The sequence below is a fragment of the Trachurus japonicus genome, chromosome 16, assembly GCF_045865225.1.
Source record: "Trachurus japonicus isolate A0001 chromosome 16, Traja_1.0".
Taxonomy (NCBI): Eukaryota; Metazoa; Chordata; class Actinopteri; order Carangiformes; family Carangidae; genus Trachurus; species Trachurus japonicus.
The window spans coordinates 6,235,991-6,296,938 of NC_140922.1; the positions used below are offsets into that span (position 1 = coordinate 6,235,991).

At 41.6% G+C, this 60,948-nt stretch overlaps 3 protein-coding genes across 3 annotated transcripts; 1 reads left to right on the forward strand and 2 right to left on the reverse strand.

Moving 5' to 3' along the window:
• Nucleotides 1-2,436: 2,436 nt before the first annotated feature.
• Nucleotides 2,437-16,254, reverse strand: rab5ab (RAB5A, member RAS oncogene family, b). Its single transcript, XM_085803546.1, has 6 exons — nt 16,030-16,254; nt 14,043-14,274; nt 11,981-12,132; nt 8,673-8,795; nt 8,359-8,452; nt 2,437-4,688 (listed from the first exon to the last, which is right to left on the reverse strand). Exons 2-6 carry the CDS (start codon nt 14,206-14,208, stop codon nt 4,573-4,575), a joined length of 651 nt encoding a protein of 216 aa, XP_085659672.1. The 5' UTR covers nt 14,209-14,274; nt 16,030-16,254; the 3' UTR covers nt 2,437-4,572.
• Nucleotides 16,255-16,562: 308 nt separating this feature from the next.
• efhb (EF-hand domain family, member B) lies at nt 16,563-22,985 on the forward strand. Its single transcript, XM_085803298.1, has 13 exons — nt 16,563-16,767; nt 16,900-16,959; nt 17,349-17,491; nt 17,612-17,790; nt 18,432-18,542; nt 18,654-18,783; nt 18,887-18,967; nt 19,064-19,131; nt 19,415-19,569; nt 19,999-20,206; nt 21,248-21,469; nt 21,714-21,895; nt 22,830-22,985. Exons 1-13 carry the CDS (start codon nt 16,705-16,707, stop codon nt 22,974-22,976), a joined length of 1,749 nt encoding a protein of 582 aa, XP_085659424.1. The 5' UTR covers nt 16,563-16,704; the 3' UTR covers nt 22,977-22,985.
• Nucleotides 22,986-35,091: 12,106 nt separating this feature from the next.
• On the reverse strand, nt 35,092-42,342 carry LOC146971577 (m-AAA protease-interacting protein 1, mitochondrial). Its single transcript, XM_085803547.1, has 5 exons — nt 41,777-42,342; nt 40,919-40,990; nt 40,511-40,637; nt 38,206-38,350; nt 35,092-35,680 (listed from the first exon to the last, which is right to left on the reverse strand). The coding sequence occupies exons 1-5, from the start codon at nt 42,188-42,190 to the stop codon at nt 35,596-35,598; spliced, it is 843 nt and encodes a 280-aa protein (XP_085659673.1). The 5' UTR covers nt 42,191-42,342; the 3' UTR covers nt 35,092-35,595.
• Nucleotides 42,343-60,948: the final 18,606 nt, after the last annotated feature.

The following is a 60,948-nucleotide window of genomic DNA, read 5'->3' on the forward strand; positions in this document are numbered from 1 at the left end:
TGAGGTATCCCAGCAGGTATTTACAATGTAAGTACATGCTATTACATGCAGTTACATACTGTAGGTAATTACACTGTAATTAATTAGGTAACTACACAGGAACAAGGACCCCTTAAAATAAAGTGTTACCTTTTTTTTTTTTTTTTTTTTACACCTCTTTCTCCTGAAGAAGATGTGATACAATCAAAAGCTCCAGTGGTTTAGGTTTTATTTTCCCAGGTTTACACTCCATGGGGGGACTGACAATCTTTTTATTGTGCTTTCGCAAAATACAGATAAGAGAGACCATGTTTTTGCTATACTGGAGAACTGGCCCTTTAGATATTCACAACAAAGTGGAGGAACATCATCAGGGCTACAAGGGGTCTTGGCCGCTTAGTCACCATGAGTTTAATTGGTTATTGATCCCTGTGTGCTACACCCTTAAAACTCGTCTATCTACTGCCTCCTCTTGCCTCAAGTGGTGTGTGGGTGGCGCGGGATGAACAAGGCTGTTAATGAGGTTGTAAGGACTGTAATTGACAGGACCAGGAGGTCATTTCTGCTCAGAGATTTGAGTCTCAGCCAAACATGTGATCAGACTGGTCTCGAGTTCAGAGGACTCGCCCAGTGAGGAATTTGAGAATGGGGAGTATGTGAGGCTGTCTGGGTGGAAGGCAGCCAAGAGCAGAGAGAGGAGGCTGAAGATGGAAATATGTGGGAAACACAGGACCTGGAGCTGAACACAGAGTTCAATATAAAGTGTTACATTTGGTCAGTGGTAAGGCTGCAAATGCAGTTTTTATTGATGAGCTCATGAACTTCACACTGTAAGTACTATTTCCACATTGAAACACCCAGTCTTGTTATGAAGCATTAGCAATTCTATCAAGTCTGGCATAAACATAACATACTGCAGCCCTGAGCTGTTCAGCGAGTGTCGAGTATATGAAAGACAAGGGAAAACAAAACAATGCTTTCAAGTTACACTGCAGCAATAGTAATATCTGCTATTTTTGGAGCTTGAGACATAGGCTATTTAAGGTCCTGGAAGTCAGGATGTCTGTGCATCTGCTGCAGTGGCTGACTCTGATCACTCATCATCTCTTTTACAGTGGTACAATACTGAATTATATCCATTTATGGCTGGACCACAACAGCAAGACTAGCTCTATAATTTGTGAATGTCACTGTCTGAGTGATGTTATTTCCATCAGTGGTCAGCGGCGCACTGTCTACTGAAGCTCCATTTCAACAAATAAACTACTTTCATTAAATGTATCATTACGACTACAGGAATTGGAGGACGAATTAAACATAGAGCACACTAGCAGAGAGCAGGAAAGATGGAGGGAGGAAAATAATTCGGTTTTGTACTAATTACAATGACCAATTATACAAATGAAACAGGGAGTTAGACATAACAAACAGCCTCTAATAAAAGTCTGTTATGTTCTGGAGTTGGAAGACTTAGGAGAGATAAGTATTTTTAAAGGAGGATGCTACTGTATGGTAGCTCAACTGACGAACCAGTAGCCTGGGTTTGAGTTCGTCTATGGATTTGACCATAGGTAAAGTCACATACTAGGGTTTGACTCAGTCCTGTTATGATTCTATCTAATAATCTATAAGTGATTGGACTTGAAAATCTATAATCAAGACAACATGCTGACTGAAGTGATCCCAGCCTCGCTCGGTTGTGACTTCTAAATGAAAGCTTGCAAAGAATTTTGTTCCCATAACTTTTCATGAGGCAAAAATACACCACTGTACAGCTAAAGCAATGATGCATGATGACCTCATTAAACTTCATTCATTGAGCTTAATAGCATGCAAACATTAGTCAGCGGTGCTGCACAGCCGTAGACAACTTCTTGTTGGGTGTTAAAGCAGAAGTAAGCGATCCGGTCGTTTTGGCTAATGCTGCGTTCCAGGCAGGCTTTTGAAACCGTAAATTACAGCTTCAAGTCACAACTTACGACTTTGTAGCGTTCCAGGCAACCCACTCGTGTTTTTCCGACCTGTTTTACCTGTGAAAGTCACTATAACGGCCACTCGTAACCGCCGACCCGTGAACTCGTACCAGATCGAACTGGTCCTACGACTTCACAGGTCGGAAAAACACGAGTTACGAGTTTCCTTGAACGCACCATAACAGTCCTCATCCCTACGTCACCACATTCACGGTGTCCCTTGGCTGCACACACAGCCCTGCATGCCGTTCTCTCTCCTCATTGGATAAAAACTGTAGGATACGATAAATGTTTTCTTCTCGGCTCAGAGCAGAGCAGAGTGACTGACAGACCCGTGTTTCGGTCCAAACACTCTATGTAAGTGATTGCTGTCGGAAGATATAACTATTTAAGACTTATATTAACACAAATATATCACTTACTTCTGCTTTAAATCACTTATTATGTGAAATATATCAAAACGTCACTTGAGAGCAAGAAGGCGTACAAGAGACCTCTTTATTGAATTTATTAAGTTGTATTCAGACACTCAAAACTGATCAGCCCATCACTAGTAATGCTGTTTTACATCATTAAAATTCATTGAGCTGTAGGAGAGACCACCGGTTAGGTTAATTATGCTACCTGTTTATAGCAGTAGGTTAGCAAGTCCAATACAGTCTGTCATATAAAATCGAAGGGCAGTCATCATTAATTAAAACATGATCAACACTGTGCAATGAAATAAAAGTTCCTTTCAAACATGACCATGGACCATTTCTGAGAAAAGTAACAAGACACCACATAGGGATTTTGTTAATAACACTACATATACCTAAAAAGACCACCACTGCTTAACATTTGACCAGTTTGTGACAATGTCTAGAATGAAAATTAAAATTAAAAAAAAAAAAAAAAAAAGGAAAAGAAAAAGAGTAGCAGACCTATATTTAACTGTACAATTGTTCGGAATCTCTAGATAAATTTCCTGGTGAGCTCATGAGCTCTGCAAGCTGTACTAAAGGAGGAAGAAGACAACATTGCAACATTGCACCCTATAACAACATTAGAGTATATTTTTTTTCCACAGACTTGTGACAATGGGTAGTAGTCCAATTTTCTGTTTGTGTGCTGTCTGAACTCTATTCTAAAAGAAAAAAAAAAGAAAAAAAACACCCACCACCACCACCGCCACCGCCACCGCCACCGCCCCTCCCCTCCCCCCGTCCCCTTTGATTCAAATCACCCATATTGATGCAGCTCGGCTACTGGCCTGAACAGAAACAGAGTGGATGGACAAAAAAAAACAAAACAAAAGAGTTTAAACTAGTACTAGTCATGCGTTCAAGTCTTTGTGAGATGACTCACTAAGCAGGATGTTCAACAGTCTGCAGTTTTTCCTGTTGATTATCTTTCTCGTGTGAAGCCGGATTGTTTTTTTAGAACTGACATGGGACTCGTGCGATCGGACTCGACGAGGCTGCAGCATGAAAGCGATCCGTTGAAGAGGGAAGCTGAATTTAAATATCTTGTCACACGGGTTTCATGTTGCTTCCTGATGTTCCTGCGCTTTCCGCAACCCCGCTGTGATTTCCCACACCGCAAGGGGCTTTGTTCTTCAACGTGACGTACGGCAATGCCACAAGCCCACGTCGCTCTAAAGATGGAGTCTTTTTTTTTTGCTTTTATGAAAAGAAAAAAAAAAAATCTATTTTCTTGCACATAATGAGGAGCCTGACATGAATCAGGGCAGTTTTTTCTTCTATAGTCTCAAAATACCTTTTTTTTTTGTGCATTTCCAAGTTTTTCAAAAACTGGAGAGCGCTAAATTTGTTTTCCACACTTTTTTTTCCACTAGGAGTCTTGGATGAAGATGTTCTCTGGAGTAACAGATGTGAGGAGGGAAGGTGGGTTCTCAGTTTGCGTGACAGTCCATTCCTGGCGCCGTCTCGACACATCAATGCCCCACAACAACAAACAGTCTGAGAAGCCAGGCGTCTTCGTGATGGGAACAATTTGGTTTTCTTGTGATTGTGAGCACAACTTAACCCGCACACACGTCGCACAAACACACACACGCGCACAGAGCATTACAGGCAACATAATTTTGCATCCAGTCGACCCTGTGAAGTGACGAATGAGGCTACACCTTCTCATCAGCAAATCACTCTCGGAAAATCTCACACATGACACAATCACACGTTTCACAGGTTTCTCACTCGCTCAGCTTTCTAAAATGGGGTTAGTCCTCCAACTTAATGAGAAACAAAAATGTGTGTGTTTTTTTTTCTTTTCTTTTAGGCGTTGTAGTGATACATGCATCCATTATACTGATATACATTTCTTAAAAAAAGTAAATTAAAAAAAAAAGGAAAAAAAAGAACATCAAAAAAAAAAAAAAAAAGGTATTAGAAATGCAGCTATACAGAGTCTTTTAGCTAATCCAGGGGAGTGAGGTGGAGGGTCAGGTCTGACGTCAGAGAGCCAAGGAGCCCGATGTCCACATGTTGACAGGGGGGGTGGTGGGAGGGAGGGATGGGAGGGCAGAGTGGGGGATGTGTGTGTTGTGTGTGTATTTGTGTTTGTGTGTAGGAAGGGGGTGGGGGGGTTGGTGGGTGGGGGGTGAGCAGGAAGAGCTGGGTTAGTTACTGCAGCAGGGGCGGCTGGTGGGCTGAGCCGTCTCTGTCAGGTCCACTCCCCGGTTCCGCCCGCTGCTGGCTCCGGTGGCTTGAGGCTCGTTCTTGGGTAGTTTCTTTGCTGCAATGACAGAACAAGGCGGTCGTCATGACAACATTCGGTTATTTCCCTCTCCTTCTTCTTCTGTGAACAAATAAAGAATGAAATGATCTCATCCTATCCATACGTTTCCGAACGTCATCTATGGTCAAAACCGGAAGCTGGAAGCCGGTTTTGCATTTCCAGTGGAATTGTACGATTACGTTTCCATGATTTTCGGCCGTTGTCATAGATGCGGTAAGCGCATGGATGTATTAACGCTGGCTTTTAACACGGATGTCAATTTGTGTGATATCCATTGTTAACAGCTGGTGTGATGATCCATGCGTTTTTCAGATTTTCATTGAAAAAAAAAAAAAAATCCATGCATTTACCGCGACTACCGAAACCATGGAAACGTAAACATAAAATTCCACCGGAAGAGCAAAACCGGCTTACATTTTTGACGTTCGGAAAAAGGTGGATAACCAATGATGGGAATAATGGCGTTATAAAATAACGGTGTTACTCAAGGCGCTACTTTTTTCAAGTTACCGTTTCCATCTTTTTAACGCCGCTCAGCGCTCTCTCTCTTATTAGAATGCCACCGTTGCTAGGTTACAAAACGAGTCCTCTGACATTTCTGCCTTGTTTAGCTACTGTAAACACTACAGTGTGTGTGAGAAATACACAATAGCATTAGCGCCAGCTTTCGACATGGACGCTGAGGTCGGCCTACCTTCAAAACGAGTGTGGGTCATGATATATACCGAGCCACGTCTCCGGTTGTGTTGTTGTCGGTAACGTATGTCCCGCAACTTCTTGATTCTGATTGGCCAGTGTGGGAAAAGTGACATTGACAAGCGCCACGCTGTTCTAAAAGTTGAACAGATTTCAACTCGAAGCACTCTGAGCGCCGCGCTAAAATAAGTCCCACCGAGGGCGCTGAGCGCTGTGAGCGCCAAACTCCATAGGATCTGAATGGAAAGTAGACACTCAAAGTGCATTTGGTGGACACGGCCCCCCCTGACTGTTACTCTCACCATTAGTACATTACAATATCACGGAAAAGTCCATTTCCAGTAGTTCAACCCCAACCAAGTATTGAGTGCATACTGCATATAGATGGACATAGTTTTCAGAAGGCCAACATTTCTATATTAAAAATGCTTTAAAAAAAAAAATCCTTTGCTATATTTCCATTTTGGAGATACTGATTTTTAGGTCTTCACTGAATGTTAGTCATAATTATTACTATTAAAATAAACTGAATAAATAAAGACATGGGATGTTTCATTCATTGTGTAGGCTAATGGACATAATGTGTTAGTTTCACTTTAATTGAACACATTCTACATCGCGGAGGCGACGTCTTTCCACTTAGGGCTTCCTTCACCTCTGAAACGGGGCAGATCTCCGTGGGAGACACCTGCCTGACACAGCAACGTAGGGAACCGTGCATGTCCGCGGCGCACAGCTCCACAGACATGCACGGGGGGGAAAAAACGGCGTCGCCGTCGCACCGACTGCACGCGGATATGCGCCGCTTTAATGAGCGCGCATGTCGAGTCTACATGGGAGGTCAGCTGTTATCAGTATAATCAGAGACAACCATGAATGAGTTCGCCTCAGTTTCATGTGACTGTCACTGTCAGCCTGTTAGAAAAACATTTTACTGACCCCCCCCCCCCCCAAAAAAAAAAAAAAACTCTTCGGATCTGAACGATTCACACAAGTCACCTAATTGGTCATGAAAAAAGCGAGTTTCGCTTTTCGGCGCGCTGTTTGCATCCCTGTAAAATGCACCGTTATTTGACTCAAGAAGTCCCATCACACCCGTTAAGGTGTACGTTATATAGCCTACATTATTTTTCCGTCCATCAACTAGTCATTTTGCAATATTTTGCTATTTTTGATGTTTTGACCGCCTCCCCTCAGGTTTCTACTGTAGAGCATCAAAGCCAGGACATCACGACTTAAAGAAGAACTATGCAAGGCCGGTCGCTTTCCCGCTGATTTGCTAATCCTCCTCTTGGCCATGTGCATTTGTTTACAACGAAGCTGGCGAGAAATTAGTCAAGCCAAGAGACGCTAGGTGGAAGGCAGAGAGCCTCCATTCTCCCTCGTAACAGGTTTCACCATTTATTAAACCCTCACAATTACTCCAAAGCTGTTTAATTAAGGTAAAAATCTAGCATAGTTAAACTACAAATCCTGCATAGTTCCTCTTTAAGTCCAGCTTCTTTGCAGAGGAACCCTCTGCCCCCTACTACTGATACTACTACTACTACTACTACTACTACTACTACTACTGCTGCTGCTGCTGCTGCTGCTGCTTTGGCTGATTTTTATTCACTTGTGTTACTTGTTTCTTTACTGTCACTTTATTACATTGCTTGGAGCTGAGGGCAGATTTGATTCCCTTCACGTGAAAGCATGTTTTAGAATGAGAATAAATGAACCTTGAACCTTAATTGATCACTTAGCTGCAGCTGAGGACACAGAGAGAGAGAGACAGCTGTCAATCAAACAGCCTGTGCATGCTCACAATGGCAGTTTCCACTTAGCAGTGTTCAATGTAAAGAAAGCCCAGTGTGAAGACAGCACTCTCTGGTGGACAAACTATGTACTAACACCACTGGTTATCACTCAAAACATTTTACACTGTGAGCTGACAGGCCTCATTCTGCATGGCTGCTGCTTCCTTATTGGTAAATAAAAAAAAATAAAAAAAAACACAGCTACTGCGCTCTCATATGATGAATGATGAATCTGCCTGTGAGGACAGTGTCCTTCAGCGGACCTGAAGACCACACCTCTCCTCTGCAGATGAGACCAAAAACTACACCTTTGTTTCCAAAACAGTCATCAAGCACTGGCCCCACAGACTGCCAGAAAAGTGGTAGGTACCTGTGATTATGGGCTGGATGCGACCACTAAAAACCGACTGCCTTGCAGTGCATTATGGGACACTGAAGAGTATGGCCAGTTGTGTTCTTCAACATCAGCCAAAAGCAGGCCTTCGTAATGAGGCAGCTTTGTTGACTTATTATTATTATATAACTGCCGCTTAGATGCAGACTCAGAAGGAAGCGCTCTCTGAACTGGGCTACAGTCGCTCACAGATAATGGTATCAACTTGGATTTCTTGGAGTTGTAGTCCTGTTTACAGTTATTCTTTTATTTATTTTTTTTAAAGTATATTTTTTGGCCTTTTTCGCCTTTAATGGAAAGCACAGTTGAGAGAGAGACAGATAATGGGGAGGCAGAGGCGGGGGTGGGGGGCATACAGGAAAGTCCCTATTCTTTTAGACTATATGAAGCAGCTTTGGATTACCTGCATGAAGCTGTGCATGTGTGCTGTTCACCCTTAACAATCAATAGCACATTTTCACACAAGAGACGCTTTGGACGACCGGTCGTTAGCTGTTGCTCAAGGGCACTTCAGCAGAGAACATAAATCAGACTTACAACACAGCTCAGTGCTTCTGTCACGGCTCTTGTCTCTAGCTCTGCCACATCAACACACATCACTAAAAGTCACTTTGACTTTTATTTTATTGGAAACTGATGCTTTTATTTGCTTGTTATCTGTTAATTGAAAAGATATTTTTTTGTTTGTCTTGTGGACTCCAGGAAGAATAGTTGTGAAAACTAATGGGGTTCCATTTAACAATAAAACAATAAACAACACATCTTTAAAAAAACTTACCGATGGCCATGAAAATCTCATTCACGTTCATAGAAGTCTTCGCCGACGTTTCCATGAAAAGCAAGCTGTTGTCATCTGCGTATGACTGTGCATCCTGCGAGAGAGAAGAGAACCCAACATCAGGAAGCCATTAGTTAAACCCACTCACAGTACTTCACAGTGTGTGGAGCGGCCCACAGGACGGTGGTGACGACACGGAGAGCGCCTGCTCCTGTCGAGCCGCGTCATAAATAACAATCGGCCTGAGAATGTTTCATGATAACTTCAAAAGACACCCGACACACAACTTCCTCATTTCAGTGAAAAAGACCGACCTGGAAGTCCAGTGCTCTCTTGTTTGCGAGATCAGCCTTGTTCCCAGCCAGGGCTATTACAATATTTGGACTGGCTTGTCTCTGCAGCTCTTTAACCCAGTTCTTCGCCCGTACAAATGACTCCTGGCAAACAAAACAAGAGGGGGTGAGTCAGTTAGTGAAAATAACAATAAGTCCCATGTGATGGAAAGAGGAGGACATGTGGAGCCTTCCAATGATGCCCAGTGAGAACTTTGCCTCTCTTTTGTTCAATCCAAAAATGGTATAAAGTCTTATTAGAATGATGATGCTTATGACATACTTCCAGGTAGAAAACCAGCACGTAATTTGAATGAGAACAGAAGTAACGAACAAGAGTTTAGCTATATATATATAAAATATTTTTCACGCCCCATCACCATTTAGACAAATCTAAAAATGATTGAAGAAACATTACTATTTCTATGTGTGTGTGTGTGTGTTTTGTGTTGCTATGTGTTGTATTTCTTCAGTTTAAGGGGGAATCACAGTGTCTAGAAAGCATCAGTGGCTGCAGCTGACAGGGACAGCTAACGGTAGCTAAGCTAACATCAGGACGTCAGCTGTTAAAACCCTCCCGTTGTCAGACACGACATGAAACTACTCCAGTTAGCTCAGTCATGTTGTAACTCAGAAAACCGCTAGAGAAAATATTTTTTCATGGACCGTTTATTGAGTCACTGAGTAATTAAAGTTAAACAGGTAGCTAACCGTTAGCCCGGCTAATCTCTGATAACCATGACTAATTACAAAAATGGGCGCCGCACACGTAAATAGTAATGTTTGTCCAATCATTGGTTTTATAAACTTTACAAACATCAGACAACAAGGCGATTCGTTCTATACCGGTTGACACTGAATACCGGTATTTATTTTTGTCATGATATGAATTTTTCATATACCACAATACCGGTGAAGTGTTTCACCGCTGCACACCAACAGACGTACTAGACCAGTGTTTTTCAACCTTGGGGTTGGGACCCCATGTGGGGTCGCCTGAAACATCTAGTAATTTATTTTTTTTTAAATTGCTAATTATTATTCCTTTAAAAATTATGATTAAAAACACCACAAACAAACAATCTTAAACAACTGTATTCTATACTTTCACTTACTCGAATATAAATCGAGTTCAAATAAAATGCAGCATATAAAAATATCTGAGCTGGTGCATCTTGATTGACGGGGTCCCCAGAAATTTGTGATGTCAAAATGGGGTCACGAGCCAAAAAAGGTTGTGAACCACTCTGCTAGACGATTGCGACCGCAGTGTAATTATTTGAACATTGTACAAATTAGCGATTTATTGCGTTTTGCGTTTATTAATGTTTCAGTGTGACCTGTGGATGCGTACGTGTTTGTGTGGGTGTGTGTGAGAGAGAGGAGGGTCATGGAGGGGGTCCTGCTGCATTTACCTGAACAAAACAAACACTATGTCCTTATGACAGCTGAATGGGCTGTTTAAAGCCAATCTAGTGCAGTAACTCTTTTCTCATTAAAAGCAAATGTGGGTAAGCCCGTTCTTGCATGAAAAAAAAAAAAAAGTCAAATACCGTGAAACCAATATGATTCTCAAAAATACCGTGTCATACCGCCCAGCCCTACAGTATGAAAATATCGTCAGGTTCAGTAAAAGCAGTGTTTGGAACAGCATGGAAGGGACCAAAAAAATGTCAACAATGTGAGCTACAAGCCTGTTTTTTAAGCTGTGAGGAGGACGGGTTTTCTTTATTCAGGACCTTAGGATTTCCAAATATAGGCCTTAACTAGTCCACTCATCACTGAGGACCGCAGACCAGACCCAGGACCAGTCACACCAGATCCAAATTAGACTCAAGTCTAACTGGGCTTGGTCAGGTATCACTTGGCTTTTGTTGGATCTCTGTGTCAGATGTCTAAGCAATCTTAATTAACCCTAGTGTATGTTGTACCAGAGGAGTTTTAAGGTGAGTGGAGGGGAATTACAGCTGTGAACTTCAGTGGCGTTTACTGAAGAAAAACACAGTAACACATTAGATGAATGCTTTTAAATTACAACTTTTGGAATTTGATCCAAAGTATTTATAGGTAAATTGTCTTTTGTCTATCTATTTCTCAGCTAACTGCTGGTTGATATATTGTTGGTGGATATAGGACTTTTTATAAACTTATTTCTATACATTTTACATTGGAGCTTAAAAAAAAAATCATTCTTTCTTTTTTGTTTGCCTTTATGTACAGCTCTGGAAAAAAATGAAGAGACCACTTCAGAATGATCAGTTTCTCTGGTTTCTACTATTCATAGGTATGGGTTTGAGTAAAATGAACACTTTTGTTTTATTCTATAAACTACAGACATTTCTGCCAAATTCGAAATAAAAATATTGTCATTTAGAGCATTTATTTGCAGAAAAAGACATTTTGGAGTTGTTTTTTCAAGAGCTGTATATTGAGGACTTTGTTTTTTTATCATTATTATACTAATATTTCTTCTCTGTCCAACCCTGACTGCTTGTTGATTTAATTGAATTAACTGATAGTTCATCATGCCGCTGCCAGGACTGAGTGTTTATCTCTTCTGGTATGTCTGGGTCAACTGAAGTTTGGATCAGGACTAATTATCCTTTGGCTTTGCTCCGGTCCCCCTGGGATCAAGTCTCTCTCCTTTTTGAAATTGTATTTTTTCTTGTCAGCTGCAGGTTAGGGGTAAAATAAAAAATCCTTCCCCAACATCCAATTCATCTACTCCACACCAAACTAATCAGCTGTGTGGGCGCTTTGCAAATCAAATAAAAACATCCAAGTTGTGTGTACAAGGATAAGAACGATAGTCTGGTCCATCTATCAGGATCTAGAAATAGGAAAGAACTAAATCGGATGTTGTTTTTGAGACTATTTACAGATGAAAGCAACATTTCTTAAACTAAAAGACTGTGAAAAGTGGATGCTTGCTGTTTAATATAGAGATTCTGTGGAGGGTTCATGTGCAATGTGTCTTCTTGCCTCCTATCAGTACACGCTGTATATGCACGTATACATGCGAGCGTCTGGATGCGTAACTTTTTTGGAGTCAAGTGACTGATGCAGGTGTGACATCTTTACATTGTACACCATCTATAAAACAGTGTGTTGTTGAGTGATGACTCATCTTTTTTTATTTGTCAAGATTCTAAAAATAACCATCTGGTTTTGTCTCGACTTCGAAAAAAAAACAAAAATTAAGATGGAAACCCCCACTGTCGCTCATCATTGACAATGAAGTTCCTGTTATGGCAGCGTACGGCGGCAGAAAAACCTGGCGCCCAACTCACCTCATTTGTTATGTCATACACCACGATGGCTGCCTGGGCACCTCTGTAGTACATGGGAGCCAGACTGTGGTAGCGCTCCTGACCAGCTGTGTCCCAGATTTCAAACTTGACTGTTGTGTCGTCCAAACATACTGTCTGAGTCAGGAAGGCAGCTGCAGGGGCACAAAAGCAAAAAAAAAAAAAAAAAAAAAGAGGCAGTGACAAACAGGCCAGTGGCAACAGAGCTGCGCAAAAAAATGTGTTTCTGCGAGGTAATAATCTAAGACCAACGCCAGAGACACACAGGGGGATTATCTGCTTGACTTAGTCCATCAAGTAATATCAAAACACATTTTATGCAGAGTATACAATATGTGGATGGGTTACTGGGATTGAGTTGGTTGGAAATGTATCTATTTTTATTCAGGGCAGATTTATCCTGCTGGTCCGGGGGATTGAACCGGCGACCTTCAGGTCACAAACCTCCAGCTCATCAGTGTCCTCTGACTCCACCTCTGCCAGTTATGTTTTTGGTTTTTAATGGTTCATCATCAGTGTTTGAATCGATAACCCTGAGTTATAACTTAAAGAGGAACTATGCAAGTCTGGTTGCTTTTCCGCTGTGTTGCTAACCCTCCACCTGGCCATGTGCATTTGTTTACAATGAAGCCGGTGAAAAATCAATCCATGGAGCGGTGGATAACTTATATAACACATACATACATGTATATCTGTGTAGTCTAAACTGTCCGCGTTAGTGACGCGGTGCACAAAGACGAGAGCGGCGGCCAGGTACTACACTGATGTTGCAAGATTGGTTTTCATCCATGAGACACCAGGTGGAAGGCAGAGAGCCTCCGTTCTCACTCATAACAAGTCACAAATCATGTAGTTAAAGCAGAAGTAAGCGATATTTTTGTGTTAATATAAGTCTTAAATAGTTATATCTTCCGACAGCAATCACTTACATAGAGTGTTTCGACCGAAACACGGGTCTCTCAGTCCCTCTGCTCTGCTCTGAGCCGAGGAGAAAACTTTTCTCGTATCCTACAAGTTTTATCCAATGAGGAGAGAGAACGGCATGAAGGGCTGTGTGTGCAGCCAGAGCCAGTCTGGTGCAGCCAAGGGATGCGCCTGAATGTGGTGACGTAGGGATGAGGGCGGGGGCTGCTAACTCCATCGGCTGACAAGACGTTATGGTGCGTTCAAGGCAACCCGTAACTCGTGTTTTTCCGACCTGTGAAGTCGTACCAGTTCGATCTGGTACGAGTTCACGGGTCGGAAGTTACGAGTGGCCGTTTTAGTGACTTTCACAGGTAAAACAGGTCGGAAAAACACGAGTGGGTTGCCTGGAACGCTACAAAGTCGTAAGTCGTGACTTGAAGCTGTAATTTACGGTTTCAAAAGCCTGCCTGGAACGCAGCATTAGCCAAAACGACCGGATCGCTTACTTCTGCTTTAACTATCACAATTACTCTGAAGCTTTTTAATTAAGGTAAAAATGTAGCATAGACACAGGTAAAATCCTACTTAGTTCCTCTTTAAACTACTTTTGCCTTGTTTACTTCCTGTGGTCACTGCTGTCTGAGATTTTACGAATGTCTGGGTGTTTTCATTTGGACATTTGGTGAGTTTGAAGAATGGCAGTGAGAGGTGAGGCTGACAATACAATGGAATGCATGGAACCTGATTAGATTCAGCAGTATGTTCGCCACTGGTTCATACAGTAAGTGTAAGATTATGCAGGTGGTAAATCGACTTTGACCTCATTCAGGAACGAACAGTCATCTCTTCATTGTCTCCTCATCTCTACTGAATCCAATGCTGTTAAACCACAATGCTCTTTTCAATGTGTTAAACAAATTAACCACCAATTTCCCCTTTTCTTAGTTATGTTTCCTATACTCTGGCATCACAAATAGTTATTTTATTGTCGCTCTTTCCCCCTTTACATGCTGCTCAGGAAATATGACTCCTGTGCCAGCTATTTGTTTGTACCATAATGAACATGAGCTGGATATTCAATGCCCAGTGTTGCTGTGACAAGAACTGAAAGATAAGGACGTCGAGTTAGATTGCATACCTCCGATTGTGCTCTCTTGGAATTCGTGAAACTGTCCCTTGACGAAACGAAGTACAAGACTTGACTTCCCCACCGCTGACTCTCCTAAAAGCACAAGTTTGAACTGACAAATCTTGTTGCCTGTGTTTGGCCCATTGGGTCGTGTAGCTCCGCCTCTACTTGCCATGTCACACCGTCTGCTCTCTTCCTCTGTACACTGATGTACTGTGAAAAAAAAACCTTTAGAAAATACCTGAAACAGAAGAGAGAACAGAAAGCAGTGTCACTTTTACATAAATAAAATATTCAAAACATGTCAGGAGATATATTAGGCCATAACTGAAATGTACAGATTTGTTGACAATTTTACATTTCACCATCTCAAGCTATGAGTCATGATTAGATTATGCACTACACAATTGATAGTGTGCAGACACTGGAACACACACATATAGATACTTGTTATATCTTATAACCTACATGTGTCTACTGTTAAATCAAGACCATTCTAGGTATAATCCATATTTTTGAAACATACAGTACTTCATTTTTCTGAGAGATAAATTCTTAATGTTCTAAAGGGGTAAATACCTACAGAGCAAAGTGGTTGGCTGTTAGAACAACAATGTTTCTGCACAGACTGTCACAAAGTAGAATGAACATTACAGTGTAGTGTTGTTGTTCTTACAACTTCTCTTCTAAAGCAGTCCAGTCCTAAAGGCCACACATAACACAGTGACCATGAGGGGAATTTTACTGTAGTTCACTATAGACAAAAGTCAACAAAAGTTTCAAATTACCATCCACACTGTGTTTCCTTGTTAAACAAATAGGTGTTTGCTTTCCTTAATAACTGAGCTGAGTTAAACAGGTGTAGTGAAAACATCCCAGAGTTTGGCAGACAGTGAAAGTCACTTTACCGCCTGACAATAAGCAACACTAGATTCTGACAGATGAGGTAAATCTGAACTTCTGCTTCCTGAGTTACCAGAGGTTTCTCATCTGTGCCGTTTCAAGTTTAACTTGTAAAAAAAAAAATCACAACATAATGAATCACAACATAATGACCAAGAAGTGTAGCTGTAAAGAAAAAAAAAAAATCTACAACAACAAACCTCTGGCAACTGCTGCCTGTAGCTTTAAGTAACGCGAGACAAACTGTTATAAAGGAGATTTGTAATGATGCGAGTCTGGGCACATGTGGAAATGTGTTTTCTGTGCACGGCTGTGTGGATTGAAGGTGAACAACAACACGAGCCATGTTAACCAGTTCACAACAGATTACCTCTGTAACTGGGGCACATCGTTTTCTTAATGTATTTTTTATTTTTCATCTACTACCAAGTAAACAAAGTATCAGTCCAAAAATAATTGCCTTCAACTTCGTCGAAATCGCGTTACGACACACAGTAAACCACAAATAACCTGTTATGTTGTTGCTGACTGGCTCGAATTAGCAGAGTAACGACTGTTCGCATTAGCAACAGCTAGCCCCCAAAACCAACCACTCTTTGTATTTAAGCGTAATCCAACCTCTGTGACGTCGGTTTCAATATATATAGTTTTTTACACACGCACGCACACAGCTTATAAACACTACCCAGATCTGACATCCGTGTTACGTTTGGGGACGCCAAAAACACAGATGATGTTGGTTTGGGTGTGTACAGCTAATGACAGCTAGCTAGCGTTAGCTGCATGACGTTAAATCAGTGACCTACCTGATCAATCAGTGGACCAAACAAACAGGGTCGCGGGCGTTTGCTATTTAAACCACCAATGTGCGAATCGTCTAAACATGATGAGTCATTGGGATTCACCAGCCGAACAACGCTGACTCCCTGTGCTATCTTAGCTCGGCCCTTCCAGTATCGGTGAGCTAACGTTAGCTAGCCAGATAATAGGCAGCTGGGCAGGCTAACGCTGTTTAGCTCTGCTCCGCATCGGGAGGAGCCCTCTGTCTGGATAGCCTTTAGCCAGACAGCTAACGCGAATATTAGCTACTCACCTGCCAAAAAAGGAGGAAGCTAGTTAATGTGAACGTTGTCTCCGGGGATGGTATTTGTGGCACTTCAGTGTCTGTTCACAGTGAGTCCGGTCCCCAGCCTGCGACTGTAACGTTAGGTTTCATAAGGCTCTGCGAGGTCCCTCTCCCACTTCTTTCAACTTCCCTTTTCGCATTGTACGAAGGATGATGACAGATCGTATGACTAGAATTGACAATCCGCCTACGTATCAGCGCCACGGACCAATCGTGTGCGAGCATTTATTCCCAATTTACTGGAATGTGCCTTTCCAGATAACTACAGGACACAACCATAAAAAACACAATCCATATCCAGATTCAGACTATCAACAGGATCTATGAACAGGATACAGGCCGAAGATAGTGGATTTAAAAAAAAAAAATATGTTAACGCATAAATAAATAAATAAAATATTAAAAAAAGAAAAAAGGCTGTGCCTAAATAACAATAATAACAATAACTCTATAAGTCACATGAAAAGTACTTTTGAACAAATTCAGGGCTTTGGCTATTTGTTGTTGCCTGGCAACGGAACGCAAACAGGTGCTCAACTTCTCGTCTCCCACTGTCTCGAAACTTCTGCAAAGGTCCCCTGAGACAAAGGATAAAGACTGACAACTGCCTTTGCTTCTACTACAACTGAATTCACTTTGAACATGAGTGACGGAAACACCCTTCACCGACTGAAATATACAGACAGATGTCCAAATATTCCCACGGTAAGTCGACGAAGATACTGCGAGCTAGCTAAGTTTGCGTTGGTGCATTTCCGGCTATTCTGTCTGGGATGTTTAATGTAAAGACACTTTTGTGAACTGCATATATATTTCCTTATTTTCTTTCAACATCAGGCTGGGAAAGTAATACCCCCGGGGGACAGGGCGAAGAGCTGCTTACAAGAAGAGGCGAAGGTAAGTCCTGAAGTGGAGGAGGTAACTTACCTGCTCATACTCTGTTAAAAGGCCTGCTAAAATAAAAATACTAAAAGTTTAAGTTATTCTGTATCACGAGGAGCATCAGAATTACATATATTTTTTATTGAGGTAATAATTGTTCTCTTGTTTCTGGTCATGTGCTGCCCTGTAAGCCAAAGTAATACAGCCCCATGAAGTGCACAGTAGCCTATCTGTGATGTGCATTAGAAGTCAATACTAAAATGGAAATACACAAGCACTCAGAACTGTAGTATTTGAGTAAATGTAGTGAGTAACATTCCACCACTGTAATTGGTAGTGACAGACAGATTTTGAAAACATGCTGACTCTCTCTCATAACCCATATCACCATTTTGACTTTGCAGTCGTCTACCCCGCCTGTGGTTAGGAAATTTCGTAACAGCATCCAACCAGAACCAGGAGCTATCAGAGTGCACCCAGGCAAAGCAAATGATCCAGATGTTGCCAGCACCCTTGTTCATGGCATCAAGACCAAATCATCCCTGACTTTAAGTACCACACACACACACACACCTCCCTGGGAGTTAAAGGGACAATAAGGAGAGTTTTTACTGCACCAGATTTGGATCTTTGTTTTTATGTTTGTATGTGTGATATGATCCCAACAGGGCAGCAGCCTGCTAAATCCTCCCCAAAAGACCTTGGTCCAAGAGAAGTTGCAAGAGCTGAGTGAGGCAGTGTACACCTCCAGTCAAAAAGCACCGCTGGGCAGATCACATGATCAGCAATGTGGACTTCCTACCTGGTATAATGACAAAACTACATTTGGTGTTAAGACAGCTAAAGGTATGTGTAACATTAAATAAGATGGCTGTTTATACAGTTTAAAAATAAGCCAATATTTGTCTTGGGTCAACTCTGCAGTTATTTTACTTTAGTACTCATCACTCATAATCATTTGTTTTTTAAAGGGATAGTTCAACATTTTGGCAAATTGACCCATTGCCATAATCCCTATAGATTTAGGAGTAGGTTTGTTACCTTTAATTGTCGGCGCAAGCTATTTTTAGAACGGCAGAGCAGAGTCGCAAGCTGCTCAGAGCTACGCTATGGAGGCTAATAGGATTTCTTGGTTTCCCTCATCAAACTCATCACAAATACACAATCCAACAACTCCAAAACGCTCTGGTGAACAAGTTGTGACCTGCACATTCACCACGCTTTGAGATAATAACAGAACGTTACGAGACAGAGTTGTTTTGGAGGCAAATGCTGTATTTGATGAGTCTGATGAGGGAAACCAAGAAATTCCATTAGCCTCCGTAGGGTAGCTCTGAGCAGCTCGCGGCTCTGCTCCGCCGCTCTAAAAATAGCTTGCACCGACAATGGATGTTACTATTAAACATAAGAGTAGGTGTCTTTTTACTGAAATGAAAAGCTTTGTCTTTGCATTTGTAATGTCTCATATTTAATATCTTGTTGTTAAGGCTTGAATGTGCGAGAGATTATTAACCCTTCAAAAACAGCTGAAGAGCTGGAGAGGGAAGCTCAGGAGGGACACGAGGTTTATGTTCGTAGCCACAATGCATATTTTGTTGGTAAGAGAAATGGAAAAAATACACTAAACTTTTTATTTGTTGAATTTTATGGATACCTTTGAAATATAATGTCTGCTTTCACAACGATGAAATAATCTTGCTCTGCTCCAGGTGAACGGATTGACAGGAAGTATGACTGGAGTCGCTACAGTAAAGACAGCAGGTTTGGTATCCTGACACCTCATTTTAATGATGGCCGTACTCTTGGCAAAACTCTCCACTGGCTCGGGGAGCCACTGAAGTAAGTGCTGAAATAAAGCGCTAATAATTTCCTTTACACTATTTTTCCATTCAATGTGTATCTAATTAAAACATCTTGCACTGGTATTATTATTATCCCATAGGTTTTACAATCCAAAGACTGTTTGGAAAAGATCTGGGAACAGGGAAAAGATGGAGCCACACATTGGCAAAACGAACAAGATGTAAGTTAATGTCAGACCTCCTCTCACTAATCCTGTGACTTCTGGCTTGAATAACTAATGCTGAACTTCATCCTCCCTGTGAACCCATTGTTTCAGGAGAGGAAATTCCTTGAGTGTTTCACGAGATCACACCTTTGGGATTCTCTTGTCGCCGGATGAATTTGGTATTTCAATTCAATTCAATTCAAAAAACTTTATTGTCTATCACAAGTGACAGAAAATCGCCTTCAGTTTGGGCTCAAAACAATAAAACACCAAACGTAAAATCCACATTTGAACTCACACAGAACAGCTGTAATAAAAGCAGGTGCAGCTTGTCCTAACACACTCTTGTTTATTTATGAGTTTATAGGGTTTATAGGTTATATATTGGAATATGTAACATACTGTATACAGTAGGTTACTGATATGCTGGAGACATGTCTGCATCTACATCTCCTTGCACAGGAGCTGGAGAGACAATCCACTGCACAGAGGCGGGGCATTACGCCAGAGGTCCAGAGAGACAGCGCAGCCTCGTCAATGCAGTGCGACACGACCTCAAGAGGGTCAACTTCCACAACTTCTCCTCCCTGCTGCAGGCGTTCGGACATTACGACAAGGTACAAATGTAGACACCACTGACAGGGTCACATCTCCACATTATGCTTTTGACATATTGTCTATAGTATTGTCATTATTTAACAATGTAAAATAAGGGTTAGTCAACATAGTATGAATCACCAAATACATATTTTCTATACCAAAGAAGATCTTATTTAAAAAAAACAGAGAAAGAGTAAACTTTTTTACTTAGCAAAGATGTGCTTTTATAATATAGAAGCTGCCCTCTGTTGTGTCCCTGGTAGCCATTAAAGATGTTATTGATTTCACTTTTCATTTTATTGAATTGTGTGGTTTGACATAAAGCCAGTGATGTTAATTTGGTATTAAAACATGCTCAGGTAACAATGCTGGTATAAATCTCCCACTGCACTCTCACACTGTTGTTGGCAAGCCTCCTCCTAATGTCTCTTCATGTACATCACTAGAAAGGAAAAGGAATGATTGATAAAGAGGACCTCCGGGCAGTGTGCCAACAGTTCCAGCTGAATGTTAGTGAGCCAGTCCTGAACGACCTGATGGATTACTGTGACACAGATAAAGATGGACTGATAAACTTCCTGGAGTTTGCCAACTTCCTCAACTGGAAGAACAAGATGCTTATCAACACTCGGGAGCAAGGCATCATAACAAATGGTCAGTTAAATGTAATGTATGGATCAATTTATTTATTGTAATGCTCTGAGAGGATCACATTACTTTAAAGGGATAGTTCAACATTTTGGCAAATTGACCCATTGCCATAATCCCTATAGATATAGGAGTAGGTTCATTACCTTTAATTGTTGGTGCAAGCTATTTTTAGAACGGCGGAGCAGAGCCGTGAGCTGCTCAGAGCTACGCCACAGAGGCTAATGGGATTTCTTGGTTTCCCTCATCAAACTCATAATCCAACAACTCCAAAGTTGTGTCCTGCACATTCACCACATTATGAGATATTAACGGAACGTTACAAGACAGAGTTGTTTTCGAGGCAAATTTAAAGGTACATTGTATAAGTTCTCCTGTTATCTATTCACAAAAATCGATTATTCTGTTCAAAAGTACGTTTTTCATTCATCAATAATTACCCCCATCAACAAACTGAAGTGTTCCGGTAAGCTCTGAATTTGCTGTTCATATCATTCATATATACGTTGAGTGGGCAAGCTCGGTTGGTAGCTGCCATGTCGTTTCGCCATGTTTTTACGTCTAGTGGCAGCGTGACGGTAGGAAACCACGGAAACTCACCGGAGACACCGGAGCTGTCGGCTCAGGTCGAGGTGGCGTCTGTGAAAAGTAGTCGGAAAAACGTCCGTCAGTAACAAACCAGATGTCATTTTAGTCACAGAAGTCGAGAGAAAGCCGGTAAAACGTGGGTCAGGTCAACAATACGACATCGCCATGACAACATATTGTCACGTGTATTGTTTTGCCGTGTGCTGACGGACCTCTTGTTTACATAAAGGCTTGTTTATGCTGTTAACTGCAGCGGCTGTTGTCCGTCTGCCATCTAACCGATTTCACGTGAATGCAGCATGAAAAATACGACTGAGTTGCTTGCGATCTACAACCACACCACTAGATGGGACTAGTAATTCCTACACACAATGTACCTTTAATGTAAGATTTTTTGTTTGTTTGTTTTTATTCAGTGATGTTACCTGCTCAGGTATGAATAACTGAGGTCTCTTACAGAATGTCAGGCTCCAGATAACACAGAGGGAGAGCCTCTGTCTGAACCAGACCAGCTTCCTGCCTCCCAGGCCTTGATTAAACCTGAGGACCTGGAGCCTGTTGAGCCGAGCAGCTCAAAGAAAACTGTCAGAACCCTGAAGCACCACAAGGCAATAGTCCCAAACCGCTTCACCACCTCCTCCTCATTCATCGGGGCTGTCACTGATGGTCCGCTCACATCAAGTATGTATTAAATTATATAAGCACATATAGCCACACACAATGTTACATGTGTCTGCTGTATACATTTAATTTCACAATTTATCAAACCTTTATCTTACTGTTTTATATGAATCAGAATTTTGTAACATAAAACATACTTGAAAATTACTGTGCAATTTGAGAACATCATCTATCTGTGACTGTTTTATTTTTCATTCACACCTCTTAAAAAGTCCTTACTCATCATCTGGTCTCTCTCACTTAGACAGTTGCACATATGGGATCCCGTCCGTGCGCTCTGACCTCCCAGCTCCACGCATCAAGAGAGTCAGCGACACTACAAACTATGGCAATACGTCCACGGCTGCAAAACTTCTGCATCCATCAGTTCTTGCCCTCCACGGGGTTCATGAGGAGCACTTGATGTTACCTCGTACCAAAAAGGAGGTACGCACTTCGCACCAAATCAGTGGTTAAATGTATCAACACATAGGAATTACTGTGGAGCTACTGCATGTTTTCTATCTTATAAAAATCAGGAATTAAGATGGAATTATTTTCAGTGGCCGAGTGGAGCTCAGGAATAAGGCACAAGTGATGAATGAGACAGATGTTAATAAACTTAATTCACAGGAGACATTTTTTTCTGTCATAGCAGGGAAGCACAGGTGCAACTATCAGCATTAATGATGGCTTTGTTGATTACAAACATCACACTGTGTTCCGAACCTTTGCATACAATACATTCATTTGGCAGGTGCTTTTGTCAGGAGCAACTTGAAATGCATGTATTCAGCCTCCATTGCAAAACAGGTGTAACTGTCAACAACACTCTGTGACATTATAAAGTTGTAATCCTCACACTGTTTTCATTTTTACACAACTTCATTTCAGCACTACAATCTTTCATATTTTGTGCTTGAGTACATAATAATAATTTGCTCTATTACATAAGTCTCTGAACTCTTCAGACTTAATTAAAGTTTCAACGGGCAGCTTTTTTTTTTTTTTTTTTTAATTCAAGCTGCTTGTACCAAATATGGTTAAGATATTGTTTTGTTTATTGGTGTGCTGTAGAAGCAATACTTTCTCTATGATCCCTCCTTAGTATTTTCTTCAATTTGTTTGTTATTTGTTGTTTGAATCATCATTTCTCTCTTAAGAGTTTAATCATTTTTTAAATATTCATCGAGGAAACGTTTTCCAACATCAGCCAGTTTCACATTTGTTCAGTTCTTTTTCCAGACTGGTCATTATTAGTCTCCTGCTACTTCTGTGAGGTTTTAGTGAAGTAAAAAGACATAAATCTCACTATTATAACAGGACCATGTGTTGGTGTAATGGGTTTTCTGTCAGACACCTTTCATCCTCTTCTTCACAGATTGCAGAGATCTTCAGTAATGTGGGTGTGAATATTTCTGAGGAGACCTTTGAGGAGGCCTGGAAGCTGGCATCCATGAAGCAGTCAGATGGAGTGGTTTGTGTCGAGGATTTCCGTAATGTACTCAAGGAAATTAAAGCAATTTGATTCTTTTTACTGGTGTGTCCGAATTACCACAGTTATTTCTGTTTAAAGGGATAGTTCACCCAAAAGTTCACTCATTACTGTATCTACTCACCCTCATGTCGACTAAGAGCTGGGAGAAGTTTCAGAGTCCTCCATGCCTTCTCTGAGTTACAGGGGGGGTCTGCGCAGCACTGCATGTCCATATGACGGTTGCGAATGGAGCTCACTTTTCTTCGTCCAAAAAGACACGCCAAAAAACATCCAAATACCTCCATAGTGCTCGTCTGTAATGTCCCTCTTGTATTGAAGCCCCAACATGAGAAATTGTTCCGAAAAAAATGAAATAAGTATATGTTTTAAGCTTGTTTGTAGCGGAAGCTCCCAGTGTTGCTCTGCCGGAATCTCGCGCGATTTGCGGAGCCGTGAACTATCCCTTTAAACATCTCCAGTGTCTTTCCTAAAACTTGTAAATCCAAAATGTTGTAGTTTGAAGGGACTGCATTTTTGACAGCAAAGTAAGACTGTTAGAACAGGAAAGACCAAGTAAGAATTAAAGACGTGCTTGCAGAGGAATGGGAAAATATATTTTTCATTCATCACAATAAAAACTTCATAATAAGTTTAATGTGGTGAATTTCCATCATGAGGATAATTATGAAGAGAGATAATCGTTAATATCTTCACTCTGTCTACACACTTGCCGTATCGCTGACTGACATAACAAGCACTTAAAAAAATAGAATATCATGGAAAAGTTAATTTTATTTATTTATTTCAGTGGCTCAATTGTGATAGATTCATTACACACAGACTGAAATGTATCATGTCTTTATTTCCTTTATTTTATTTTTTTTAAACATGTGTTTATTATTTTTTCATAAAAGGGTAAACAAACATTTACAGCAGGGTTAACATTCATACAGCTGGCCCTGTAATTTGTAGTTCAAATAAAGTTATTTGACCAACCATATTCATACTTAACTGACGACAATACACAACCTGTTGCCTAGATTAAACAGAGATCATGCTTGCAGAATACCCTCCACCCCTCAATCACCGTTGAAACAAAATCACAGCATGTCTGAGTAAAAAAAAAAAAAAGGTTTATCAAGGTTAAAAGGTAGCTGCAGGCAAATAAAAAAAGAGACTCCTATGTAAAAAAAAATCGAATGCGATACAAATTTCCTCTAACACTGTCAACAAAAAACAAAATGAAAAACGAAACAATAAAAAAATATACTACATACATACTCCAATGATTGCTAAAAAAATATATATTTCCTTTAATTTAAATGATTATGGCTTAGATTTAATGAAAACCCAAATTTCAGTAAATCATAAAAACAGAATATAGTGAAAAAGTTCACTCTTGGTAGCTACCAAATGGTGTAACTCTAATTAGGCAATTAACTCAAAACACCTGCAAAGGTTTCCTGAGCCATTAGATAGTCACTGTTTCAGTAGCTGCACTATCATGGGGAAGACTGACCTCCTCACCTGTACAGTCTTGTATTAATTTTGAAGTTCCACAAGGGGGCGCTTTCGTCTTTCAACTCACCCCCAAAACGATAAACCTGCAACTATGGCTGAACTACGGTATGACCTTTCTCAAGAAAATTCAACCAAAGACAGTTTTTGTGTCGAATATTGTGGACTCCAAAACAAACCACCGTCGGACAGAGAAATGCCCACCTGCAGGACGTGATGGAGGAAGACGTCAACCCTGAGGGCGCCACTCCTCCATGAAGGGCCCTCCATACACTGCTCCACGTTTTCCAGGTAAAAGAAACTAATGTTACTTTTGGCTGTCGTTACTTTAAGTAACGTACTTGAGTGTTGGTTAAGGTATGCTAACGTTGGTGCTGTGTGTGGCGACCTTCATGTGACGTTTCCGTACTTCATTTTATGTAGCTAACGTTAGCTGTGAGGCTATGAATTAGCTTCTTCTCGCATGGGGTCGCAATTTCCGGTGAAATTGTCTCAGTTTTCTGCATTTGTTAACCGTGATATTTCGACCACTACCCATGAGAAACAGCTTAAAATCAGTTAGACATAATTTTTTATTTTATTGCATGTACACTTAATATGGCTGTGCTGTGCAGGTATTTGGGGGGGGGGGGGGGGGACACGGGTCAAAACGCATCACTTTTCATGTAGGCCCATGTATTTTGTACACGTTCAATTTCTTGTATTAACACATATTTTAAACTGGAATGGGGGCAGGTACAGTGCACCTTATTGAGGTTATCACTTGACGTAGCTAAGGCCAGGACGGGCTAGCCTACTTGTTTGATCCAAAACATAAAGTTGCAGGGTTTCCCCCAGAAAACTTGTAGGGTGGCACCGGCGGCCCATCGGCGGGCCACCGGTGCCCAAGCGTGTTTTTCTGTGACAGGGGCCTGACCCTTACCATTGACTGATGGCAGGGCCCTGTAGGTAACAGATTCATTAATGGAGCAGTAGCATTTAGAAGGCGTGATTCCATAAGGCCTTAAGATCAATGTTAAAAGTTGACTGGAAATTTGAAAATATTATAATTTATCATAAACATTTGTTATTATAAGACATTTATGTAACATATTTAAACACCTATAGCAGAGTCTTACAGAAAGGCACTCTTGAAATAGCCTACTATTCAATCAACCACAAATCATAGCCTAAAAAACTATTTAAATAAATAACATCAACTCTTTGCATTAAAAACTAAAAAACTACTGCCTGGTGTCTCCATTGTTGAAGTGTAGCGTTATTTCTCAGATTTTTTTTTCTTTTCTCCGAGATTTTTGTACCACGCTCTTTTTCCGGTTAGTCGTCATGGAAACGTGACACTCACGGATCTACTGTTTAGACCAGAGAAGACAACGTGTGTGATCGCAAACGTTACGAGCTGAAAAATGAAACAATGGATCATTTTCACATCAGGTCAAAGCCCCGCGGCTCACAGGAGTCTGGAGCTCTGACGCTGCAGGGGATATCTATGGCAGGGGACGACGTCATGGACGACGTGCTAACAGCTAACAGCTAACAGCTGCAGCAGCTGTCCAGCTGATAGAGCCTCTGGAGCTGCGGCTCCGCTCACGTTAACGTTTGGACTCGGTGCGTTCCTCTCGGTCAGCTGGTGAAGCAGAGGGCTGATGAGCATGATGTCCGTGACGTGTCCCGTTATGCGCGACGAAGTTGTGACGTTGTCAGGTGATGAAAAAGACACACCTGATCACGTGTTTATGGAGTATCAAAACTGACTAAAAAAAATTAATAAACGATGCTTAGCCTGGCGGGGGGGCAAGGAAGGCCTGGCGGGCTGCCAGGCTTATAATACACTGGGGGAAACCCTGAAGTTGCAATATCCCACTTAAATATAATAGTCATACATATTCCTATAGCCTATGTGAAGAGGCTGTCACATGTTACACATGGAATGATTCCTCACAACAGCCTAATAGGCTTTATGCACAGATCCACTACTTCCTGAACATTTAAACAAGTTCCTTTATTTCCTGTATGTATTATTGGACAAACTGATTAATCCAGGTGTGTCTGACCTCAATAGTCAGAGAGCTGGCCATCTTAATGGGAGGACTGGGTGGTTTAAGTTCAGGAAGTAGTGGAGCTGTGCATAAAGCCTATTATTAACAGTGATTTACCACGGTTTGAAACGTATGCAAATCAAATAAAAATGCATCTGCACAAAATGATCAGAAATAACACTGTGCTAATGTTCAGACCAGTTCAAGACCAGCTGCATAGGCTACCAGCAACAGCAGGTCAGACGAATAAACAGCACCCACTGAGTTAGTTTGCTTTTGTTTATGTAATAATAATAATATAAAATAGGGCTGTCCCAAATGATTATTTTTCCCCCGATTAATCTATCGACTATTTTTTCGATTAGTCGATTAGTCTAGCGATTATTTTTTTGACTAATCTAACGATTAATTTTTTGGTTGACGATTAGTCATTTACAAAAAAAAACACCTCTGAACACTTCTCTTCTTTAAATTCTTCAGATACTCTTTCTGGTGTACATTCCTCTAAATCAGTGGTTCCCAACCTTTTTTCCTCAAAGCCCCCCCCCCCCCCCCCCCCCCCCCCCCTTGCTTTTGTCAAAGACAAGCCTTTTTATTCTATTTTGTGCCATCCTTATTTTGTCTTTATGTCAATTTTCCTTTGTTGTGTCATAATTGTTATCACGTCCCTATAAGCAGGTAGGTTGTACGTGGGTTTTTGTTCCTATTGATTTTGATTATTTTGATTATCCAATTGGATGTGTTATTGGAATTTTAAAATATCAATATGCACAAATCTAATTTTGATAACCTCACAACCTCAGAACAGACAAAGCTCTGTGGACCCCCTGACATCTCTGACGCCCCCCTGAGGGGGGCCCGGACCCAAGGTTGGGAACCAATGCTCTAAATAATCTTTTTTTTTTTGGAGGGGAAAAACTATGCCACATCAGTTTGCTTTAACCTGGAAAATAGACAGATGAGTGCACACTGAAATATTAGCACAGTGATTTTGAATAGGCACATTTATTTAGTATAGTCATGGAGCAGAGCAGTGTTTCCTCTAGGATTTTTTTTTTAAGCCGGGGGTGCAGGACATCACCCTCACTTACGATCTGCTGCTGTGCTGCGTCCGGGTGCAGAGAGCAGCAGCGGAGTGGATTTAAAAAAAAAACAACAACAAAAAAAGACAACATGAGGACGTGTTTACATCTATGGATACATAAAGCAAGGAGACTGTGGCGGGTGGTCCGATTGTCCGACGAGGGAGGGGGGCGCGGGGGGTCCGCGTTCGGACCGTATGAGTTCGCTTTTACCGCGCACTGATGTCATGCATGCGCCCTTTGCTCTGTGTGTGTGTGTGAGAGAGAGAGAGAGAGAGCGTCAATAACGGTGAAAGAGCGATGGATAGAAAGTGTCCTACAGAGAGATCTCTGCTTTGTTGTAGTTCTGACAAATGCTGGATCTTTACAGAACACGTGCGAAGTGATGCAGCATTCATGACAACTCGGAAATACGGGACAAAGCCCGTCCCGTATTGATTAAAAACGGGACGCACTATTTTATTTCAAAATACGGAACGATTCCGTATTTTAAAGCAGAAGTAAGTGGTCCGGTCGTTTTCGCTAATGCTGCGTTCCAGGCAGGCTTTTGAAATCGTAAATTACAGCTTCAAGTCACAACTTACGACTTTGTAGCGTTCCAGGCAACCCACTCGTGTTTTTCCGACCTGTTTTACCGGTGAAAGTCACTATAACGGCCACTCGTAACTTCCGACCGGTGAACTCGTACCAGATCGAACTGGTACCACTTCACGGTCGGAAAAATACGAGTTTCCTTGAATGCACCATAACAGTCCTCGTCCCTACGTCGCCACATTCACGGCGTCCCTTGGCTGCACACACAGCCCTGCATGCCGTTCTCTCTCCTCATTGGATAAAAACTGTAGGATACGATAAATGTTTTCTCCTCGTCTCAGAGCAGAGCAGAGTGACTGACAGACCCGTGTTTCAGACCAAACACTCTATGTAAGTGATTGCTGTCGGAAGATATAACTATTTAAGACTTATATTAACACAAATATATCACTTACTTCTGCTTTAAGGGACGGGTGGCAACCCTAACCACAACTAGCCTACAACTAAACTGGTGATCACTTAGGCCTACCACAAGTCTTACTCATTTTTAAGTGGTAAGAAGCACTGGTTAAAACTTAGTTCTAAATATAACTCTGGTGACTGACATAAAGTCTCCTTGAGACAGAAACCCCCTTTCACTGCAACACCATGAGCTGGATGAATCATATAGGCTACACTACTTTGTATGGTAGTTAAGTGCTCCCTCCATTATGGAAAAAATAACATTTAGCTAGCTTCCAGGTCATATGACCTATTGACCCCTCTTTTTTTTTTTTTTTTTACCATAGTGCTGCACGTGCTGTGTGACCTTTTTGCATTTTAACACTCCTAGCATATTTTTTTAATACATTTCTAATAGCCACATTTAACTCAACAGCTTCCAGGTCATGAGACCTATTGACCCCAAACCAGTGCAGGGGCCTCATTTATCATTGTGGATACACGCTTTTTTACACGCTCTTTCCCCCATTTTGTGCGTACGCACTTTTCTCCGCCTAATTTGGGATCTATCAAACCAAAACTTGTCGGGAGTAAGAGCAAAAATTTACGACCAGTCCGACCATGGCGTACCGGCATTTACACGCTTTTTGAAGAACAGGAGGAATTGGCGACGCCGCTGCAGAGTCAGAGAACTGCAGTATGCGAGGGAGAGAGGAGCGCGGACACTGTTTGAAGTAGCAAGTGGTGGTGATCATGACCCCCCCCCCCCCCCCCCCACCACCACCACCGCACACGTGTTGACGTCGGCACTTTACATGAAAAGCACAGCAACTCAGATTTTTCCCCTGTGCATTTACACTAGTTTGCTCCTAAATACTGGCTTTATAAAACGAATTTCGTTTTCTTTTGATATCATATTGATATTTCCCCCTGCATGTAGGCTACACCTCTTCCACAACCCGTCTGTCCAGTCTGGAAAATAATTTCTGCGACGTGCGTGTGTTACGTAGCCAGACTGGACACACACAAGCAAGCAGCAAGCCCAATAATGTCGGCGCAAATCAAAGTCACAGACTGGTGGACTTCAATGTTTTTTTTTAAATATATAGCTATGCACAAATGAAAATCAAAGTCTTCCAGTGAACGGAAGTTGGGGGTTAGTGGAAAGGGGTGCAAAGTACTGACTGGCAGTGGAAACCCTGCTTTAAATTATTATGACATGATCTAAAATAAGGGGCAGAATAAATATGATTATTCTTCTTTCTGTTCTGTTTCATTTAGATTTGGGAGTTTTTTGTATTTATTGAAGCCTTTCAATGCAAGATGATGTTTCTGACTGATATTGCCGTGTTACCGTGTATCTCGCTTTCAGAGAAATTCCGCTTCTTTCTCCGCTCTCCGTCCGTCTGTTGTCTTCACCGTCTTCCACTGACGTCATTCCACACGTTTCCAGAGTGCACATGGCTACTTAATATGCACGTAACTGATTTGCATTGACCACTTATGGTTGCGTGGGGCCGTTTAGGGGGCTGGGTATGAGGCGTGTTCTCATCCACGCTTTTCTCAGGTCCGGTGTGATCTATCAAGGGAAATACCGTGCAGCCGTGTGTACGCGGAGTTTGATAGATCTGAAAAGAGTGTATATTTTTTGGTCGTACGCACATTTTGCCTTTCCGTCGTACTGAAAATTTAAGAGGACTTTTACACGCTCTTTGATAAATGAGGCCCCAGGACCGTACTGCTACACTTGTTTTATGGTATTTTAGTGCTCCCTCTATTTCATGTCAATTATTTAATGGAAGTTTATAATTTCTGACAATGACAGTTTTAGATTAGAAGCTATATGATGAACATGTATAAATTCAAGATGCCACTTCAGGTCAGTGGTGTGGTGTGGACGCTAGGACCCTATACGACATTTTCGGAAGAATTATGACATTTATCAATTTACGACATGCCCATGGTAGGCCGTATAACTATATATAAAATGTGGAGATCTGAAGTTTTTGCAGTCATAAATTATGACAATCAGTGGTTAGCACTCTCACTTCTCAACAAGAAGGTTCTGGTTTGAGCTCCTGGGTGAAGTAGTGAGTTCTCTCATAGACATGCACACAGGTTGATTGGTGATCCTGAATGTGTGAGGCTGTTCGTCTCAAATGTAGGCCTTGTGATAGGCTGGTGACCTGTCCAGGGTGTACCCCACATGTCCCACTGTGTCTGCTGGGGTTGACTCCTGTCCCCCTGTGTCCCTGGACAGATAAGTGGTTAGACAATAGAGATGATTGTACTGTAGGCGTCAGCTATTGGGGATCTGAGAGACTGAATTCAGTTTGACCTGTGCTTAACTTTGCTACAGGTGCTACACTTTTGCATTGTTTTATATGAACCCTAGAACTATCTTTTTTTTTTTTTGTCTGTTTGAGCTGGCAGATAAATTAAGTAAACATTTAAAACCACTGTGCGTCTTGGAGTAATCAGTTCATTATATTCACTGAAAGGCAAATGTGTCACAGCCTAGGCTATTATTTTATTCAACTTTCACATTGTTAGTTTGTCATGAATCTGTTGAAACATTAAATATAGCAAAGCAACTCTCTATTAAACTTATTCCTGAAATGAAATCTTTTTTGATGGCTAACATCAGACTAATGCGTTTTGTCATATAGCTAAGCCTTTATCTGAGCTTCCTCTTGACCTATTTTTTGGATTACGGTTTTTTGGAGTGCTGCCTCTTCTTTTATTTCATGGATTCGCTGGAAGCCACTTAGCAGTTTCTGGCAGCGCATCCGTTCAAATTAGGCTATGTGGTGAGACGTACTGTACCTGCTATGCATTTTCAATATATAGATTTATATTTTATGTCATCAAGTTGGTTGTATGTAATGGTGTGCTGGAGAAAGAGCTGCATCTTGAAGCCCCTTCTTAATCATAAGGAATGGTTTAATTGCATCCTAGTATTTTGAACATGGAAGACATCTCAATAACTCAGTTTTGACTTTCCTGTTCCGATAATTCTTCGTGTATGTGGCAGAGTTTGTTGATGACGAACAACATTTTTACCAACCAGGTTTATGTCTTCAGCATTCTGTGAGATCCATTTCCAACAACTTTTTACCATTGATGTGTAGTCTGGTCAAAGCGGCAGCTAGTTAAGAAGGTAACCCAGACACCCACCGTCCCCACCAACACATCCCAGCTCCAGACAAGACGAGATATTCTGGATGTAGCCTACCTCAGGGCCTCATATCATTTCCCCCTTTAACCAGCTTATGTTCACCAAGAGGAGCAACAGTTTTTCTCTGAGCTTCCTCTCACACTTGCTCTACTACTGTATGAGGGTGAGCCCAGCCACCTAACAGAGGAAACCCATCACAGCCACTTTGATTTGTGCTTTCACACTTTCTCTGGTCAGTAGGTTAGGGGTGAAACATGCGTTGTCTGGTAATGCAAAAGCATTTCCTGCTGGCTCAGCTCTTTAACCACAACGGTCTGGTGCAAAGCCTACTTTGCTGATGCACCTGGTGAATCTGCACCAGTCTGTGGAATGACTTAAGTAAATATTAAGCAGAATGTATATTACATCCATAATTAAGTCATTATCATGGATATTCACAGTGGGATGCACTGCAACACATTCATATCTAAAGCCGCTTTTGGCCTTAACATCACAAATTTTGAGACTCATCTCAGTTGGGACATGTCTTGACTTCAAGAGGAACTATGCAGGATTTTGACCTTAATTAAACAGCTTCAGAGTAATTGTGGTGGTTAAATGATCTGTTAAAGGGAGAATGGAGGCTCTCTGCCTTCCACCTAGCGTCTCTTGGCCGAAAACAAACTTTGCAAGATCAGCACCGCCGACCCAGTGTCCCAGATCTCATCTCGGCAGCACCGCACCAACTCAGCCTGTAACCCAAAATCTCTTGTTTATGAGAGATAAGACTATATAAAACATATTTGATATAACATTATCCATCACTCCATGGATTGCTTTCTCGCCGGCTTAGGTGAAAACAAATGCACATGGCCAGGAGGAGGGTTAGCAAAGCTGTGAAAAAACCAAAGAACATACTTCAAAGTTTTCTGACCTGAATATGGAGTCTAGTCACCTGTCGCTGAAAAGGGTTTTTGATTTGATTCTGTTTTCCTGTGTTACAGACAACATACTGCATTTTAACGGCTCTCAACCATCATTAGTATTCATTAGTCATAATATTAGTGACACTACAAATTCACAAGAGATAAACATGTCAGTAAACAAAGGAAGTTTTCTCCCTGTTACATGTCTGTTTATGGAGAATCAATTTCGCTATTAAAATAAAAAATGTAATTTCACGCATAGAAACAGCTAATTTCTCGTGTCAACATTTTAGCTTTTTGTTCAAAGCATCATGTCATGTTTTGTTGGTACACCTAAGCTGCTGTGAAACAGTATTAAATCTTTAATTGATTGCTTTGGACTTAATAACAAAACCCCACAAGACTGTTGCTTTGCTTGTGAAACACTTGAGTAAATACTGAGGTACATTCTGTGTACCTTTTTTTTATTATCATTTGTTCTGTCAGAGTATTAGATTTGATTTCCAAGCATATTTATCTTGTAATTCTACTAATCAACCTCAAAATGAGAGTCTGACAGAGACAGTACAATTAATTTATGGCTTCCTGGAGCTGAGACACATGCAGACACACAAACAAGACACACGCTCAAAGAGGTATGAGGAATTGTTTTCAATCGGTTTCGCTAACCAGATTAATGAAACAGGTTGGCACGCGGCCTTGACTGATCTACATGTCAGAACATCACAAAACAGTAAAATAACTAATAAAAAAAACATTAGCTTTTTGTATATTCACCACTTGTTTTTGTTTTTCCCTTAATTTCCATTAAACTGAGTGATGCACAGGCGTGGTAAATTGTTTAATGTGCTCTCACCATATCCATGAGCATATTGACATGTGCTAAGCTAACTGCACTCATTTAATCTCATTATGACTCTGCGAGATGCTCCACTGGAACCAAAAAAACCCCCACGCAAACTTCCACAGACTGCATATTACTATGCAGGAAAATTAGAATAATCCTCAGCGTTTTTCATTATGCATGAATTAGCGGCCGCTAATGACAGAATCCTCTCTGTTTGTCAGATATGTTGTCAACATTAATAATACTGCAGCGAGCTCTCACAGAATGGGATGACACGCAGCATTCAGGGTCCTGTCAGACGTGATGTTTTTGACAAGTGACACGTTCCTGGCATCGACTGTGGGCTCAGACACAAGGCTGCGAGTTAGTTAAACAGGTGGAGGATTTTTCTAGTAGAATTAGTCATCCTTGCTTGCAGCCATGCTATACAACTATTTTCACTTGGTACAAGACCCATTAAGTACTTCCTTGAACAGTCGACTGTGTCGCCAACAACCACGTACTTACACAAACGCCCCCTCCTGCCTGCTCTGGAAAATGGATTATCTTGTTTCACTTTGCTTCCTATCACAAGGACGAGAATACTCTCATTTTTGGTCCCTTAAATGTTTCATGAATTGCATGGAGAATATAATGTAGCTACAGAACACAAGGACTTGGCCTTTACTGCTAACGCAGTCAGCTGCTACATAAACCTCTTGATATCTGTAGGATGAAATGTTGCACACTGGACTGTACAGACACTCATATTTAATTACAATATTATAATATTAATATTATTATAATATATTTTCTCATCCAGAGTATACTCTTGTCATTTAAATTAATAACATAGATAGTTTCTTACTTTTGAAAGTGACTTAATCGTGTGCCAGGACTGGTTTCACAAAGACATTTTAGCTCGGCCTTTAGTTTTATTTCGGTCGATGAGAGGTGAAACGTCTTCCTAGACAAATAACTAAGTCCAGTTGCTTTCGATTTAACCTCCTTTGAAATTTCGGTCTTAGTTTTGGTCATTAGACTATTTCACTAAAATAAATATGGACTAATTTTGCCAAAACATTCCAAACCCTACTGTCAGGCTAACTTTCAGACCTGAATATTTCCAAGTAAAATGTCCTTACAATAACTGAACATTTCTGGTTGGACCCGAGTGATTGAAGGCATTGGCCAGCTATAATCTTTTTTTTTTTTTTTAAAGTCTTTATTTACCAGGAATTAATTGTTCCATACTAGTCAAGAACTGAACTGCTTTGTGTCTGCCATTGTGAAACAGGCCCCAGAGGACAAGTTCTGTCTCTGCATGATTAAACATGTACAATGTTAATTTGACATCTCGTGTGTAAGTCAATGTAGGGTGTGAAAAAAACATTTAGAGTAGGGGAAACAAGGTTGAGCTGATTCTACCACCCCAGGAATTTTGAACAGTCCCTTAACTTATTGTCAGCGTGTTGTGTTGTGTTGTGTTGTGTTGATGAGATTTCATAAGAGTTGTTTGTGGATTGTGGGGAATACTTGTAAAAGTTAAAGGGTACAGTTTGGTGCCACAATCAATTTATTGACACAGTTTCAGAGGCGTTGACTGGCAACATTGAAAATTGAAAATGTTTCTTTTTTTAAACTTGAGAACCATTTACTTTTCTGTGAGCTTTAGGCTTAATCTCATGGTGTTCCTTGTCTGAGGAAGGTTAGATGACCAAACAGTCCCAATGACAAAGGTCATGTGATGCCAGTTAGGCCAACTCCATTTGCAGAGGAATACTATGAGACTGAGACAGAGCTCCAGAAAACAGAGGAAAAGAGAGGCTTCCTCCAGTGACTCCATCACTGTCCATACTTCAGCTGAAACACTGAATGGATAATATTCCTATTTTGTATTACAAATGTTTCCAACTGTGTGAAATCACTGGAGGAAGGACTTCAAGGCATGTAAGTATCAAAGGTTGACTTTCAAGTAGGAGGATTGTTTTCATGAGGTCTTCAGGTGCCTGCACAGCTGCAGTGCTATGGCTGTAGGTCTGTTTCATGTGATCCAAACGAGCAGTTCTTCAGTCTGTCTTTGACTTTAACTCTTAAATAAATCCAGACACCATCCATCACCGGCCTGCCCACTAGCACATGGCAGATTACTCAGCCAGTTTCCAGTGCCAGTGCCAAACAGTGGTGACCTTCCAGTCAGGAGAGGCTCCCCTCGTCAGCTCTCGGTGGAATCTGAAGTGAAGAGACAAACATGTTGAACAGAAGCTTTTTCAAAATGAACAACCTCTCATAATGATGTTTATCATGCAGAGCTGCAGAGCCAGGCTCTCCTCTATTGAAAATGTTCAACAACTACAAAAGAGCATCTTATATTCACAGTAGCACAAGTTTCTTTAAAGTCCAGAAGATAAAGGCTAACTAGCTAACACTGACATTCAAACTAAGTTTTGCTTCTTGTTTCACCTTGAAAATAATGAGGTTATGATTGTGGAAATGGCTTCCTTACTCCGTCAGACTGTTTGCTAGCCTTCAGGATAACATTTCAAGTGTAACAGGCTTTCTCAAAGGGGATTTTAAGACCTGAAACAATGGGAGGGAGAATCTGGCCAACTAGATAGGTGGGCATTTGGTAGAGTAGACCCCACCGTGTGGTCCAACAACTAACTGGATTACTGATAGGAAATGGAAAGAGGCTTTAACTGTTACATGCATACTGGGAGTGGAATTATTTCTTCTTCCTTTTCCTTGCAGCTGCAGAACAATTCAGTGGGTCTTTAAACTAAAAATCAGAGCCATTGAAGTGGCGGTAACAGAATTTCACACACTCAGGACTAAACTGTCATCAGCTTGTTGAAATAGGGGCTTTTTGTTGATTGGATGGGCTTCAATTTGTCAGTGTTCCTTGTGGCTTTATTCAGACATGAGGCCATAATACATTGATACCTGCAAAGTGAGAAGTTATGTAGATGTCCATGAAGAAACGTAAACACCTGCCCCCTATTTAATTTCTCACCATTTATTAGTCCTAAAATTCTTACACCTGCTTTCCCCAGACAGAGTAAAAACACATCATGGTGTGACATGTCAAACGCTCGTCTCAAAATTCAGAATTTAATCCACGCATGAAAGACAATCTTAGATATAAGACTGAGGCAGCTGGAGCTTTGAACAAATGAGAGGATAATTGATAGAGTTAGGTTTCGTTTATAAAGAGCCCTTAAAGTTATAATATGTAGGAATTCCCCCCATCTAGCGGTGCGGTTGCATATCGAAACGTATTCTTGATGTTGCATTCACGTGAAATCGGGCAGACGTCAGACAGACAACAAGCGTATATGTAAACAAGTGGTCCGCCAGCACGAGGCAAAACAATACAGGCATGACAATATGTTGTCATGGTGATGTCGTATTGTTTACTTGACCCATGTTTTATCGTCTTTCTCTCGTAGAGTAAAATGACATCCGGTTGGTTTGCCGACGGCCGTCTGCCTGACTGCACCTGAATGCAACATCAGTGCCTCCGTCCTTCCTCACACTACACAGTGGTGACAGTTTTAACAGGCACTACCTGGAAAACTTTCTCCCCGAGCCGACAGCTCCGTCGAGTTTCCATGGTTACCTACAGTCACGTAGACATGAACGTAAAAAATGGCGATGCAACATGGCAGCCTCGGTTCGGTGCGTCGCCCTCTTATGTATTTGTAACAACTTGTAACAACTCATTCTAAGGTACGAGAAAGCTTTCATTTGTATGCGGGTGTGATTCCACTTCAGTGAAATAACATATTTATGAAAGCAATATTTGATTTTTGCTAATAAAAGCCAAATAAGTTACATACTGGGGCTTTAATAAGGACAAGACATGCTTCATTTTCGTCTTTGCATGTTTGATCTTGTTGCTGTAGACGTTACATGAACTCACACTTGCTCCATATGTTGTTAGTGTTACAGGCCCGACCTGGTACAGTAAGACCTGCCTCCTGCTGAGTTACGTGCACGACTGCAGAGATCGTGAGCTCTACCAAAACCATGCAAATGACCTGCAGTCCTGTGCCCCGACCACATCCTGTGCAGACAGTGACTGAGGACTGAAGCTCCTATTACTCTACTGATGTGCTCTTTCCACTGTGTACACACGCTGTCGTCTCATTTGTGGCTTTTTTTCTTTGTTTTGCTTTTCTTCCAATCACTGCTTCTATTAATACCTCTTACTTTAAAGTGTGTCAGTTTCCACAAGTAAGGACTTAAATATTTGATGAAACACCAAAATGATCCTTTCCACGTACAGTGAGGTCTGTAAATCAGAGGCCATGTTCCTACTCAGCCTCACTGTGCATTTAAAAAAACATTTAACTCGTCCTCGTCGGCTGTTGTGAAGCTGCAGCTCTGTTACCCACCCAACAAAAACAGACTCACCATATGTTAGAAGGCCTGCAGGTAACTTTGAGCTTTTGCCAACATATAATTATTTCTCCAAGTAAATATTTGTACCTTTTCAGTTGTGATTCAACGCACACTATACGGGGAAATAAAAGCAAATAGAGATTTTGGCACCGAACATCTGAGCAAATTAATGATCAAAAATTAGCTTTAAGCAAAAGGAGCCAGCACACACACACACACACACACACCATGTGCGTGCCATGAAATAGATTTGAACATGTCAAAGCTGATTGAGGGAAGATTCGTTGTAATCCACACTTTTGGACCCACAGCTTGTTTGTGATACGTGTGCAGATGACAAGCTTAGTGCTTACTCATAAACAGCAGTTGCGATTTTCTTTTGTGGAGTGCCGTCTTCACCAGGGGCCACTTTGAAGATCTTGGTGCCCTCGGGGTCGTCAGGGCCCTCGTGTGTTGACAGGAGCCAGAACCTCATGACGATGAAGCAGAAGTTTCTACCTACGCAGAGAAAAACAGAACCAGAGTTAGCAGGTCAGCAACATTACATACAGCCACACATTCATACCCGCTAGTTGGCTTTTACATCTGATCTACAGTACCTCTGTGGATGAGTGTTACCTGTAGCTGCAGAGGGAACCGAAGTGTTTCAAAGCTCAGATATGTAAGAGGCTGTCTGATTTGTTATAATATATGATTTAACTGTAGAGCCTCTGCTGTTCCTCTCTCTTCAGCCTGGTGTTTGGCTGCACTTTGTACAAAAAGAGTTCAACATGTGAAGATGTAACCTCCATCTGAGCACTGGTCAGCTGAGCCAGAGCTCAATGGGTGTGGAGCTGCACAGCTGTAGCAGCCTGTGTTTTATAACGCCAAGAAAAAAAAAACTAAAAAACATAGTCGATCATCCTTTCAATCGCAGATGGAGGATCACATTGCTGATCGGCACAAGACTAGTCACAGACATAGAGCATTATAATCTTATCAGTTAACGGTTATTAATCGGTTAACGAGCATCCACTTCTGTTTGTGAATGTTATCGTCTGCTGTTCGTGTTTGCGTAAATTGTGTAATCTACGTAATCAACAACTCGACGGTATGTTGTACGTGTCGAAGTATTTACGTCACCGACATAATCGATTAATCGGGACAGCCCTAGTATAGGGATGGGTACCTTTCGCATTTGAATCGATACGGTATAGATTCTCGGTACCTGGGAACCGATACCGGTACCAATCGGTACCTGTTTTCGGTACTTTTTGTGTGTGCGGTAATTTAAAAAAAAAATTTTAAATTTAAAAAAAAAAAAATCTAAATGTCTAAAATTTTAATATTTACCTCTTAACAACATCACAACTCCTCAGCCTTCAAGAGTATTTTATGTTTTAGCCGATGGGCAATGATTTCCATATAATGGAATAGTCATTCAATGAAAAAAAAAAAAGAAAAAAAAAAGTTTATGAGACTGTCGTCTTGTCTGAAAAAATGTCCGTTTTTACTGTGGGAAAAGGATAAACATGGAGAGACTCCTACAGCCATCAGAAAGCTCTGTGTGAAACTTTGTCAAATAAAAAAACAACTGAAACTGCAGAGCAAACTCTGCAACATGTGGACTTCACGTTTTGACGAGAGGAGAGTGGGAGACTTCATCCTCGTTTAGATGTTTAGATGCTCTCATTACGTGACGAGGACTTGAATGGCGCCGCTGTGATGAGAAGCGGGACTCAGGACCGGACCGCTTCGGTACGGATTGTCAGAACAGTCCGTTCTTCATTGTTAAATGACGGATGGCTGTTTTTCAGGTAGTGATTTAAAACAACGGACTGGCGCTGCCGCTTCTCCACGTCTCATTTCAGAGAGAGAGGGATAGAGAGAGAGAGAAGGGGGGCGGGCGCGAGTGTGCCAGGTTCATGCAGACTGCACTCTCTCTCGCTGACGCACGACGAAGGTGTGTTCAGGTACCGAAATGTGGTACCGATTGACTTTATGTGAATCGATACTCGGTACTTTGGTGGGAATTCGGTCGGTACCAAAAAAGTACCGAATTTCGGTACTCATCCCTACCCTAGTAGCAACCGAATGGAAGATAAAATAAAAAAATACTAGCTCTGTAACTCAGGTTTTGAGTGTGCCACGTCCTATTTGGGAGGATGGCAGAACAGTTTATGACCTTCAACAAACAGTTTATTTCAAGGAGCCTGAACTCAGCAGTGGAGCTGTTGAACTGGTTTTCTCAGGTGGTGAAAGACTTGGACTGACCCACACAGAATACATATTTCAACTCAAGCGTTCTGAAACTTTGTTGCAACGTCCACTCTACCGCATTTCAATTTGCAGCATGTCTCTTCTGCTACATATACGCCTGGCTCACCACAGTCTGTGTTGAGTGATACATGGTTAACAAATTACAAACATTGCTGACCTTGTCATTTGTCTTTAGCAGCTGTTGTGCAGACAAATTCAGTAGATTGATACAACTGTCCTTTGCTTCTTGTTTGCAGTATCTGTATCTATAACAGCAGAGTAATTGGTCTACTTCCTGTTCACAGCAGAATTCCCGGTTTATGTGAATAGGATGTTTTTTCATGAGTGGTAGTTATGGGCAGAGCTTAGTGTGGATATGGTCGTCTGGATAGTAGTGGTGTGGATGTTGAGACTACTTACCATACTGATCAAAGACGACAGACACGTCTTCTGGAAGTATAAATATAATATCATCCATTGTGATGGCCAGCTGCTGCCTCTGAGCAGTGGAGAGAGACCGACACGTCTTCTCAACATATTCAACCATCTGCAAGATCAAGAAAGACCAGTCAAATCAGAAACTGACCGGGTGAGTGGATTATATTTCATACATGGTTGATCATGAGAATGTGACTTTGGACCTAAAGTTGTAAAGATTTTACCACACTGTTGAACTGCCAGATATGGTAGCTGTGTTACTATTACAATGTGAGGAGTCTATTATAAACGTATCACATGTTTATATTCATTAGAAATTTCATAGTAGCTCTCAGGGAGGACAGGCAATGGCAATACATAGCTTTTTTTCCCTTGTGCATGTTTTGTTACCTCATTGGACAAGATCCCCCTCAGTTCATGGTATGTTCCACGGGACATCACGTTGGACACATGGACCAGAGCCTGGGACAGATGAGGAACGAGACGGGTGTTTATTCACCTGCCAGTGCAGGCCTGTTTGTGGGCCGCACTGATTGTGGTAACTTTGATGCTTTAGTGGGAACATTTGCCTTCATCTTTTTTTTTTTTTTTTTAAAGTATATTTTTTTGGCCTTTTTGCCTTTATTTGATAGCACAGTGAGATAGACAGGAAAGGGGGAGGCAGAGAGAGGGGGGAATAACATGCAGGAAATGTCTGCCCGACGCGGGATTCGAACCGGGGACGCCTGCGTTGAGGACTGTAGCCTCTACATGGGGCGGCCGCTCTAACCACTGCGCCACGCACCGCCCCATTTGCCTTCATCTTTAAGTAACAACAGGTGAACATCAACTACAAAACCAGTGATGTCTGTAAGGTCCATTTAGTTACTGCTCTGGAGCTTCTTTTTTTTTCTTTTTCTTTTTTTCTAACATGAAACATTATTCACCAATACCAATTTGTCCAGATACTGAAGATCATGAGATTTGATCAGACACCCAAGAACAGGTTTCATTCCAGTTGCAAGTAGCCTACAGCTGTTTTGCATATTTTCTATAACCTTCCTCCAGCTTCTCATCTATCTTAAGTTTGACCTCTGAACCCTGTTGCAAGTGTCACAACATCAGTTTTTCCCCTGTCATTTACATTTGAAGAACCTGAAGAAACTTTCAAACATGCGGCTAGTGAACAGAATAAAAGCTGATTCTTCTTATTATATTAGATGTAACAATAGTCAGCAGAGGCCTGTTAGTAACTCTGTGTGCAGTTACCTGTTTGACTCCTCTGTGGAACTCCTCGGAGTTTACGTCTAACTCAAAGTACAGCTCGATGAGGAGCATGGTGACTTTACACCGGATCCATGTAATCGGGTCCGGGATGCCAACCACCGAGATGTCGGGCTTACGGCCGGAGCTCCCCGCCGGCTCGTCGGCTCCGGGCTGGGAGCTGAACAGTCGGTGTCTCTGGCCCACGAACACGAGCCTCCGCCTGCACAATCTCCGGCACTGCGCCGCGGGTTCTCCGGAGTAAGGGCGCGCAGGACGAACACACACCCCCGCCCACTGCCGCTGCTCGACCGGCTGCCTGCTGCAGCTCGGGCCGCTCGTTGAGGCGCAGAGCCCGGGCTTGCACGCCGCGAGGCCGCCGAGCTGCCGGCATGCAGCGAGGCTGCAGATCCGCTGCATCAAAGCGAACAGGACGCGGCGGTAGAAGCGGCGTGTGACCCGGGGACCGGGGCTGAAACAGCCTCCATTGTCACAGCTGCCTTTAGGTAACCTTATGCAACTCACCCCATGCTTTACCCATAATCCTTATGGTGCACACGACGTACACACACATGACTGCTGCCTTCCGGTGCAGTTGGGAATGTAGAAACCATCCGCTGGTGCACTTTATGTCACTTATTACTGTAATAGGATTTAGTCGCATTTTCACCTGAAAGAAAAATAGCAATGCTTCTTTTTTTTTCTTTAAAAAAATGTATATAGGCACAGGCCTATTTCTTTTTCATTAACAAATCTATAGGCTATGTTGATCACTGTGTTTGATTATTGGATTGCTATTACTCCAAAACACCTGCAAACTCATCTTCCTAAATGAAAAGGTTGATGTCTCTGTGAAGTTACTGTGTATGAGTGTATATTTGGCAATTTTTTGTTATCAAAAGCAAATCTTTGCATTGCAATTGAAGCCATTTTAAAAGTAACAACCATCACATGTGCCGTGGACAGTCTCCCCCAGCAGCACATAACCTGCTACTGTACTGTATTTAATTTCAAGTGGTGTTTACACTGATCCTGAGTCTTTTATAAATGTGTTTGGCGGAACTTTGTCGGGAACTGAGTGCACTTAAAGGCAGCAGAGTGGCTTTACTCATAGAATCCAGTAGAGGGAGATAAATATCCATTTATAGGCTGTCATGTCGTGTGTGTGTGCGTGTGTGTCTGCGTGTTGTAAAGTATGACAAAAACTACAAAACAAACTGTCTGTGCGTGAATGTATTATTACCCCCCCACTCCAACTAAGTAGAGAAGCAGTTGTTCCTACGGGCCAGCAGTTTCCGCCCAGGCTTTGTTTTCTGCGCAGGTGCCTAAAATGATTGTGCGAAAATGTGAAATTTGATCAGCAGACCAAAACATCATTAAGTCCCCGCTGTTCCCGGTGATTACAGGTCAGCGCCGTTTTCCCGTCGCTCCCCCCTCTCCTCTCTCCTCTGCACGCGCGCACACACTACACGCACGCGGCAGACACCTGCGCGCGGCCCCGCCCACCTGAAGTTCTCTCCCAAACTAATTTTATTTATCAATAATTAGCAGCGCAGCACTTGGTTATTTGAGATTGCGCTCAGACACGGAAACCTTTCCGGGATGTATCATAGTAATTACGCGTGTCAGCTGAGAATGCTTTTACATCTGCGAGTGGAATGGAGCAGAATATTAACGACCCCACCGCTCTGGATGGGATTAATTGTCGGGGAATCTGCAGACAAACATACAAGTGAGAAGAGAGAGAAGAGTTAGAGACCAGGCTGCTGTTTATTACACCACAATCAAGATTTCTAACCAGGTTTAGAGCCAGGAGGAGAGAGATGGAGTGAAGAAGAAAGACAAATGGTAACAAAAGAAACTTTGGATAAGTTCAGTAAAATCAGCTCTGAAAAAATAATCAAACTGTGGTAGTTTGATTAATCAAGACTAAATTTGCACAAATGTAGTTTCATACACATAAAAATGATGAAACTCTGGAGGAATTTGATGTAGTGTTTTTATATGACAGGACCTCAAAGTAGTTCATCATGTCATGTGACCTTCCTTGAGTTGAACTGTAGTCTACTTGAAACTTTTGGCCCCCTTTAGGCTCCTGTCAACTCTGACGTGTCCTGTGAAAAAGTTGTCAGTCAGAGCTCAGTGTGAGAACAAACGGATCATATTAAAAGCAGTAGGTCAGAGCAGCCGGGCTGTGGCTCCCACTGATGACACATGCACAGGGCGAGACACTAGGCAAACACACTCTGATCAGTTTTGAGATTTTGGGCTATTTTTCTTCCTTAACATGTTTTCTTTCAGAAAAGTGGAAAGAAATGATAGAAAATCCACATTACAGTGGTTATTTAACTTCATTTTGTCTCTTTTGTCAGTAGATTTCTCCTAAATTCACCAAAAGTGAACATGCTACCGTGGCCTGTTGTCTGACCCATGTCATGTCAGATATCACTGTAAAGCAATTATGCAGGTTCCAGAAATAGTTATTTCCTCTGTATCAGCAACCAATCGTAAAAGTATGATTTACATTATGTATGATATTTTACAGTAGAAGTTGTCCGTTTTCTCAAAATGAGTTTTTCCTCAGACTCTGAGCCCGAAATCTCCACTTCAGCAGCACCTACAGACACCAAACCTTCCAGTTTGATCCCTTTCTATATTCTGAAGGTTTTCTACATAGGGGATTGTTGATACATCATTCACAGCCTGATTTATACAATGTTTTATTCATAAAAACACGGAGAAATTGGATTTCTTTTAGGGCTGGTGACAGTATTTTCTCATTTACAGAGTGATAAAAAGAGATATCCAAAATCCCCTCTGTAAAAACTTCTGACTCTAATATGTCAACAAAATAAGGGGCTTTAGCTTTCTTCACTGCTCAGATTTCGGTTCTGGAAATGTCTGCAAATTAGCACATATTTCATTAGATATTGCCTCATTTACGAAATTAAACATAAAATTTGACAAAAGGTGTAATACAAAAAATATTTGTCTTAATGTAAGTGATAAACTTGGGAAGTTTCATGGTGATATCTGTTAGTTAAGATTTTTACCCTAGTGTCCGCCCTTTAGTGCTTGAAGCTCTCTGAGGAGGAGCTGCAGTCAAACAGGACCATTGCACACAGTGGACTTTTATTTTCAATTCTTATAACAGTTTTTCAAATTAAAACATGAATTTTAAATTTAGAAATAAAGACCAGTGAAATGAACAGTTCAATTCGTAGCCTTAAATGGAACTTATAAGTGTTTTGTTGTTGTTTGTTGAAACAGTGTGATGGCGCCCAGGCCCAGCACGTCCCTCTGCTCCTCCACTCTCTAAATCCTTCTCAGTAGACTGTCGAGGCGTTTGAGTGTTTTGACTGTTAATAGTTGGGCTGTATTTGCTGCTCAGGGTGTCTCAGACCTGTGTGATGCGAGCCAGGTGCTGTGTGAGAGCTGCAGCGTTGTCACCGTGCGTCTCCACCGAGCTCCTTCCTCCGTCGAGCCACTGAAAGGCACTGTTGTCCACAGCTGAGCTCCAGGGAGACGTCTCCTCACACAGATGGAGATGTGTGCTGAGCAAACCTCCAGAGTGTGTGAGTGAGGCAGGTCACCGGTGGAGCAGAGGTGAAATCTGTATCGTCATGATGAATAACACACCAGGCTCTGAGATTGATCATATCTCAGTGTTTAATTCTGTAGAATTTCTGTAGAATTTGATCGTCTGACGTTTGCCATCCACAAACTTCAGGTGAAACACCACAGTGGCCCCTGAAGGCTCACAAAATTAATTTAGAGGAGCCACAAGACAGTAATGAGGAAGTAGAATCAAGTTCAAAGTCCATATTAGGACTGTCTCATGAATAACTTCTTCCTCATAATATAATGCAATTTATTTATTCTTCATTTCCAAAATTGAACACAACTGAATCAAAAATAAAACTAGTGTCTTTGACATGTAATCTGCTTGCTGTGACAATCCCACAATGCATTTAGAAATGTAGAAATTACACTAGTAGGTCACCACACCTGATGATTTATTTCTGAGTTAACTGAATAGATTTTTCTTTTTTTTCTTCCAATAATTTACAACACAAATGATTGAACTTGGAAACTAACGATGTGTTTGAGTTGCAAATATATTATAATCATTCCATTGTTTTAAAGGTCAAAAGTCAACATATAAATACACATGATATAAAACTCGTTCATGTGCGTTCCCTGCGACTTGTTCATTTAGAAAATGTTCTGCAGTGACGACTCAAAAGCAGTTTTTTTTTCTCGTCTTTCTTTCATTATTCATAAAATAATTTACTCAACTTTTTCCGCTGGAAAGGATAGCATGTTAAATCTGAAAATATGTTGTTTTTGTGAATTTGAATTTAATCTGGGCTACAGGTATTGGATTTTTTGTGTGTGCTGGCAGAGAGCCACACACAATAGCAGGCACAGGTGTTGACCAGGAAAAAAAAAGAAAGAGAGAGAGAGAGAAAAGGGAAAGACAGAAAGTGATTTGAATTATCATTGTAGAATGCATTTGGCATCTCTGCAGCGGAGAGAGCTTTAAATAGAGCCACAAAGTTTTATGTACAATGGATGCATGGATATTTCTAAAATTTATATTTCTCCATCTCTCTCCCTCTGTTTTAAATTTAAGCTTTGACGAGCTCTCTGTTTCAAAATGCAAAGCTTGATCAAGAGTACAGATATCTTTGACTTGAGCGCGAGGTAATGAGAGAAATTAGCACAAATGTTCTAAGTAATAGTTCCTGATTTTTTTTTTACTCACAAATTATTTTTCAACTTGTTTTTGTATCTATGCATAAATTAAAAAATCTGCTGAAATTTATTATTCATTGGAGATGTGATTAATATGCAAAATTATGCAAATTAAGATGCAATTAGGCTCCAATTCTCTAGTGGAATTTTCCATTATAATTTAATACAAAGTAACAGAGTAATTGGTGTCACGTGTAATTACGGTTACTCAAGTGCACTTTCAGGCATGCAAATGATTTGCTATACATGTTGGTTATCCTATGCAAATATACCATGTGGTGTTTTAACAAGTTGAGGAAAACACAATGGGTGCGTGGTTCCCCAGTGGGGTTGGAACAAGGTAAAGACATCAGGGTGTGTTTTTTTTTTCTTTTCCAGTCAGCACTGTTGGAAAACTTTCAGTGCTCAGATTATCACCAGTTAAGACTTCCAGTTACTTTTTTTTTTTTTTTTTTTCATTTTGAATTTTTGATGAATTGTGGAGACGTTCAGACTTTCATCCATTACCAATTGATTAATGAGAGAAAACCGCTTTGGATGTGACTTGAGGAATCTTGTTTTGCGGGGAAGAGGCGGAGGTTTCCAACACGAAACTGTTGCTTCAGTTGACACAAATCACAGGAAGTGTCAGACTCCAACACCTCCACCTCCTCCTCTACCACCACCGCCACCACCACCTCCTCCTCCTCCTCCTCCTCCCTCGCGTTTTTTTTTCTTCTTTTTTTGCGTCTTCATTTACAACGGCGCCCCGTTTGATCAATGACACTGCAAATGTCACCAGCAATCGCAAAAACATTATGCACGGGGGACAATTACGCCACAGCTCAGTGTGACAAACTTTTTTTTTGCCTTGTGCAGGCCGGGGTGCAGAGAGGGAAGGGAGGCGATTATGTAATTGATATCTATTTAGATAGAAGGAAAGTCCTGTAAACGCTCTGAGGGGAAAAAAATGTCTCGCAGAGCGATTCCTTCTTGGGAGGCAAATTGATTTTAAATTGTTACATGGCTGGTTACATGTCCTGACATCTTGCTTTGCTCGCTCTTGCTCACATACGCTCAAGCACACACACACACACACACACACACACAGGCATTAAACCCATTCACTCAGATACACTACACACTCGCACAGACACACACCCTCTGCTATCTGTCTTGTTCATGATCAATGCTCTGAACAAAGACATCCTCCCTCCCTCCTCATGTCCCCCGCTACCCTCACCCATCCTCTCTCCCTCTCTCTCCCTCCCTCTCTCTCTCTCCGCCTCCACTCTGTGTGCCTGCCTGCTTGCACAACTCTCTCAAAGAACATAATCCCTCAACAAAATGGAAACACAAAGGAAACTTGAGCTCAATCCTATAAACGCGCGGACACAGCAGACAATGCCTCCTCCCACCCGTTTCCCCCTATCCCCGTCCCCCTGCATCCCCAACAGCCATAAATGCCCCGTGGCACAGATCAGGCTTTATCAACCCTCCCTCCCTTCCTCCTCCTCCTCCTCCTACATCCATCCATCCCTCCTTCCCTCCCCGATTAGCACCCCACCACCACCACAGCCTCTACGGCTCCCACCACCAGCTCCTCCTGCCCGCCCCGTCCCATCCCGCTGCCGCCGCCAGCACCTCTCCCATACCTCCACATGGACGGGTGCAGGGCCGTTTGATGCTTTTGGCTCCTGCTTGTGGACAAATGTATTCAGTTCTTAGGCTTATAGTCTTTCATTGGCTGCTACATCTGCTGCTGCAAAGGTGACGTGCAGATGGATGTTGAGCCAGAAAGGTTCCACTGAAGCAGTTTGACTACTTGCAAGCCGATCCCGTAATTTCTCGCCCACCGCCGCTGCCGCTGCGTCTTCACTTTTTGCGAGACGCTCACTTTTGTTTCTTCTTTTTCCCTTTTGGTGTTGAAGCGTTTATCGATGCGCTATTCAATTGTCAATCAAACCGATGTGTCCGACTTTCTCGCATCTGTTTTTTCCTTTGCTTTTAGCGGGTGGTTTGTAGGTGGTGCTCTGCCACAATGATAACCCAGCTGTTCTTCTGTTTTTTTTCTTCTTCTCCCAAACAAAGGTTGATGTTCGTACAAAAGCACATTACACCCTGGCTGACAGTTTTCTCAGGAAAAACCTGGAAGACATATATTAGTTTTTTTTTCTTTTCTTTTGGTCATTGTAATGTAAAACCCCTCAAATTAAACTAAACACACCCTCATGTACGAAGTGTTTATGACAACAGTTTTTTTTTAGCATTTTTCAAAAGAATAAATCAGCTTTACGACGGAACAGTGATGTAGTTATGGTTCGGTTTAGGTGTAGACACAAAAACAAGTTGATCAGGTTTAATGGGAAAATGGGAAGTACTGTAAGGCCGTTAAGGTGTACGGAGCGTCATCACCATGGTTACATATATAAACACACAGAGTTAGGGACTGACCATGACTGCAGGTTGGAAACAGGAAGTGAACGAGGACTTTGATGCGACATGATAACCTTCCCAGAATTCCTCCTGTCTCCTGTCGAGATAAAAACTACCACTAGAGGGCTTTGTGACGACGTAAACGTGTTGTTTCGGGGCACGTCCTGAACGCTGTCGTGGTTCTTGGAGGACAGTTTCATCCTCTTCTTTTTTCTTGCATACAAAGATTGTACTGAATAAAAATAAATGTGTTATATCCTCTTAAAGAATGCCCACAGAAAAAGTAACCTGATATCAGGTAAAGTTCACGCTCTATTTTGAATCTGTCACTTGAACTGCTGAGTTCCTGTGCGCACGTAGCTCGGTTGACTATCACACACAATAGTGTATAACGTGAATCATCTCACCTTACCTCATGAAAAAGACACAAAACAAACATTTATTTTCATGGAGACATTTTTTTTTCCTCTAACCTTAAAATGGCAAACCTCCATGAGTGTACAGTGTGGCGCAGTGTGATGCAGCGTGCCCTAACATGAGGCGACAACGCTGCACGCGTGCAGGAGACGTGAACCCAACATGTCTTGTGGCTTTTACAATGTAGGTCAGTGTCAGTTTCCACCTTTTGACTTAACTGTTTTGTTCCTGTTTATTATTAGAGCTCACGCCAACCAGCTGACACCCGAGCCCCCCACCCTCCATCCTCCACCCCACCTCATCCATGAGAGCTAGTCCTGCTCGGAGCCTCAGCAGCAGCACCCGAGACGGAGGAGCCCCCTGGAGGCGGAGATGAGGTGGGTGAGGTTTGATCTGCTGTAGTGGGAGGGAGGTGATGGTGTAGGGCGGAGGGGAGGGGAGGGGAAGGGGAGGGGGGGGGTCGTTTGGCACCAGCAGCGGGACTCTCTGCGACTGTGTGGTCTTCGGAGAACCACTTACCGCCCCCGTGCTCTCCTCCCGTTCCAAGCTCTGGAAGGTGAGGCATGCTCTCTTCTCCCTCCTCAACCCTCCACCCCCGACCTGCTGATTAAATCAACCCTACGCAGGGTTAAAGCGCGATAACGAGAGGCAAAGTAGGCCACCTCCACTCGCCTGTCACAGGAAGAGGAAGTGCCCTGGTGTACCTGCACTTGTGCGTGGCGTCGTCTTGCTGGCGCAGTCGCTACAACCCCTTTTTGCACAGCTGGAGACGAGACAGCGAGCGCGCGGAGATCAGAGAGCAGCGAGTGCTCACGTGTTGCGCTTCCTGCTACTGCGATCGCGTAGAGTGACCGTCTGAGGCCTGCACAACAAAAAGACACACACACACACACACAGACGACGGCTCATTTCTGCCTTAACCGAAAATTACTAGCTGCTCTGTGGAAGTATCGCTATGATTGTCTGTTCATTACACTCAAATAACGACGAGTCTCAAACCGTCATTAACGTCGAGTCTTTCAAACATCCATCCCAGAGTTGCACCTCACAGGCAGAAAAGTTACATTCAGAGCCATGAATGTGTGGAAAACTTCATTTTTGATTCAGAAAGAAAAAAGAAAAGTCAGGTAAGTTGGTACAAAAAATGTTTTTCACACATGTGGCGCAATAATTAACCTAAATCAATTTGAGAATTTAGCAACCAAAGTAGTGGAAAGAAAAACAGGTTGGGATTATTATATATATTTTCCTACATTTAACATGCCAATGAGCAAATCCCACAAACATCAGAGATCTGGGATGGCGAGTCCTTCTCTATAAATTCTATAAATGTCTGGTCTCTTTTCATGGATTACTGTCATTTGCCATCCGCTATTGTGAGTGCCTGCCAGGCTGGCTTGCCATTTCTGGGCCTGTGTTTCCAACCTTGATATATTTGCCAAATGAATATTTGAAGCTGTAATTAAATTTATCCCACCTCTACACCTTCTGTAAGACGGCCACCTTGCACATTTCTCACATGCCATATTTCAGCTATTTTTTGTGTGTGTGAAAAAAAAAGAAAGAAAACACGCACACACATACACACAAACACCACAGCTTGTTGCCATTTTTTAATGATTTGGAATGAGGATATTTTTACTGGAATAAATCTGATTTCAGGACATTCATAATGGGTCCTGCTCACATATTCAGACATAAATACACACTGTGTGGTGAGGGGAGCCGTCAGAGCTGTCACCGGCTTCATAAACAAACTTCATAAAATGTCAGTAAATATGATAAAAAAAAATTAAAAAAAGAGGAGATGAAGTTATTGCAGAATTTAATGCATTAAGCAAAAATCAGGCACTGATCCTGACAAACAAGTTGCTATTTCCAGAGAGCTCAGAGAAGGTGCTTTAAAATCAGCATAAATGAAACAACAGAGCCTCTCTCATTAACAGATTAACATGTCTGCTCCGTTTGTCATCTCCTGTTTTAAAGGTAAATCTATAAAAGTTGTGCTTATTTGTGTAGTGAAGGATACAGAGGGGGGGGTGGGGGAGGGAAGAAGGCTGATCATTTATTAAATGATGCTCAAACTATTGTTCACTCTGAGACACGAGGCCTTGACGCATGCAAGGAAACAAAACATCTGATTAATTTATGATCAACAACAGGGCTGCAACATGGTATTTGGTGGGCTTTTTTTAGGGGGGGGGGGGGGGGCATTTGCACATCATAACACATTTACTGTATAAATAAACAAAATCAAAACCACATTTGGAGAGCTAATTTACAACAGGTTGCGTAAACCTGAACTCCCCTTTAACTGTATTTTATTGCATATTACAATTTTCATTATTTCAAATTAAAGCTCACTTCCTCTCAGACAATTGACGTCTCAGTTTGGAGGTAGAGTCGCCTCACGCCTGCAGTTACCTTGCCCATCCTCTCCCTCTCCATCAGAGGATCTAACGTTTCCCATCATCGCCCTTCCCGTGAAACCTGTTAGTTACACTTTAAAGGAGCCCACTCCTGATAATTAAAATCTCCAAGCCTCCCAATAATTACCACTGGTTCCCCCTGCACTTTTGAATTGCACTTGTGGTGACATAATTCATTAGTGTTTGTCCAAAGAAATGATTTAGAGGCTTTAAAGTGCTCCTCCATGCAGAATAGCTATTAAGGCAGCCATATGCACATATGCTTGGAGCGTTAAACGGTTTGTTGAAGTCAGTCAGGGTACAAGGGATGATAAACATAAATTATGACTAATACACTGCACCAGTGGCTTTTTCGAAAATAAAAAATTACTGACACAGGGAAACCACTTTGGATTCACCGCCGCAGTGCCGCGGCCCCCCCTCATCTGTGTGTGCTGAAGCGAGGATGTAGGAAGCACAACACAAATGGCTCGGGCATCACCTTGAATATTCAGATGGGTAAGCTAATCGTTTATGCCTGGATACACCATTGTGATTACCTGGCTCCTTTGGCATCACTTCTGAGCTCTCTCAAGGCGATGCAGAGTGCCTTTTGTTTTCATTTGCTTCCATTAAAAAAGTTTAGACCACACAATGAGACTTTATGACTCAAGTTCACAGCATAAATTCGTACCAATAAATGTTATTTCTTTTAGCTTTAACAACCTGTGATTACTGTGCAAAGTGCAAACAATTCTCTGATTTTTTTGTGACAAACACCCTCAATGAAGAGTGTGTGTTGAATGACAAAATGAAAGGATGATTTTTACCACCTAACAGCTGGTGCAAATGAGCAAAAAAAAAAAAAAAATCAGTGACTTTTACACCAAATCTGTCACTTACGTGCATGTAACTGTACATAGTGTATTGTCTTAAAAACATAACAACACATCTCACCCAATAAAATTTAAACATCTTTATAATTTTTTTAATTTTAATCATAGAAACATAGAAGGTGTGTTTCTCCTTTTATGGGCATTCTGAATGAGACGGACCATCAGCACTAGTCAATACGACGTCTGATGTCACATAAGAGACACTGAAACAGGAAATGAGCTTAATTTTTTGTTTTAATTTTTTAACAAAATTGCATCTAGATGTAAGAAGTTGCTGCTTCTCTTTGACAAATATTCAGTAACATGAATTTTTTTTTTTAAGTCTTGGACTGTCATCAGTCAATGTGAAGACATCATCCCCGGAATTGAAAAGTGATAACGTGCAGATTTATGGGCACGCTTAATTGAGACAGTGATGAGCAGGTTACTGGAAATAATCTCTCATGTTGGTGGAGTCTCACCTTTGCTTGCTCATGGGTGTTTCATTTCCTGTTTTGCAACCACTTGCAGCTCGTTCAGCAGACTAAAACAGTCTGAGCGTGTTTTTCAATATTATTAACGCTGACCTGCCTCGCTGGCCCGGCGCTCACACCTACACCGTGAGAGGCTGCGCTTCACAGCCAACAAGGCCCTGATGTATTACCATACACCTCGCATTCATCACTTTGTTTCGCCTTTGTGTTTATCCTTTTTTTTTTTTTTTTTTTTTTAAGGCAACGGCAGGAATTATTAGCGGCTTAACACAGAGAGGCCCCTAAGTAGCTCTCGGGGTGTAAGCCTCTCTCCCAACTCAAGGCCAACAGCACTCTGAGCCCCCAGCCCCATTTAGTGATAATGTACATGTCAGCAGGGACGCGCAATGATCCCTCACTTCTCCATGCTAAATGATCATTTTCTTTTTTACTCTCTGTCTTTCACTCAACAAATCCACTCCCCTCAAAAAAAAAAAAAAAAAAAACTCCCAGAAAATATTAGCATGCTGTTGAACAATAGTCCTCAGAAAGCATGAATCAGCAGATGATTCCCAATTCCATGCACACAACAGGGGATTGTATTCAGGCTGCATGTGTGTGTGTGTGTGTGTGTGTGTGTGTGTGTGTGTTAGGGTGGGTGGAGGGGAGCCTCTGTTAGCACCGACACTCCCATCCAACAAAATTCCAAACCCCCGGCATCAGTACAGAGCTTATGATCTGTGGGAAAGCCGAGGCGAGTTGCGCAGCGGCGGAGCACCTCGCCCGAGTCTCCAGACGGCCTGATTTGGGAACGCCGTGAAATCCATGGCACCTCTCCTGGCTTCCTGGCTGAACGGCTGCCATATCTTGTGATGGACTGAGGCAGGAGAGAGCGAAGCAGCCAGGGATGAATACGGCTTAATCTTTACCCAGGCCACATGTGTGTGCATGATAACATGGTTGCTTTCTTCCTGTGCAGGGTTATTCTTCGCCAGCTGCCAGGTTAGCTGCCTCGCACAGCCGTGTTTCTCTGCGATATTTGCCCGCTGTAAAAAGAACTATTGCACCTAAGGTGGGGGCTAATGCATGTTTTTGGAATTGGCGGTAATTCCTGACACATTTTGAGAGACAGATAGGGTGTCTTATAGCAAATGACAATATATGTAAAGACACCTAGTCCCCCCCCACCCCCCACCCCTCCTTAATATTTTATTTGTGAGGAGCCTCCTTATGCTGAGGATAGAGGCTATTTTTATAATTTAACGGCAACGTTGTGATCAAAAGCAGCTAGACATGCGGCAAAATATCTAAACACACATTTAAAGTGGGGCTGCAGATCTGTAGACATAAGGAAAATGCTTTTTTTGCGACATAGGATCACAGCAGCTTCATATACAATACATAAATATAGATAAAAATGCATTCGCACTAAATGTTTCTTAATTTTTTTTATTTTGACTTCAGTGAATTTAAAGGCAACAAAACACATTAAAGCGGCTTTATTCCCCATTCTTTGCCATTTCTAATGTCTGGATCTTGTGTGTGTGTGTGCAGGTGCTCTTCATGCCATACATTTCTCTATCATCCACATAGGTTTTTATGCAATCACACCAGCAGCTTGATGTAAATTTTCCCTCCTTTCTTTCCTCCTCGCATAAACTTTCTCCCCCTCCACTCATCTGCCCGGCGACACAAAGCCCATCTATTATGATTGCATTACCATAAATGATTTTATAACATCTGCTTGTCAATAATTATCGTACAAATTCCCGTGCCCCCTGACCCGTGCTCTGAATGAACCCCAGGTGTAAGGCACTGTCGGGCTAATGAGTAGCTCCACGCTAGCACATTGTCCCCACGTCAGTGCACACAGCCGCCCAGCCTCTTCAATTAGAAGCTGGCACACGCCTTAATATTAGCCCAAAATTGAGGAATCATGCGCTAATTGAAAACATTGCATTCAAGAGGAGGAAGGCTGGAAGTAAATGGTGGGGATATCTGATCTAATATCGGCATGAACGCATAACTGGCTGTTTGTCCTTTTACAAAGAGGATGCGGATAGAACAGTGCAGGTTATTTAAAACTTAATTTATTTTTTGTTTTGTTTGTTAATAATTAGTAATCAGAGCAAGTAAGTAGAGCAACGCTATTTCTTCAGGAGGACTAATGAGTCTTTGACAGTGTTGAAGCTGCATTTCTGGGGTTCACACCTACCTGAGCAAAAGTGAAAGGTCATTCATTCAAACCAAAGACATCACCACCACCACTTTGCACATAGACAAAAAATCAGTTGATCATAATGCACAATTTGCCTTAACCCCTGTCAAGCATCTCTATATATAATATGACATATGTATTATATGCAGCAATTTGCATTTAGTAATTGCACCCATCTAAATTGTGAGTAAGCAAATACAATATATGTGAGATGTGGCTGAAAGCTCCTGCAGACATCTACTGTAATAAGTGGATGTTTGATATCTGTTTCCAAGGTCACGAAGGAACCTCAGAGTTAAACATGTCTTTATCATTTTTGGAAACATGTTAATAAATAGTTTGAGAGCCGAATGTGAATGAATTCATTCATGCGATAAGTCAGGTCATAAACACAGTGATGGGTTTGTTCGTAAATGATTAATTTTTATTACAGCGCCTACCTGAATTATAATTCTATTAATTGTAAATTCATTGTTTATACACCACTAAAGGATAGGTCATAGGAGAAATTAAGAGTTGTTTTTAATCTATATTTAACTGCATTACTATGATAGAAACTACTGTTTATATAAAAGCGTTGATAAATGCTTAATAGGGAGATACTTAGAGTTACTTTCTTCATAATGGAAGAATAGTATATACAGTAGGCCTATTTGACTATTTTAGCAAAAAAAAAAAAAAAGATTAATTCAAACTTTCAAATGAACAATTTTACACTTTTAAATAAGTAAAAAAATATTTTGGCATTTCTTTGCCACCATAGAAAACAGATCCTAGAAATAGAACGGTATTTGTGGACAAAACATGAACAACTCAATTCCAGCAGCAAGAGTCTCTATAATTTACAACACACTATTCTCAGAGCACAAACTCCTCTGTATCTGTGCAGTAACATGTATCTGAGTGAGATCTTACACACCCGACCAACTAAATTCTCCTAATAACAAAATTAAAACAAATACACCACACATTCACTAATGCCACACACTCACATTACAAACCATTATTCAAGTGCTCAAAGACACTGAAGTGCATCAATCTATTACATAAGTCTGTTTCTCCCTGAACAGCAGTGTAGCTGCTCCAAAGCAGACACAACTGCAATGTCAGATGCAGTCCTAATTGAAAAGTTAATTAACTTTTTGAAGTCCTCAGCTGTCATTCCTGCAAATCAGAGTCTAGCCCGGCCCCGTGAGACCAACTTTATATCAGTCTTAATGACTGGGGACCCTCAGCGTGGCTACATGGGAACATTTGGTCATTGAAAGTACCATTTATGGAGTATTGTTTAATTAAAGTCGAATTAAGAGAACTGTATGCAGAATTTAATTTCTGCTATGAATTATTGTCGAAAACAGAGTGCAACTCAGATAATCAAACTTTTCATTATCCGTGCCTCCCTCCTGAGGAACCTCCGCTGCTTCGCTCCATGTCTTTGTTGATCACTCCCAACACATAAATGAGAGGAAGATACCCACAAAGCAACGCATAGGTACAAGTTTTATCTGCTTCTTTTTGTCAATTTTTTTTGTCAAACAAAAGCTCCTTGTTGCCGTCATGTCTGGAGCAGATAACAGCACGAGAATGAAGACGGTCCGTCAGCTCACCTGTCGTACCTCTATGACACCAACATGAACATGCCCAAATAAATAGAAACGAGGACAATGTGGACATAAACAACATATTTTGAAAAGCGTTTTGGCTGATAATTAGTTATTGTTCAATTCTGCATAAGTATGGATACTTTTTGAAAGTAATAACATTTTCAGAAAATGAAGACTTTTTAGAGGGGCTATTTTTTTATTTAAAAAAAAAAAGTAAAATCAATTTATGTAGACAGCATCGAGTCATAGATGGTTATATGAGGGGTGGGACACACGATGGCCTCCATTTACCTTAAAGGGACAACGAGGAGTTTCTATTTGGTTATAAAAAAGTCTCACGTTAATGTGGATGAATCTCTGCTACCCACACTTGTTAATGGCTCCATTTTTGATAAATAAATATATGGTTTTGTCTCTATCGTTATTTTGTTATTATTAGTGGTGGCGAAAATGCTGGTCGAGCCGACCAGCGTTTCTTTACTTTCGGTTTTGTGGCGAGTCATGAGAATAACGCCGCCGAATTGCCGTTTATGGTCAGAACTACGACGGTATGTGAACCTCTTTGAACCTCTGACTTTAATTATTGATGAATGAAAACATGAGTCCGTCTTGCGCCGGTCAAAGAATTTCACGATGCGCGGAGGCTCATAAATGTAGTGTGAAAACACTTCGCTTTTCCAAAACTCCTCGTTGTCCCTTTAACTGGAATTGTTGCAGGAGGCCTTGGCAGGGTGAGGACAGCCTGAACGTGCTGGCATGACTCAAGCATCACATGGATAATAACGTTTCTGATCATGAAACATGAATCATTATTTGTGTAATTCTGTATTTGTCCATCATATCAACCATGTCTACACCCAGATCGTCCACTCCTTCCTCACACAGTTTGTCTCCGTCACACTCTTTCTCCAAGCACAGGAGTTAAACACCGCTGCCTGGTTTTTAAAGGTTGTGTGGAGACGTGTCTCCCGCCTTGTTTCTGGGGGTCAGCGCAGGTTTAATTGATTCTCCTTCTCCCTCCATCTCTTATTAAGGCCACAGGGAACTCCTAATTGGCCGTCCCCTGTGGCCACTTGGAGAAGCAGGCAGACGTGGCCCTGTAGACACTTCTGTGGGTCCTCGGGGACGATGGCAGATAAGAGATTCACCGACTACGTGGCTCCGTGGATCTGCTTCTTTAGGGACGACTGTCTGATGTCTCACGGCTTCGCCATCTGGACACGATATTTACTGACAAACCAATCGGGACCAGAGCGACTTGACGTGGTTTTTATAACACCTCTATATGCACAGACATGCATGTGTGTATGTGTGTGTGTGTGTGTGTGTGTGTGTGTGTGTGTGTGTGTGTGTGTGTGTTTTGGAAAAGTGACTGAAAAACAGTTCTGGAAAGTGACACGGTTTTACAAAATGTAGACGTTTTGAAAGTGCAGGTGTTTTCGAACAGTGAGAACTCTTTTTGAAAATGTGGATATAGTAGGCGAAGACAGTTTCAGGAACAGACATTTATTTGAAGGTAAAGACTTTTTGAAAGAAGCGGGTGTTTCTGTATAGTGGGGTGAATATTCTTGGAAAGTTCAATTCAATAGCATAGTCAGGATTTAGTTTTTTCTTTTAAAAGGTAGAGCTCAGCATTTTTGGGATTTTGGAAAGTGAAAACATAACTTCAATATCGGAATAAGAATATTGGAATTAGGTGGACATTATTGGGAATTAGGATCAAGGTTCAAAGTGGGTTGTCTTTGGAAAATAAAGACTTTTTAAAAATAAATGAAGCATTTTTGAATCAGTGTGTAAAAAGAGTGAGGGAAAGTGGTGGCAAACATGTTTTTTGAGGGTAAAGATTTGACTTTCAGGGTTAAGTTAGGTTTAGGTTGAGGTTTGAGGCTCAAAGTCCTCACAAGTGAAGAAGTACAGGGCTGAGTGTTGACGCGTGAGAGACAGAGCGACACAAGACACAAAGAGAAGGTGTGGGATGGTTTAAAGGTCGCGTTTGTTGTGGAATTGCCATAAGCCCTCATGTGCATGTGTGTGTTTGTCTGTACATGTGTGTGGTTTTCATTAAGGAGCCAGTGAGAAGAGAGTGTGTCAAAGTTTGTAATGCAGAAGTGCGTTTGGTTTGGAGCGAGTGGGAATTGAATGAGTAATGGCAGATGTGGTAGATGTAAATGGCCTAAATGCAGGTGTGAGGAAGTGTATCCGTCCGTTGTCTTTTAGTGTGTGTGTGTGTGCCTGTGCCCATGTGTGAAAGGACATTGGTGTGTATGTGTGTGTGCGTGTGTGTGTGTTTGTGCAACTGACCTTGATGCTTGTTACTCAGAAGTGCAGATGGAGAGATAGGCAGCGAGCTTCACCTCAGTTGTTCTTCTTTCTCTCGGTGCTCTTCAACCACAAACACACTGAAGAATACTTTCCGTTTATTCCAGATCAAACTGCACGTCACTCCGTCTGTGCATCCTGCAAAGCACTCGATATAAAACCTGCACGTTTCCTCGAATATGACATTTGAATATTGTTTTTTTTTTTTTGTTGTTGTTTTTTTTTTAGCTCAAGAGCTGGGAGACAGAGCAGGAGTCTCTCTGCCTCTGGTCAAACACATTCACTCTTCTCCTGTTTTGAACCCGACCAACAGTGCGACAAGACAAAAGAGTTTCACATGTGCAAGCCGAGATATTCTCACGGTGCTAAAAGACTGGGGACGCGTAATTTTTACAGTAACTTGAATAATATCAAAACATTCACACCAGTGTGACTCAACAAGTGCCCGTGGCTAAAGCTATGTCTTTCAGTCCCTTTGTTGTGGCAAGTGTTTTTAATGAAATGCCCCAAATTTACCTGAAGCATTCGTCACCACTTTCTCAGTTTCGTTTTTTGTAGACCATCAAACGGAAATCAGCCGAGAATAAAGGTTTTTCCATCATCTGCTTGCACGTCCTCAAAACATGTTAAATAATAAAAGGATCTATTCAAAAACATCTGTGTGTGTGTACAGTGAGAGGAGTAAAAGGTGCGAAAAAGGGATCCTCTTTGTACGAATCGTTTTCAAAAGGTATCAGGGCGAGGAAGCATCCTGTGCGAAGAAAAAAAAAATCATATCAAAACTCACCCAGTCATAATGGCTGTAAAACCACAGCGAAGTTACAACTGTGCAGGAAGAGTGGAATTGAAAATGAATCAGGCGTGAAGTTTCACAGCGTGAGTACAGAGAAATCACAGTGGATTCCAGAGAGAGCCCTGGAGTCAGGATTAGCGTTTGAAGGCTAAATGGTGTTATCGGTTCTGATTAAGGAGCATGTACGTGGCACTCACTCCACCTCAGAGACAGCCATGGATGTCAATAGGGCTAATTGGCTCATTAGACCAGGTATTTAACCGCTGCTATAATCATTCTGTGTCATCACTTAAGCCCTGGTGGTGCATGAGGGGCTCTGGCGATTGAATAGCCCCCCCCCCCCCCCTCCTCTCCTTAACCTCTGAAATAATCTGAGATAGAAGGTGGAGAGGGCTGTCTGACAGGCGGAGAGCAGGGTGGCTGCTGATATGTTTTGCTGTGTGGATTTTTAATCTTTTTTTTTTTTTTTTTTTTAAGGGAAATTTTGTTTTTTTTCTGTAAATAGATGAAAAAGGAAATTCTACTGTAAAAGCTAACTTTATGATTTTTTCCCCTCTTTTTAAAAAAAAAATCTCTGAATGTTTATCTGAACAAAGACAACATGACATCACATCCAGATAGTTCCTGTTTGCACTGCATCCATTTGATTGTTGTCACTGAAACTCCAAAGCCGGGAACAGAAAAAAAAGACTATAAACTGTAGAGACAACAGTCAGTTCTAACCAACACACCTGTGTTTTAAACTCCACACTTGTAAGAAAAAACACATTTTGAACTATAATCCAGTGGACGACAGGTGCAGTGGGACAGAGGTCTGGCGTACGACATGTACCTGAAGCTTGAGAGAGGAGGAATTCACTTGCATGTGGTGTTTAAATGAACATGAGGTGAAATAATA

Bases quoted from the DNA above. Each gene is read 5' to 3' on its own strand.
- rab5ab (XM_085803546.1), bottom strand. From the start codon at position 14,208: ATGGCAAGTAGAGGCGGAGCTACACGACCCAATGGGCCAAACACAGGC. The intron at 12,133-14,042 runs GTATGCAATCTA...GTGCCCCTGCAG, and splicing joins CCAAGAGAGCACAATCGGAG to CTGCCTTCCTGACTCAGACA. The intron at 8,453-8,672 runs GTCGGTCTTTTT...TCTCTCTCGCAG, and splicing joins AGAGAGCACTGGACTTCCAG to GATGCACAGTCATACGCAGA.
- efhb (XM_085803298.1), top strand. From the start codon at position 16,705: ATGAGTGACGGAAACACCCTTCACCGACTGAAATATACAGACAGATGT. The intron at 18,784-18,886 runs GTAAGTGCTGAA...ATTATCCCATAG, and splicing joins TGGCTCGGGGAGCCACTGAA to GTTTTACAATCCAAAGACTG. The intron at 21,470-21,713 runs GTATGTATTAAA...TCTCTCACTTAG, and splicing joins TGATGGTCCGCTCACATCAA to ACAGTTGCACATATGGGATC.
- LOC146971577 (XM_085803547.1), bottom strand. From the start codon at position 42,190: ATGCAGCGGATCTGCAGCCTCGCTGCATGCCGGCAGCTCGGCGGCCTC. The intron at 40,638-40,918 runs GTAACAAAACAT...TTGATCTTGCAG, and splicing joins GGGGGATCTTGTCCAATGAG to ATGGTTGAATATGTTGAGAA. The intron at 35,681-38,205 runs GTAAGCACTAAG...TCTTCACTTCAG, and splicing joins ATCGCAACTGCTGTTTATGA to ATTCCACCGAGAGCTGACGA.